The sequence below is a fragment of the Lolium perenne genome, chromosome 3, assembly GCF_019359855.2.
Source record: "Lolium perenne isolate Kyuss_39 chromosome 3, Kyuss_2.0, whole genome shotgun sequence".
Lineage (NCBI taxonomy): Eukaryota > Viridiplantae > Streptophyta > Magnoliopsida > Poales > Poaceae > Lolium > Lolium perenne.
In genome coordinates this window covers 346,054,009-346,126,097 of record NC_067246.2, presented here as the reverse complement: position 1 = coordinate 346,126,097, position 72,089 = coordinate 346,054,009, and the positions used below count along the sequence as shown (strand labels likewise).

General features: G+C 43.9%; 4 protein-coding genes across 13 annotated transcripts; 2 read left to right on the top strand and 2 right to left on the bottom strand.

Moving 5' to 3' along the window:
• Window positions 1–44,987: 44,987 nt before the first annotated feature.
• On the bottom strand, window positions 44,988–47,808 carry LOC127346124 (uncharacterized). The gene is made up of 2 exons (XM_051372661.2): window positions 46,346–47,808; window positions 44,988–45,273 (listed from the first exon to the last, which is right to left on the bottom strand). The coding sequence occupies exons 1-2, from the start codon at window positions 47,571–47,573 to the stop codon at window positions 45,263–45,265; spliced, it is 1,239 nt and encodes a 412-aa protein (XP_051228621.1). The 5' UTR covers window positions 47,574–47,808; the 3' UTR covers window positions 44,988–45,262.
• A 3,560-nt stretch (window positions 47,809–51,368) lies between these two features.
• On the top strand, window positions 51,369–54,354 carry LOC127346122 (uncharacterized). Of its 8 annotated transcripts, none has more exons than XM_051372656.2 (5): window positions 52,030–52,284; window positions 52,592–52,666; window positions 52,766–53,593; window positions 53,779–53,860; window positions 54,056–54,354. In XM_051372656.2, the coding sequence occupies exons 1-4, from the start codon at window positions 52,127–52,129 to the stop codon at window positions 53,834–53,836; spliced, it is 1,119 nt and encodes a 372-aa protein (XP_051228616.1). In that variant the 5' UTR covers window positions 52,030–52,126; the 3' UTR covers window positions 53,837–53,860; window positions 54,056–54,354. The 8 variants fall into 8 exon arrangements, 6 of the variants coding, with proteins under 6 accessions (XP_051228619.1, XP_051228616.1, XP_051228618.1 ...); XM_051372658.2 differs by having other exon boundaries at window positions 54,049–54,354; XM_051372655.2 differs by having other exon boundaries at window positions 54,020–54,354.
• Window positions 54,355–55,256: 902 nt separating this feature from the next.
• Window positions 55,257–56,313, top strand: LOC127346123 (uncharacterized). Its single transcript, XM_051372660.2, has one exon. It carries the CDS (start codon window positions 55,258–55,260, stop codon window positions 56,311–56,313), a length of 1,056 nt encoding a protein of 351 aa, XP_051228620.1. The 5' UTR covers window position 55,257.
• A 587-nt stretch (window positions 56,314–56,900) lies between these two features.
• On the bottom strand, window positions 56,901–60,535 carry LOC127346120 (probable protein phosphatase 2C 38). Of its 3 annotated transcripts, XR_007879348.2 has the most exons (6): window positions 60,178–60,535; window positions 59,638–60,078; window positions 59,000–59,367; window positions 58,531–58,767; window positions 57,330–57,789; window positions 56,901–57,204 (listed from the first exon to the last, which is right to left on the bottom strand). XR_007879348.2 is itself a non-coding variant. In XM_051372652.2 (5 exons), exons 2-5 carry the CDS (start codon window positions 59,963–59,965, stop codon window positions 57,556–57,558), a joined length of 1,167 nt encoding a protein of 388 aa, XP_051228612.1. In that variant the 5' UTR covers window positions 59,966–60,078; window positions 60,178–60,535; the 3' UTR covers window positions 56,901–57,555. The 3 variants fall into 3 exon arrangements, 2 of the variants coding, with proteins under 2 accessions (XP_051228612.1, XP_051228613.1); XM_051372652.2 differs by having other exon boundaries at window positions 56,901–57,789; XM_051372653.2 differs by lacking the exon at window positions 60,178–60,535 and having other exon boundaries at window positions 56,901–57,789; window positions 59,638–60,167.
• Window positions 60,536–72,089: the final 11,554 nt, after the last annotated feature.

Here is a 72,089-nt window from a genome sequence, read left to right as displayed (position 1 = left end):
TACTGCAAGTTCCATCCCTCCAAGCAGGTTCCTAGGGATGGTATGCGTGAAGGACTTGTTGGCCATGTGAAGGATGTGCACCCGAAGGATCTCCGCGACAAGGCGAACCATGCTGCCCTGAGGAAAGTACTGGAGTACTATGGTCAGGATTGACTGAATGCCTGAAAAAGTTAGTGAAGAAGTACATCATCAGTAGATATGATGATGTTAAGTAATGTATGTTATTAAGAACTGCTAGTTTATGTGTGCACCTTCTGTTATGGTGCGGTAACTATGTATGGACTTGCTAGGCATGTGAACTTTAGCTATGGTAGCTATGTATGCACTGTACCAGTGTGCTAGATGGTATGTAGCACACTGTGTTTGCTTTTGCTGGTTCTTCACTTTGTTATAAGATAAGTGAAGTTATGGATGGCTACAAAGTATTGTCAGCCTTTTTATCTACCATCCATGTTCTGTTGGAAAAATGGTAGTCCATAAATATTATCTTGTTTGCAAGGAAATGGTAATTCTAAAATTTTGCTTGTTTGAAAATTTGATAGTTCAGTAATATTGAGTTATGTACCAATTTGATCTCTGTCATAATGTATTCAATAGTTTAAAAAACATAGTAGATAAGTTACATGAATGAATAGCAAGCCGCTATGTGATGAGAATAGCAACCACCAATGTCATGAGAATAAAACAGAGTAGCAATTTCATATGTTATTTGTATCTGATATTTCATATGTGAATTTAAAAAATCGAATTTGTAAAAAGTTCATATACAGAAAATGTACAAAAGATGCATTGAAGGTTGGCAGATCAACCCAACCTTGTATGTTTTCATTAATTTGTTTTAGAATTGTCCTTTATCAAAATATATACTTGAAAGTATAGTGATTTTTCGGCCTCCTCCAAATCACCTCAAATTTTTATCACATTGTATGTAACACAAGAAAACATGGAATGTGACGATTTTTTTTCATTTTGAATATTTTTGAATTACTAATGGATGCTCCATGGTTGGGAGGTGCCGATACTAGGGTTTTAGGGTCAAAATGGGTGTACCATGGCCTAAAACATACCCAACCACCTTGAATGGGGCCAATATTTGGCACACTTGTGCATGGTGGTGTGCCCCACCATTTTTTAATTGCTCTTTCTAGGTTGGTTTTTACATTCATGGTGATCCCATGGTTGGGAGGTGCCGATACTAGGGTTTTAGGGTCAAAATGGGTGTACCATGGCCTAAAACATACCCAACCACCTTGGATGGGGCCAATATTTGGCACACTTGTGCATGGTGGTGTGCCCCACCATTTTTTAATTGCTCTTTCTAGGTTGGTTTTTACATTCATGGTGATCCCATGGTTGGGAGGTGCCGATACTAGGGTTTTAGGGTCAAAATGGGTGTACCATGGCCTAAAACATACCCAACCACCTTGGATGGGGCCAATATTTGGCACACTTGTGCATGGTGGTGTGCCCCACCATTTTTTAATTGCTCTTTCTAGGTTGGTTTTTACATTCATGGTGATCCCATGGTTGGGAGGTGCCGATACTAGGGTTTTAGGGTTAAAATGGGTCTACCATGGCCTAAAACATATCCAACCACCTTGGATGGGGCCAATATTTGGCACACTTGTGCATGGTGGTGTGCCCCACCCTTTTTTAATTGCTCTTTGTAGGTTGGTTTTTACATTCATGGTGATCCCATGGTTGGGAGGTGCCGATACTAGGGTTTTAGGGTCAAAATGGGTCTACCATGGCCTAAAACATACCCAACCACCTTGGATGGGGCCAATATTTGGCACACTTGTGCATGGTGGTGTGCCCCACCCTTTTTTAATTGCTCTTTCTAGGTTGGTTTTTACATGCATGGTGATCCCATGGTTGGGAGGTGCCGATACTAGGGTTTTAGGGTCAAAATGAGTGTACCATGGCCTAAAACATACCCAACCACCTTGGATGGGGCCAATATTTGGCACATTTGTGCATGGTGGTGTGCCCCACCCTTTTTTAATTTCTCTTTCTAGGTTGATTTTTACATTCATGGTGATCTCATGGTTGGGAGGTGCCGATACTAGGATTTTAGGGTCAAAATGGGTCTACCATGGCCTAAAACATATCCAACCACCTAGGATGGGGCCAATATTTGGCACACTTGTGCATGGTGGTGTACCCCACCCTTTTTTAATTGCTCTTTGTAGGTTGGTTTTTACATGCATGGTGATCCCATGGTTGGGAGGTGCCGATACTAGGGTTTTAGGGTCAAAATGGGTCTACCATGGCCTAAAACATACCCAACCACCTTGGATGGGGCCAATATTTGGCACACTTGTGCATGGTGGTGTGCCCCACCCTTTTTTAATTGCTCTTTCTAGGTTGGTTTTTACATGCATGGTGATCCCATGGTTGGGAGGTGCCGATACTAGAGTTTTAGGGTCAAAATGGGTCTACCATGGCCTAAAACATACCCAACCACCTTGGATGGGGCCAATATTTGGCACACTTGTGCATGGTGGTGTGCCCCACCCTTTTTTAATTGCTCTTTCTAGGTTGGTTTTTACATTCATGGTGATCCCATGGTTGGGAGGTGCCGATACTAGGGTTTTAGGGTCAAAATGGGTGTACCATGGCCTAAAACATACCCAACCACCTTGGATGGGGCCAATATTTGGCACACTTGTGCATGGTTGTGTGACCCACCCTTTTTTAATTGCTCTTTCTAGGTTGGTTTTTACATTCATGGTGATCCCATGGTTGGGAGGTGCCGATACTAGGGTTTTAGGGTCAAAATGGGTGTACCATGGCCTAAAACATACCCAACCACCTTGGATGGGGCCAATATTTGGCACACTTGTGCATGGTGGTGTGCCCCACCATTTTTTAATTGCTCTTTCTAGGTTGGTTTTTACATTCATGGTGATCCCATGGTTGGGAGGTGCCGATACTAGGGTTTTAGGGTTAAAATGGGTCTACCATGGCCTAAAACATATCCAACCACCTTGGATGGGGCCAATATTTGGCACACTTGTGCATGGTGGTGTGCCCCACCCTTTTTTAATTGCTCTTTGTAGGTTGGTTTTTACATTCATGGTGATCCCATGGTTGGGAGGTGCCGATACTAGGCTTTTAGGGTCAAAATGGGTCTACCATGGCCTAAAACATACCCAACCACCTTGGATGGGGCCAATATTTGGCACACTTGTGCATGGTGGTGTGCCCCACCCTTTTTTAATTGCTCTTTCTAGGTTGGTTTTTACATGCATGGTGATCCCATGGTTGGGAGGTGCCGATACTAGGGTTTTAGGGTCAAAATGAGTGTACCATGGCCTAAAACATACCCAACCACCTTGGATGGGGCCAATATTTGGCACACTTGTGCATGGTGGTGTGCCCCACCATTTTTTAATTGCTCTTTCTAGGTTGGTTTTTACATTCATGGTGATCTCATGGTTGGGAGGTGCCGATACTAAGGTTTTAGGGTCAAAATGGGTCTACCATGGCCTAAAACATATCCAACCACCTAGGATGGGGCCAATATTTGGCACACTTGTGCATGGTGGTGTGCCCCACCCTTTTTTAATTGCTCTTTGTAGGTTGGTTTTTACATGCATGGTGATCCCATGGTTGGGAGGTGCCGATACTAGGGTTTTAGGGTCAAAATGGGTCTACCATGGCCTAAAACATACCCAACCACCTTGGATGGGGCCAATATTTGGCACACTTGTGCATGGTGGTGTGCCCCACCCTTTTTTAATTGCTCTTTCTAGGTTGGTTTTTACATGCATGGTGAAGCCATGGTTGGGAGGTGCCGATACTAGAGTTTTAGGGTCAAAATGGGTCTACCATGGCATAAAACATACCCAACCACCTTGGATGGGGCCAATATTTGGCACACTTGTGCATGGTGGTGTGCCCCACCCTTTTTTAATTGCTCTTTCTAGGTTGGTTTTTACATTCATGGTGATCCCATGGTTGGGAGGTGCCGATACTAGGGTTTTAGGGTCAAAATAGGTCTACCATGGCCTAAAACATACCCAACCACCTTGGATGGGGCCAATATTTGGCACACTTTTGCATGGTGGTGTGCCCCACCATTTTTTGATTGCTCTTTCTAGGTTGGTTTTTACATTTATGGTGATCCCATGGTTGGGAGGTGCCGATACTAGGGTTTTAGGGTCAAAATTGGTCTACCATGGCCTAAAACATATCCAACCACCTTGGATGGGGCCAATATTTGGCACACTTGTGCATGGTGGTGTGCCCCACCCATTTTTAATTGCTCTTTCTAGGTTGGTTTTTAAATGCATGGTGATCCCATGGTTGGGAGGTGCCGATACTAGGGTTTTAGGGTCAAAATGGGTGTACCATGGCCTAAAACATACCCAACCACCTTGGATGGGGCCAATATTTGGCACACTGCTTGTGCATGGTGGTGTGACCCACCCTTTTTTAATTGCTCTTTCTAGGTTGGTTTTTACATTCATGGTGATCCCATGGTTGGGAGGTGCCGATACTAGGGTTTTAGGGTCAAAATGGGTGTACCATGGCCTAAAACATACCCAACCACCTTGGATGGGGCCAATATTTGGCACACTTGTGCATGGTGGTGTGCCCACCATTTTTTAATTGCTCTTTCTAGGTTGGTTTTTACATTCATGGTGATCCCATGGTTGGGAGGTGCCGATACTAGGGTTTTAGGGTCAAAATGGGTGTACCATGGCCTAAAACATACCCAACCACCTTGGATGGGGCCAATATTTGGCACACTTTGCACGGTGGTGTGCCCCACCATTTTTTAATTGCTCTTTCTAGGTTGGTTTTTACATTCATAGTGATCCCATGTTTGGGAGGTGCCGATACTAGGGTTTTAGGGTCAAAATGGGTCTACCATGGCCTAAAACATACCCAACCACCTTGGATGGGGCCAATTTTTGGCACACTTGTGCATGGTGGTGTGCCCCACCCTTTTTTAATTGCTATTTCTAGGTTGTTTTTTATATTCATGGTGATCCCATGGTTGGGAGGTGCCGATACTAGGGTTTTAGGGTCAAAATGGGTCTAACATGGCCTAAAACATACCCAACCACCTTGGATGGGGCCAATATTTGGCACACTTGTGCATGGTGGTGTGCCCCACCCTTTTTTAATTGCTCTTTCTAGGTTGGTTTTTACATGCATGGTGATCCCATGGTTGGGAGGTGCCGATACTAGGGTTTTAGGGTCAAAATGATTGTACCATGGCCTAAAACATACCCAACCACCTTGGATGGGGCCAATATTTGGCACACTTGTGCATGGTGGTGTGCCCCACCCTTTTTTAATTGCTCTTTCTAGGTTGGTTTTTACATTCATGGTGATCTCATGGTTGGGAGGTGCCGATACTAGGGTTTTAGGGTCAAAATGGGTCTACCATGGCCTAAAACATATCCAACCACCTAGGATGGGGCCAATATTTGGCACACTTGTGCATGGTGGTGTGCCCCACCTTTTTTTAATTGCTCTTTGTAGATTGGTTTTTACATGCATGGTGATCCCATGGTTGGGAGGTGCCGATACTAGGGTTTTAGGGTCAAAATGGGTCTACCATGGCCTAAAACATACCCAACCACCTTGGATGGGGCCAATATTTGGCACACTTGTGCATGGTGGTGTGCCCCACCCTTTTTTAATTGCTCTTTCTAGGTTGGTTTTTACATGCATGGTGATCCCATGGTTGGGAGGTGCCGATACTAGAGTTTTAGGGTCAAAATGGGTCTACCATGGCCTAAAACATACCCAACCACCTTGGATGGGGCCAATATTTGGCACACTTGTGCATGGTGGTGTGCTCCACCCTTTTTTAATTGCTCTTTCTAGGTTGGTTTTTACATTCATGGTGATCCCATGGTTGGGAGGTGCCGATACTAGGGTTTTAGGGTCAAAATAGGTCTACCATGGCCTAAAACATACCCAACCACCTTGGATGGGGCCAATATTTGGCACACTTGTGCATGGTGGTGTGCCACACCATTTTTTGATTGCTCTTTCTAGGTTGGTTTTTACATTCATGGTGATCCCATGGTTGGGAGGTGCCGATACTAGGGTTTTAGGGTCAAAATGGGTCTACCATGGCCTAAAACATATCCAACCACCTTGGATGGGGCCAATATTTGGCACACTTGTGCATGGTGGTGTGCCCCACCCTTTTTTAATTGCTCTTTCTAGGTTGGTTTTTAAATGCATGGTGATCCCATGGTTGGGAGGTGCCGATACTAGGGTTTTAGGGTCAAAATGGGTGTACCATGGCCTAAAACATACCCAACCACCTTGGATGGGGCCAATATTTGGCACACTTGTGCATGGTGGTGTGACCCACCCTTTTTTAATTGCTCTTTCTAGGTTGGTTTTTACATTCATGGTGATCCCATGGTTGGGAGGTGCCGATACTAGGGTTTTAGGGTCAAAATGGGTGTACCATGGCCTAAAACATACCCAACCACCTTGGATGGGGCCAATATTTGGCACACTTTTGCATGGTGGTGTGCCCCACCATTTTTTAATTGCTCTTTCTAGGTTGGTTTTTACATTCATGGTGATCCCATGGTTGGGAGGTGCCGATACTAGGGTTTTAGGGTCAAAATGGGTGTACCATGGCCTAAAACATACCCAACCACCTTGGATGGGGACAATATTTGGCACACTTTGCATGGTGGTGTGCTCCACCATTTTTTAATTGCTCTTTCTAGGTTGGTTTTTACATTCATGGTGATCCCATGTTTGGGAGGTGCCGATACTAGGGTTTTAGGGTCAAAATGGGTCTACCATGGCCTAAAACATACCCAACCACCTTGGATGAGGCCAATTTTTGGCACACTTGTGCATGGTGGTGTGCCCCACCCTTTTTTAATTGCTCTTTCTAGGTTGGTTTTTATATTCATGGTGATCCCATGGTTGGGAGGTGCCGATACTAGGGTTTTAGGGTCAAAATGGGTCTATCATGGCCTAAAACATACCCAACCTCCTTGGATGGGGCCAATATTTGGCACACTTGTGCATGGTGGTGTGCCCCACCCTTTTTTAATTGCTCTTTCTAGGTTGGTTGATGACCCACAAGTATAGGGGATCGCAACAGTCTTCGCGGGAAGTAAAACCCAATTTATTGATTCGACACAAGGGGAGACAAAGAATACTTGAAAGCCTTAACAGCGGAGTTGTCAATTCAGCTGCACCTGGAAACAGACTTGCTCGCAAGAGTTTATCAGTAGTAACAGTTTTATAGCAGTAGCAGTAGTGAAATAACAGCAGCAGAGTAACAAAGACAGCAGTAGTGATTTTAGTAAACAGCAGGATTAAAATACTGTAGGCACGGGGACGGATGAACGGGCATTGCATGGATGAGAGAAACTCATGTAACAGTCAAGCAGGGGCATTTGCAGATAATAATAAAACGGTATCAAAGTACTAATCAATCTATAGGCATGTGTTCCAATTATAGTCGTACGTGCTCGCAATGAGAAACTTGCACAACATCTTTTGTCCTACCAGCCGGTGGCAGCCGGGCCTCTAGGGAAACTACTGGATATTAAGGTACTCCTTTTAATCGAGTACCGGAGCAAAGCATTAACACTCCGTGAACACATGTGATCCTCACATCACTACCATCCCCTCCGGTTGTCCCGATTTCTGTCACTTCGGGGCCATTGGTTCCGGACAGCGACATGTGTATACAACTTGCAGGTAAGATCATAAACAACGAATATCTTCATGAATCAATAACATGTTCAGATCTGAGATCATGGCACTCGGGCCCTAGTGACAAGCATTAAGCATAACAAGTTGCAACAATATCATAAAAGTAACATCTACGGATACTAGGCACTATGCCCTAACAATCTTATGACTATTACATGACCAATCTCATCCAATCCCTACCATCCCCTTCAGCCTACAGCGGGGGAATTACTCACACATGGATGGGGGAAACATGGCTGGTCGATGGAGAGGCATCGGTGGTGATGACGGCGATGATCTCCTCCAATTCCCCGTCCCGGCGGAGTGCCAGAACGGAGACTTCTGGCTCCCGAGACGGAGTTTCGCGATGTGGCGGCGTTCTGGAGGGTTTCTGGCGACTTCGACTTCCTCCCCGTGCGTTTTTAGGTCGAGGCCGATAAGTAGTCCGAGGGAGGGCGTCGGAGGCCGGCCGAGGGGGCCACACCATAGGGCCGCGCGGGCCCCCCCTAGGCCGCGCCGCCTTATGGTGTGGGGCCCTCGGGCCTCCACTTGATTTGTCCTTCTGGCTCCGTCAGTATTCTGGGAAAATAGGGCCTTTGATGTCTACTTCCCCCTCCTTTTCCTGTAGACATTGTTGGGCCTCCAAGAGCAGAGGTTTGTAGAACAGCAGCAAGTTTTCCCTTAAGTGGATCACCCAAGGTTTATCGAACTCAGGGAGGAAGAGGTCAAAGATATCCCTCTCATGCAACCCTGCAACCACAAAGCAAGAAGTCTCTTGTGTCCCCAACACACCTAATAGGTGCACTAGTTCGGCGAAGAGATAGTGAAATACAGGTGGTATGAATAAGTATGAGCAGTAGCAACTGTGCCAGAAAATAGCTTGCTGGCGTGTAGTTGATGGTGGTAGTATTGCAGCAGTAGTAACGCAAGAAACAAGAAACAAGCAGTAGTAACGCAGCAGTATTTAGGAACAAGGCCTAGGGATTACACTTTCACTAGTGGACACTCTCAACATTGATCACATAACAGAATAGATAAATGCATACTCTACACTTTTGTTGGATGATGAACACATTGCGTAGGATTACACGAACCCTCAATGACGGAGTTAACAAGCTCCACAATAATGTTCATGTTTTAGTAACCTTATAGTGTAAGATAGATAAATACAACTAAACCAAGTACTAACATAGCATGCACACTGTCACCTTCATGCATATGTAGGAGGAATAGATCACATCAATACCATCATAGCAATAATTAACTTCATAATCTACAAGAGATCATGATCATAGCATAAACCAAGTACTAACACGGTGCACACACTGTCACCTTTACACACGTGCAGGAGGAATAAAACTACTTTAATAACATTGCTAGAGTAGCACATAGATAAATTGTGATACAAACTCATATGAATCTCAATCATGTAAAGCAGCTCATGAGATTATTGTATTGAGGTACATGGGAGAGATGAACCACATAGCTACCGGTACAGCCCCGAGCCTCGATGGAGAACTACTCCCTCCTCATGGGAGCAGCAGCGGTGATGAAGATGGCGGTGGAGATGGCAGCGGTGTCGATGGAGAAGCCTTCCGGGGGCACTTCCCCGTTCCGGCGGCGTGCCGGAACAGAGACTCCTGTCCCCCAGATCTTGGCCTCGCGATGGCGGCGGCTCTGGAAGGTTTTTGTGGGTTTCGTCCAACGTATCAGGGTTTTCGATCCAGGGGCTTTATATAGGCGAAGAGACGGCGCAGGAGGGTCGAAGGGGTGCCCACACCATAGGGTGGCGCGGGCCCCCTGGCCGCGCCGGCCTGTGGTTTGGTGGGCCTGTGCCCCCTCTCTGGCGGCTCTCGGGTGTTCTGGATGCTTCCGGGCAAAATAGGAACCTGGGCGTTGATTTCGTCCGATTCCGAGAATATTTCGTTACTAGGATTTCTGAAACCAAAAACAGCAGAAAACAGGAACTGGCACTTCGGCATCTTGTTAATAGGTTAGTTCCAGAAAATGCACGAATATGACATAAAGTGTGCATAAAACATGTAGATAACATCAATAATGTGGCATGGAACATAAGAAATTATCGATACGTCGGAGACGTATCAGCCTTCTGTCAAAATCCCGAGGTTTTTCCTGAAAGTTGGATTTCTGCACAAAAACGAGACACCAGAACAGTTCTGCTAAATACAGCGTTAGTCCGTGTTAGTTGCATCCAAAATACACAAATTAGAGGCAAAACAACAGCAAAAGTGTTCGGGAAAGTAGATACGTTTTGGATGTATCAACTCCCCCCAAGCTTAGCTTATTGCTTGTCCTCAAGCAATTCAGTTAACAACTGAGCGATAAAAGAACTTTCACGAACACATTTGTTCATATGATGTAAATATTCTCATGCTATGGCTAACACTTAGGCAGTTCATAATAAGGTACATGCAAATAAGATCATCCATAGCTATGTCAATCATGGAAAGGTACCAACAATTAATAATAAGCATCATGAACCATGTATATAAGCAGGATTGCAATGTTCATAAAAGAATATGATAGAGTGGTATCTCGCTTGCCCATATTTGATCAGCAAAACATAAATGCTCAGGCACCTCTGAAGTTCATAGAAAGACTAGAAATAGTGATTGTCAAAGATAAAAGCATCAAAGTTATACCACAATCAATCATATTTTGAGACAAGCATATTACACTAAGAATGACAGTTGTGCTCTCAAGAAAGTGCTCAAAGAAAGGATGGAGACACAATCATAAAAGTAAAAGATTGACCCTTCGCAGAGGGAAGCAGGGATTAACATGCGCTAGAGCTTTTCATTTGTAAAGCAGGAGTAAAATTATTTTGAAAAGTGTTTGTTGTTTTCAACGAATGGTAATGGGTACACCAACTACCTCGCCAACCGGACTTTCAAGAGCAGCTCCCATGAAGGACGTTATCTCTACCAGCAAGGTAGATCATCCCTCTTCTCTTTTGTTTACACACGTATTTTAGTTTTATTATGGGTGACACTCCCCCCAACCTTTGCTTACACAAGCCATGGCTAACCGAATCCTCGGGTGCCTTCCATCAATCACATACCATGGAGGAGTGTCTATTTGCAAAATTAAGTTGCTTACTGATGAATCAGAGCAAAACATGTGAAGAGAATTATTAGTGAAAGTTGATTAATCGGGGCTGGGAACCCCATTGCCAGCTCTTTTTGCAAAATTATTGGATAAGCGGATGTGCCACTAGTCCATATGAAGGTCCGTCAAGAGTAAATGACAAGGTTGAAAGTTAAACACCACATACTTCCTCATGAGCTATGAAACATTAACACAAATTGAGAAGCATTTTTGAAGGTTTAAAGGTAGCGCATGAGAATTTACTTGGAATGGTTTGAAATGCCATGCGTAGGTATTTATGGTGGACACTCTGGAATAACTTGGTTTTCATGTGTTTGGAGGCACGAGCAGCGTTCCCGCTCAGTACAAGTGAAGGCTAGCAAAAGACTAGGGAGCGACAAATCAAGAGAGCAATAACTGTCATAATCATGCTTGCGGCAAAATAAATTAACTGAGGCATAAAAGTGATACAAGAACTCTGAAGCAATGTAAATCATTGAGGCTTAATTGACTCTTGTTCAGTCATATGCATGCGTGAGCATGTGCCAAGTTAATTCAAACGAATTATTCAGAGGAGGATACCACAATATCATACCTATCTATGAATAAAACAATGCAAGCAAACATCCATGACATGCTACTCATATTAATAAATTGGAGCTAAACATGAGAGATCATGAACTACTAGACTTTCTTAAATGACATATACCTCACATGAACCAACTAAGCATGCTCACATGGATGAGTATATGTACAAAAATGAAAACAAATAGAGTTCATACCAGCCTCTCACCACAATCAGATTGTCGAATATCGTCATTATTGCCTTTCACTTGTGTAGCTTGGATAATATGAAATGAAAACCACGCTCCAGCCACCGAAGACCATTGAGCTCATAAAGAACTTTACAAAACCAAAGAAGAACAGCAAATATTTTTGGTGTTTTCGAATTTGAGAACAAGAACAAAAGGAAACAAACAAACAAAGCAAAATCTTTTTGGGTTTTCTTATAGCAAACTGGCAATAGCAAATAAAGCGAAACAAATGCAAGAAACCAAGATAAACAAATGGTGAAGAGAAACAGCAGAAATAGTTTTGGTCTTTTTGTGTTTTAGGAAAGAAACAAAGCAAGAACAAGAAAATGAAAACTAAAAGAAACACAGAAAAGCGAGATGGCAGAAATCTGCCAAAACCTGACAGCTGTACAGAAATCGATTTTTACAAAAATCTTACGTTGCTCAGCTCGAAAAGTGTTCAACTAATTAAAGTTAGATAACAACCTGGGGAACCTGCACAAAAATTGGCAGCTCAAAATAACGTTCTGGCTGTGCGCACGAATTTTTCTAGTAACAGTCCAGAATCTGTTTTCAGGCAGCACATCCCCAAATATCATCTCCCTCTCATTAGAAAACCACTCAAAGAAACTAAACAAGTATGTACAAGTATCCAGCAACCATAATATGCAAAGAATGAGTGATGCCGGTATACCTCCCCCCAAGCTTAGGCTTTTGGCCTAAGTGGAGATCAACCCCAACGAGGGTCTGGGTTCCATGCCGGTGGATCATACATGGCGTAGTCATAATAAAGTCCCGATGTAGAAGAAAAGCGTGGAGGCTCCTCATGCCCAGCTTGTGGATGCGAAGAACTTGCTGCATCGGATGACGAGTCGAGGTGTTCCTCGTCCTCCTCCGTGTTGTCTCTTGCACGATGGCCTCCTCCCTCTATGTGTGCATTAACTGCACTTTCCGTGACTGACCAATCCTCCCTGGAATCAAGGTTAAACAGAGCAGGTGCAGGCAATCCTACTAATTTTTCAGTTTTCTTAGTTATTCTCCAAGCTTTCTTGTAAAATGTTATTCTATAAGACAGGTTGCTCAAATTAGATGAATCAGAAACAAATTCATGCTTAATCATGGAGACTATATCAAGTTTCTCTATGGGAAGTTGAATATCAAGGTGGTGAGGTTCCACACCATGCATAGCTAATAAACGAGAGGCGATGAGACCTCCACAAATTCCTCCCTTCTCACGGTTAGTAGCAAGTCTGTTGGCTATCAAAGCACCCAAGTTATAAGTCTTATCACCTTGTAATGCAGCAGCTAGAAAGGCTAAATCCTGGATAGATATTTTACTTCCATTCTTTCTTGCTAGAACGCACTTGGTGATGAAATAAGCAAAGTAGCGAATAGCTGGGAGTTGAATGCTACTGATTTTACCACCATCCTCTGAGAAGCTTCTTCCATGACAAATCATCTTGAAAAGGTCCAAGAACTCTTGCGGCGATCCTCTTATCTTCTCGCATGATCCCCATTGCGGCACTCTAATTGCTGCACAAAAATCATTGAATGGCAAGTTGACAGTTTTATTATAAATTTTGTACTGAACCATGGGGTTAGATCGCGACCAATTGATTTTAAAATCCTGCACTACAGACATAGTCAGTTTTGCATATTGGCATGGTTCACCATCAACAAAATCATCCAACCCTGCACGAGAGATTAGACTTTGAACATCTTGCAAGATTCCTGCACTTCTCATAAAATCCACGCACGGGTAGTAAGTGGGGTATACTCCTTCTTCGCGGTGAACTCTCATAACCTGTTGCACCTCCAATTCTTGTTGGTTGAGTTGGTGCCTACTCCCTTTCATTTTCTGAAATTTTTCAACAAACAATATAAAATTTGATTTGGTGACATATAATCGAGAGAAACTACCATAGGAACTTGCTAGAGTACTAAACATGCATCAAAACTAGTTTATACATCTTCGAACAAGCATGCAAGCTCACTAAACATGTTACCTACAGCAGCAAAATATTCAAGATATACTCCACCAAACAAAATTCTACTTGGATGGTTGGAGGAATCACATACCGAAGAGCAAATGTGCCAAATTTCAGACAGAAATCTGGGCTGAGCAAAGAGATCGAGAAATCTGGAGCTCTTGAGCAAAAACACGAGTGAGAAGAACCTGGTGCGAGTATTTTCGGGAGAGAGAAGAAAGTGGGAGGAAGAGATGATGAAGTGGGGCATAGGGGGACCCACACACCAGGGTGGCGCGCCCCCCTTGCTGGCCGCACCGGCCTGTGGGGTGCCACCCTGGGGTGCCCCACTGGTCATCCCCAGGTGCTCCCAGGTGCCTCGTCGAAAAATAGGACCAACGGTATAATTTTTTTGAATTTTTGAAAACTTTGAAAAATGCACATTTCTGGGTATTAAGTTTATTATTACTGGCGAGGAAAATTTTTAAAATCTCTAATTAACTAAGGAACTTTGCAAAACAAAAGTGCTACAGCAAGTAGAACAAGTGGAGGAAGAAAGAGATGTTGTTTACCCCCTCTATGCATATAAAAGGTATTTGTTAACAAGGTTGATCAAGTCTTGCCACCAAATAAATTTTACATAGCATAAGAAGAAATAAACCTCAAATCAATCATGTTACCTTGAATTGTATTGATATGGATCCAATCACAAGAGTTTGATATTCTTCTTTAGGCTCATATATAGGACAATCAATGGTTCCAACTTTGATAGTTCTCACATTAGAAATAGTATTAACTCCACATGCTTTCTCAATCCTCTTGGGAAAATAAACGGTATGCTCTTTGTCATCAATATTGAAAGTAACTTTTCCCTTATTGCAATCAATAACAGCCCCTGCGGTGTTAAGAAAAGATCTCCCAAGAATAATAGACATATTATCATCTTCAGGCATTTCCAACACAACAAAATCAGTTAATATCAAGCAGTTATTAGTAACTTGAACAGGAACATCCTCACATATACCAACGGGAATAGCAGTAGATTTATCAGCCATTTGCAAAGATATATCAGTAGGTATCAACTTATCTAAGTAAAGTCTCTTATAAAGAGAAAAAGGCATAACACTAACACCGGCTCCCAAGTCACATAGAGCAGTTTTAACATAATTATTCTTAATAGAACAAGGAATAGTAGGTATACCTGGGTCGCCCAACTTCTTTGGAACTTTGCCATTGAAAGAGTAATTAGCAAGCATAGTGGAAATTTCCTCATTGGGGATTTTCCTTTTGTAAGTAACAATATCTTTCATATACTTTGAATAAGGAGGCAATTTAATAGCATCAGTCAAAGGGATTTGCAAGAATAAAGGTTTCATCCAATCACAAAATTTATTATAGTGTTCTTCCTCCTTTGATTTTAGTTTCTTAGCAGGAAAGGGCATTTGCTTTTGCACCCAAGGTTCTCTTTCATTACCATGTTTCTCAACAATAAAATCTTCTTTAGTATACTTTTTATTTTTAGCATGCTTTTCAGGTTCTTCTTCAACCTCTTCTTTATCAGGAGTATCATTCTTATCATTATCTTTATCATGTTCATTACCACTTTCAGTTTCAGCATCAGAAATAGAAATACTATTAGGATCATTAACAGGTTCAGAGGATTCTACAACATTCTTATGTTTCTTTTTCTTTTTCTTAGATGGAGCACTAGTTTTAGTTCGTTGAGAATCTTGTTCAACTCTTTTGGGATGTCCCTCAGGATATAAAGGATCCTGAGTAGAAACACCGCCTCTAGTTATTACTTCATAAGCATGTTTTTCTTTAGAATTATTTCCCAACAAGTCATTTTGCACTTTAGTGAGTTGATCAATTTGAGTTTGAACCATATGAAAATGTTTAACAATCATCTTAACATCATTGGAGGTTCTCTCCACAATATCATGCAATTCACTAATAGCTTGAGAATTTTCCATTAGATGATTCTCTACTCTCATATTAAAATTTTCTTGCTTAACAATATAATTATCAAACTCATCTAAGCATTGCGCAGGAGGTTTTGAATACGGAATATCTTCCCTAGTAAAGCGCTGAAGGGAATTTACCTCAATCATGGATGAAGGGGGAATTATCTCAAATATATCTTCTATGGGAGGAAGATTCTTCACATCTTCAGATTTAATACCTTTCTCCTTGAGAGACTTCTTGGCTTCCCTCATATCTTCATCATTCAAGTTAATTAAACCCCTCTTCTTCAATATTGGCGTTGGAGTTGGTTCAGGCGTAGTCCAATCATCATGATTCCGGCCTATTTTAGCCAATAATTCTTCAAATATGCCCTGGAGTTCTTTTCCTGAAAACACAACCAGCACAACTATCCAGGTATGCCCTAGACTCAATGGTTAGTCCACTATAAAATATATCAAGTAAATCATGCTTTTCCAAATCATGGTCAGGCCGAGCTCTAATAAGAGAGCAAAATCTCGCCCAAGCCTCAGGCAATTTCTCTCCATCTCCCTGGTCAAAATTATAGATTCTCTGCAAAGCAATATGTTGAGCACTAGCAGGAAAGTATTTACGGAAGAAAACATCAAGCAATTCTTTTGGACTTTTAATAGAATTAGGTGGCAAACTATTATACCAAGTTTTAGCGTCATTCTTTAATGAGAATGGAAAGATTTTAGCAACAAAGTAAGTACGCTTCTTAACATCATCGTAAAACAAGCTACTCGTAGTAGATAGCTCAATCATGTGTTCAACAGCACTTTCTTTTTCAGTACCACAAAAGGGTGTTTTCTCAACAATAGCTATATGAGATAAATCAAGAGAAAAATCATAATCTTTATCCTTAATGTTTATAGGAGATGTGGCAAACTTAGGATCAGGAGACAGTTTATATCTAACAGCATGTTCTGCAAGCAACTTTTTAATTTTTCTTGCATCAGTAGTAGCATTGCATTTTTCAATAAAATCATCATCAAGTTCCACATAATCTTCATCAAGATCATCACTAGAGTATTCAACAGACTCAGGTGAATTAACAGGTGTAACAGCATTTTCATTAGGAGTTTCAGTATTTTCAATTTGTCTAGACCTAGCAATTGTAGCATCTAGAAAAGATCCTAACGAACCATCATTATCAAGCACAGTAGAAGCATCATCACAATTATAAGGGGAATTTTCAGATTCAGCAGAAGTACCAGCATTTGAAGCTTGTGGTGGTGAAACAAGTTTACTTATCACAGATGGTGAATCAAGAGCAGCAGAGGTACTCAGAGTTGTACCTTTTCTTGTAGTGGATGGTAATATGGCGACCTTAGTATCACGAGGTTTACCCATGATGGAGAATTTGCAGCGAACAATATCAATCCAAATGAACTTCCAAATAAAGCTATGCTCCCCGGCAACGGCGCCAGAAAATAGTCTTGATGACCCACAAGTATAGGGGATCGCAACAGTCTTCGCGGGAAGTAAAACCCAATTTATTGATTCGACACAAGGGGAGACAAAGAATACTTGAAAGCCTTAACAGCGGAGTTGTCAATTCAGCTGCACCTAGAAACAGACTTGCTCGCAAGAGTTTATCAGTAGTAACAGTTTTATAGCAGTAGCAGTAGTGAAATAACAGCAGCAGAGTAACAAAGACAGCAGTAGTGATTTTAGTAAACATCAGGATTAAAATACTGTAGGCACGGGGACGGATGAACGGGCGTTGCATGGATGAGAGAAACTCATGTAACATTCAAGCAGGGGCATTTGCAGATAATAATAAAACGGTATCCAAGTACTAATCAATCTATAGGCATGTGTTCCAATTATAGTCGTACGTGCTCGCAATGAGAAACTTGCACAACATCTTTTGTCCTACCAGCCGGTGGCAGCCGGGCCTCTAGGGAAACTACTGGATATTAAGGTACTCCTTTTAATAGAGTACCTGAGCAAAGCATTAACACTCCGTGAACACATGTGATCCTCACATCACTACCATCCCCTCCGGTTGTCCCGATTTCTGTCACTTCGGGGCCATTGGTTCCGGACAGCGACATGTGTATACAACTTGCAGGTAAGATCATAAACAACGAATATCTTCATGAATCAATAACATGTTCAGATCTGAGATCATGGCACTCGGGCCCTAGTGACAAGCATTAAGCATAACAAGTTGCAACAATATCATAAAAGTAACATCTACGGATACTAGGCACTATGCCCTAACAATCTTATGACTATTACATGACCAATCTCATCCAATCCCTACCATCCCCTTCAGCCTACAGCGGGGGAATTACTCACACATGGATGGGGGAAACATGGCTGGTCGATGGAGAGGCGTCGGTGGTGATGGCGGCGATGATCTCCTCCGAGTCCCCGTCCCGGCAGAGTGCCAGAACGGAGACTTCTGGCTCCCGAGACGGAGTTTCGCGATGTGGCGGCGTTCTGGAGGGTTTCTGGCGACTTCGACTTCCTCCCCGTGCGTTTTTAGGTCGAGGCCGATAAGTAGTCCGAGGGAGGGCGTCGGAGGCCGGCCGAGGGGGCCACACCATAGGGCCGCGCGGGCCCCCCTAGGCCGCGCCGCCTTATGGTGTGGGGCCCTCGGGCCTCCACTTGATTTGTCCTTCTGGCTCCGTCACTATTCTGGGAAAATAGGGCCTTCTGTCAAAATCCCGAGGTTTTTCCTGAAAGTTGGATTTCTGCACAAAAACGAGACACCAGAACAGTTCTGCTAAAAACAGCGTTAGTCCGTGTTAGTTGCATCCAAAATACACAAATTAGAGGCAAAACAACAACAAAAGTATTCGGGAAAGTAGATACGTTTTGGACGTATCATTGGTTTTTACATGCATGGTGATCCCATGGTTGGGAGGTGCCGATACTAGGGTTTTAGGGTCAAAATGGGTGTACCATGGCCTAAAACATACCCAACCACCTTGGATGGGGCCAATATTTGGCACACTTGTGCATGGTGGTGTGCCCCACCCTTTTTTAATTGCTCTTTCTAGGTTGGTTTTTACATTCATGGTGATCCCATGGTTGGGAGGTGCCGATACTAGGGTTTTAGGGTCAAAATTGGTCTACCATGGCCTAAAATAAACCCAACCACCTTGGATGGGGCCAATTTTTGGCACACTTGTGCATGGTGGTGTGCCCCACCATTTTTTAATTGCTTTTTGTAGGTTGGTTTTTACATGCATGGTGATCCCATGGTTGGGAGGTGCCGATACTAGGGTTTTAGGGTCAAAATGGGTCTACCATGGCCTAAAACATACCCAACCACCTTGGATGGGGCCAATATTTGGCACACTTGTGCATGGTGGTGTGCCCCACCCTTTTTTAATTGCTCTTTCTAGGTTGGTTTTTACATGCATGGTGATCCCATGGTTGGGAGGTGCCGATACTAGGGTTTTAGGGTCAGAATGGGTCTACCATGGCCTAAAACATATCCAACCACCTTGGATGGGGCCAATATTTGGCACACTTGTGCATGGTGGTGTTTCCCACCCTTTTTTAATTGCTCTTTCTAGGTTGGATTTTACATGCATGGTGATCCCATGGTTGGGAGGTGCCGATACTAGGGTTTTAGGGTCAAAATGGGTCTACCATGGCCTAAAACATACCCAACCACCTTGGATGGGGCCAATTTTTGGCACACTTGTGCATGGTGGTGTGCCCCACCCTTTTTTAATTTCTCTTTGTAGGTTGGTTTTTACATGCATGGTGATCCCATGGTTGGGAGGTGCCGATACTAGGGTTTTAGGGTCAAAATGGGTTTACCATGGCCTAAAACATACCCAACCACCTTGGATGGGGCCAATTTTTGGCACACTTGTGCATGGTGGTGTGCCCCACCCTTTTTTAATTGCTCTTTCTAGGTTGGTTTTTACATTCATGGTGATCCCATGGTTGGGAGGTGCCGATACTAGGGTCACTACTAGGAAAACGCCTATAGGTGGAGGCAATATGTGCCGGCGCACCACCTTGCACGTGCGCCGGTGGAAAGTGTTGCCGGCGCACCCCTTTTTCGCCGCGCCGGCGATGGACCTATACTGCCGGTGCACAAAAAAAATTAGTGCGCCGGGGATAAAATTCGAAGAGATCTGGCCGCCCCCAAAAATTCTGGGCACCTTACCCCCGGCGCACCTCTATGGTGGTGCGCCGGTGGTAGACAATTTACCACCAGCGCACCAACATAGAGGTGCGCCCGGGGTAAGTTGCCTAGATTTTTCTCTCCACCCCCCCCCCCCGGGAATGGCCTTTTCAGTTTTCGAAAAAATAATAGAAAATGATAGAAAATTCAAAAAATAAAATCCTTTGAAATGCCCATGTAATATGTGATCTAGTTTTAGGGAAAATTTGAAAATTTGAATTTCGATGTATTATGCAAAATGGCATCATCTTTCGGTAAAACGGGATTTCTGGTTGCATACGACCTCCGATGAAAAACTTTTTTATATCAAAATCGATCTACTCGAAATTTCCTATTCGAATTCAACGGCCTACGGCCGTTTGGAGAAAAAATGGATTCGTCAATTGGAAAACAGAAACAGGACTTTTTTGAGGTTTAAGATTTGGGTGAAAAAAAAAAAGAAAAAATACCCCCGGCGCACCACCCTACTTGGTGCACCGGCGGTAAGGAGTGCTATATAGGCACAACTCAACCCGCGGTGCTCACTTTCCCCTTCTCTTTTCCTCCTCCTCCTCCTCCTCCTCCTCCTCCTCCATCTCCTGCTCCTCCTTCTCTATACCGAGCTTCTGCGGCGGCGAGCTACTCCGGCGACCTACTTATCCTCCTCCTCCACCGACGGCCACGACGTCCTCCGACCTCCTCCACCACCTCCAGCCTCCTCGACGTCCTCCGGCCTCCTCCAACATCTCCGGCCTCCCCCATCACCGTCGGCCACCTCCACCACCTCCGGCATCCTCCGGCATCCTCCACCTCCTCCGGGCTCCTCCACCTCCAGCCTACTCCTCCTCCTCTGGCCTACTCCTCCTCCTCCTACACCGGCCCGCCAATCTTGGGAGCTTCCAGCATCCTCATGCACCTCATGCACCTCCTACACTGGCGCATAGACGACAACCACGGTTGACTAGCTAGATCTAGATCTAGATCTGGATCTAGATTTGAATTTTTTTTGTTTTCTTGTATAACTTACCGCCGGCGAACTAGACAGGTGCGCCGGGGATAACGCGAGATACCGCCGGCGCACCGACTGGTGCGCCGGCAATAAGCTATTATCACCGGCACGTTCGCACCGGCGGGCTCTTGGTGCGCCGGCAATAGCCCATTTTGGTGCGCCGGCAATAAGCCTTTTCCTAGTAGTGGGTTTTAGGGTCAAAATGGGTCTACCATGGCCTAAAACATACCCAACCACCTTGGATGGGGCCAATATTTGGCACACTTGTGCATGGTGGTGTGCCCCACCCTTTTTTAATTGCTCTTTCTAGGTTGGTTTTTACATTCATGGTGATCCCATGGTTGGGAGGTGCCGGTACTAGGGTTTTAGGGTCAAAATGGGTCTACCATGGCCTAAAACATACCCAACCACCTTGGATGGGGCCAATTTTTGGCACACTTGTGCATGGTGGTGTGCCCCACCCTTTTTTAATTGCTCTTTCTAGGTTGGTTTTTACATTCATGGTGATCCCATGGTTGGGAGGTGCCGATACTAGGGTTTTAGGGTCAAAATGGGTCTACCATGGCCTAAAACATATCCAACCACCTTGGATGGGGCCAATATTTGGCACACTTGTGCATGGTGGTGTGCCCCACCCTTTTTTAATTGCTCTTTCTAGGTTGGTTTTTACATTCATGGTGATCCCATGGTTGGGAGGTGCCGATACTAGGGTTTTAGGGTCAAAATGGGTGTACCATGCCCTAAAACATATTTTATTAATGTTGTCCATATTTACATATCAACATTGTTCATGATAAGTATAGACTATAATTTTGTTGTTTAATTTCGTTGGCCCAACATGGACCAACCAAAATGCCATATGCAACAATAATGAAAGTGAAAAAATGTTATTAAAAAAAGGCACAACCCGAAACGGCGGATGGAAACGCACCATTACGATCTTCACGCGCGCCACAATCTTCTCGTGCATGGTTTGCGCATGGCATGTTCCGGAAATGACGGACGACATGGTCGGCCTATAAAAAGGTGTTCGTGCTGCCGTCATTGAGATCGTGCAAACCCTAGCTAGAGCCGCCGCCACCGCCACCGCCACCGCCCGCGCAGTCGCCCTCTCTATTCTTCTCGCCTCCTCCGTCTCCAAGGCTCTCATCCCCGCCACCGCCGCCATCTGCAAGGCACCCTCACCTGAGACCGCCGTACCCAGGAATCTTCTCCACGCCAGGCCCAACACCGTCACCTAGATCTCATCGGAGACAGACCAAGACGGTTCCAACACTGCCTCGTCAAGTAAGTACACATCAAGACCTTCGTATCTACATCGTATGAAGCAACTAAAATTTGTATAGTTTAGAGTCGCCGCTCCTCTAGAGTTGCCGTGTGTCTTCATATTTGCAGTTGTTAGAATAATTTTCTTAAGTGTTGACTCTGATTAGGACTTGGAGTTGTTGTGCTGGTTGTGTGCATGCATGTGCACACCTGTAGTCAATTCGTTTAGGTTAAGTAAAATTTAACGTGACTTCATGCCCGAGTACGTCGGATCCAGTCGATCCTTTGTCAGCAGTTTGCCTATATATGCATCGCTCTTGTAGCATGAAAATAGCAAACACTGCAAGTATCGGTTTTTAAGATGTAAATTTTATTGAGGGGTTTCATATATAGGCCGGGCAGATGTTTGCTCTCAATTTTTTTGTATAAAATTTCACCATGATTTGTCTGTTGAAAGCATATCATCTCACACATCGTATGTACAATAATGTCATCTCACGCATCGTATGTAAAATCATGTTGTATTCAAGTCTCCCTCTTGCACATTTAATTTAGTTTTTTGTACGTGACATATTACTTTCTTAATATAGTGTTTTTCCTTGATAGAATGGACGAGCTTAGGGGTGAAGTTTGCTGCAACATCAAAAAATGGTGTAGGCTCATGGCCCGTCTTACCGTGGATCAACGTGCTAGACTAGCTCTAACTAATTTAAGAAGTATGATGATGATTCCTTCTGTGAAGATGCGTACAATATTGATCAGGTACACCTTCTCACATGTATATTACGTAATATTTCATCACATGTTCATATGTCATTTGTAATTCGTGGATTATTTTAGCATAGTACTTATTGATTCATCTTCATTTTTCTTCCAGGTTCATGCTTGATGTTTTTGACCCTGCCACTGGTACATTCAAAATAGGAGAGAACAATGGCGCGGTGTCTCTTGGTTTTGTCGATGTTGAGTGTCTCCTTGGTCTGGTTAATGAAGGATTTTCAGCTGGGAAAATACTTACCGAGGAAGGTGAAGACGTGAAGCATCGCATCCCACCACAGTTCATAAGCAAATCAACCGGTAACATCGTTATCGACGAATTAATTGACGACATCATTAAAAGTAAACTTGCCGATGATGACTTCCTGAGGAGGGTAGTGCTAGTGCTTCTGGGAACAGTACTTGCTCCTATGGCGACAAAGATTGTTCCACACAAGTTCTATGCACTAGTAGAAGATGTGAACCGAATGTCAAAAATCAATTGGAATGCATTCACTCTTAGGGTTCTGTTGGTAGCATTAGGCTGGTAAGAAAAGGTAGACAAATCCGTCAGTGGCCAAAAGGGAACTTAGGAATGTTGCAGGTATGTATGGTCTTATGTCGGAGTGTTGTGCATACTACATCTCACTGCATTTTTCACGTATAGATAATTAATTTACTCTCCTTTGTTTACATGCATGCAGTACTTGTACTGGGAAAAATGTCAGCCGCTAGAAGGCGACTGTGCATTTAATCCTAAACTGTCCATGCGCCCTCTAATGAGGAACTGGAATGAAGCAGCTGCCACTCGGAGAGACAATTTTGACTATGAGAATGGTCAAGGTCGTGGTAACGTGAAGGTACTAATTTCAGTGTTACGAATAGGCACACTTAATTTTGTAAATACTCAATTCAAAACTGTAGTACTTAACTCTTGCATTATATAACGTGCAGATTGATGAAAATATCACTGAAGAGTATCGGATGATGGAGCCAGTTGTGCTAGATCCTGTGGCTGCTCATCAGAATAACGCCAAGCCCGCGAGTGCTGTTCCAAAAAAGAAACAGGCTCCAAAACCCATTGATAACGGTCAGACGGAAATTCTGATAAATCGTTTAACGGGTTACCTAGATGCACAATTGTAGAAGATGTTGGCTACCATCCCTGCCTTATGTGCTCAGGTGAAACGCCTAATTGTTGTGTCATTTTCTTTTGTTATTGAAAATGCAATCGTTCATGAACTTATATATTTTTGTGTTGCAGAGAACATTGGAGATGTTTAATAAGGAAGGCGTGACTTACAAACCAGCAGCCGCACCGGTTTCCGGTAACATGGAGGACCAGGAAGATCTCAACTCTTTCCGGAACTGCCCTCGTGATAAAAAAGAGTTCATGTACAAGGAAGAGAGCGATTCAGCAGGACATGAACCTGGCTGATGAAGTTGATAAATTGGAAAAAAAATTAAAGGAGCCTGCTAAGAATGGTACTGCAAAGAATGCAAATGATGCTATGCGCACACCTGCCAAGGCTGGTGGACTGAATGGTACTCCAGCAGAAAAGCCATTTGGCGATGTTGGTAGCACACCGGATAATCCGTTCATCATTGAAAATGCTGATCCGGTGACATCAGATTCAGAAATTGATCTTGACGCAGTAAGTATTAGCAAGTTCTTATCTAAATCAAAGGAAGATGAGTTGGCTGGGAAGAGGAAGCGAACAATTCCCAAAAAATTTCAATCTCCCTATGCTCTAGACAGACGCACCAAGCGTCAAGTCCGTGGTTCATCCACAAAAGGTAGTTTATTTTTCCCATTATTTTTAATATTCTCTATAAGAAATGTTGTATTTGCTAATCATTTTCATATGCATGCAGCTCTGAATTTCGATGATAAATCTGGAGCAGATAAAAATGCAAAACCGGATGCATCATGTGATTTGACGGCTGAACTTGTAGACGCAGCTATAGTCTTCCTCGAGCTTGCATCTCGCTCAGACCAGCACAAAAAAAAAGAATGTTTACCGGAGTGCCAGGGGCGATGAAGTTAACGCTGAGCGGCTACGTGTTGTTCTCGACGAAAAATGGTTGTCCGATGATGTAAGTGTGTAGAACACATCTATTCCATACATTTAATATTTACATGTATGTTATTAACATATAATGTCGTTATGTTATTCGCAGGTCATTGATGGTTACATTGGGCATTTGAACCTCCGTGTTGGGGATGATCGCTTCTTGTGTCCAGCATGGAGATCTAAATATCTAGTAGACCGGGCAATTGCCGGAGACAAACCCAAAGAATCCAGCAAGAACATGGATAGCGCGATGGTAAGATCTGGCGCGGTTGGTAGAGTGTTGACGGAATACACCGTCCGTGACAAGGTACGTAATATATGATTGTTATAAAATATTGTAGTACTCTGCTAATAAACTTGCCGAATGACATCTCATTTTTTTCATATGTTATAATTTTTTGCAGGTTTATTTTCCACTCAACATTGGCAATACACACTGGACGACCATTGTCATGCACATACCGAAGCAAGAATTCCAAGTTCTCGACTCGCTTTATCCTCTAGAGTTTACGTTGGAGACTGTTGAGGCACTTGTAAGTGAAAAACAAATTGTCCATATTACTTCTAACACACTGAATTGCGCAAATTAGCATAACTGTCATCTCTCTACAGCGGCGCCAAATTGCAGATGACATGCAAGTGGCCAGCGAAGTCACGAGTGGAAATCATCCCGACGTTTCAAAGTGGCCGATATTAGAGTACGACATGCCGCAGCAACATGACGGGTGAGTTAATGTTACACCAATTTAAGTTTATGATCAATACATGAGAGGATTAACGTTATCGAGATTTTGCATTTACAACAGGAACTCTTGTGGATTGTTTGTGATGGAATGCATGGAGCATTGGGATGGGGACCGGATGACTGCAGAGATTTCACAGGTTTGTTAAAAATCGTCTGTATGTACACCCTTGGATTAACAAAAATGGGTTACATCTAACCCATATATATTTCGTAATATTGTATAGATCAAAATTAATGGAAGGCGAAGACGAATTGTCGCTGAAATGATGTTATCACCTTCGAACACGTTAGAGATGGTGAAAGAGAGAATTCGATCCGTCGCTTCCAGGATCAACAAGAAGACATAGAAAATGGAAGATAAAAGTTTGAGTGGTTAGGTTTTAGTCCCGAAGAAGGTTTCCTGACCATGAATAGCTTTTTTCCTTCTATCAACTATGTTATGTTGTAAAGTGACCATGAATACTTTTTTAGTTTTGTTCAAGACATATGGCTATCCTATTATTTTGTTTGCTTAATCATATATTCTTGTTTCTTGTTTTATTGAGGTGCACATACAGACACACACGTACATATTTGTTGATCATGATTTCTTGATGATTTTTTCAGTTGCACACAAACACTGAAAGTAACATTTAAGCTACATACACAAACACAGTGTACCAACTCGGTATCATTTTCGTTGAAGATTTTTTCAGGTGTAGACACACGCTTTGCATTTGTAAAGGATCATACACCAACATAGTAGCCTTTTTTCAGCTACACACTCACACACACTAGAATTTTTCACGTACACACATCAATTTCGTTGAAGATTTTTTCAGATGCACACACACACTTTGCATTTAGTCAAGTAGTTCAACCCATTTACAAAACCGTAGTATCAACATACACACTTCACAGAACATAGATCTATCTAGGGTGTGTTTGGGGCATCACCACTCCAATCTATCTTCGGCTTCTTCTCCTCTGGCCACTCGTCCCAGTGGCCCCCAGGAAAACGAGGAGGGCTTGTTTGATAAAACATGGGAAATCTCCAGGACGCGGCACTCCAATATTCATGCCCATCAGTGATGCGAGTGTATGTCCACCCTTCATCCCCACTTGGGCGCTTGGTGCCAGCCAATTCTTTTCCTTAATTTGCTGCTGCTCGATGAAGAAGCCTTTGTGCCGCCCGTTGAACTGGGTTGCAATGCAGTTGGTGTTGCTTGCGGAGGTAGCCGGTGGTGCTGTCCATAGTTGCATTGACGGATTATATGGTACAGTTTGTACGCCACAAACCCATCTCTGGCTGCATACTCCAGATTAATTTCATCGAGGGGATTCTTCTCCCAGAACTTGTGCTGGACAAATGGGAATTCTTTCTTCATTCCTTTGTAGCTCATATCGATGAGTGCGGCTGCCATGTCAGCCATCCCAGTCCTGTCGCGTTCAAGCTGGAACAAGACCTGCAGATCGATGTGGTACTCAATTGGTATCTCAATATTCCAACTTCGCTGCATTGCTATTCTGTCATTTCTGATATCGACGCTAGCAAAGTGGACACCACTGCGTAGGAAATCCATGAGTTTGGGACACCACGGTTGGCTACTGCTCCACCATAAAAATGGAAAAGATTAACTGGTAAAATATTGTTGGGAAAAAATGCTGAAATTGAGTTGTGAAATGCAATGAAATTATGTGATAATATTTCATTCCTACGTGTCATTTAACATTTTTTATCTGAACTTGAATGGAAGTACATATCATGGTTCATATCAGTACATTCAAATGGATTTAGAAGTTCAGATTTTATCCTTAAAGATGAATGAGTACCACTACTATGTTTGTGAGGGGGATTTACCATAACTACAAGCACATGAGTAACTAAATAACAACTAACTAACCACATCAAAAATATCACATCACAGAAATGAACTAGCATGAAGCTTCAGACCACCCTCCTTGCTACCACGAAACCAGAATATGTAGATGTCACCAACTTGCATCTTATTTTGCTTCACAACATCCATCCAATTTGAGGTAATCATGGCAGTTTTCCCTACTTTGCTCAAGACCATCCTAACTTTAGCAACTTTTCTATTCCTGGAAAAGACTTGAATTTCGGATGGTAATTTCAGATTCTTCACAATGTACTCCATGGTGTAGGCCTTTGAGAAGTACTGCAAAAGGAGTCAATGAGCAATCATTTGTTAGCAAAAAAATTTGACATACGCTTGGACAGTAATGATGGCTTATGATTTATTCAAAAATTGATTACCATTTTGGCTTTGCCCTTGATGATGATTGAATTTTTTATGGTGAAGACATAGAGGGGTCTACTTGGGTTGTGCTTACAAACTACACGCTTCAGTCTAGCAAGTTGTTCATCATCCATCTCCACCAGATTGGCAAACACACAGAATGAGTCAAAATCTGCATTCCCCATAATTCCAGGACCTGAATGCATAATTTTGGATATTAATGAACAATAATATATGTACTGAAACATTATTGTTGGAAGGATCATTCTTACCTCTCATAGTAATTCTTTTCTGCGCATCCCCAGGAGCAACAACTTCAGGTACGTGAGCGTCCATGTTCACCTTCATACCATTACGAGTGATCAAACATAGTTATAAAAAATGCATTTAATGTAACATTCATGATGATCTATGCCATATGTTACATGACAACTTCAATAGTATGACCTCAAAATGTACAAGATTCAATCTTTTAGTACTGCATGTTACTGTAGCAGATCTAGGTGTTGTCGACAAATAGATGAGAATCTGATTGCAGTTACTGTAGCAGATTTAGGTGTTGTCGACAAATAGATGAGAAACTGATTGCAGTTACTGTAGCTAATCTAGGTGTTGTCGACAAATAGATGACAAAAATGAATGCATATTAGGCCCGGGACATCAGATGAAAAACAGATCTAACATGGCGCATGTACTGGGCAATAATTGCTGCAGCTAATGTATGAGATCTATGTGTTGTCGACAATTTGATCAATTTTCAGAAACAACCGCACGGAGAATAGAGGGGAGATAGATGAGCAACAGAGGGGAGATACATGATCTACTTCCGGACGGATATGCATAGGGTTTTATCATACCTCTCTCCGACGACAGCTCCACAATGGTACGCAGGGTTCTGAGGCGGCGACGGCAAAAAAATGTGAATAATTTATCAGGCACTCCCACGATTAGGGTATAAGAAAGCGTTGAGCTTGTATATAGGTGCGGGATGGGCCGTCAGGCCATTATTTTTTAGCTTTTCAATTTGGGTAATACTGGGCCACCGGAACTATTAAGTTATCCTAATGCGGCCCGACTGACTTAACTCATTTATATTTTTATTCTGTAATTTTCTATTATTACAACATAAAATTGGTACACCTATGCACATTACAGTGCAGACATAGCTAATGTGGAGAGGAGGGCAACCAAGGCGACGCAAAGTGCTCAAAGATGCAACCACCAGCATTCCGAAGCCATCAGCATTTTTCTCGGCACAATTATGCAGATGAAAAGTTGCACCAGATGATGCATATGGATGTAACATGCAACCACCATCATTCCAAAGGCAAGACATAGCTAAGCATCAGCACACCAATACATACATTATACTTAATTACATAACTTAGTTCCACACATATTCACAAAATAAGACCATCAATATAATAGATGGTCACACTAGGTAAATAACTTAGTTATTTACAAAACTAACTTAGTTCAACACTCATTACTGACATAGTTCAACACCATAAAGCAAAACCAACAACATCACATCAGTCCACAACATCTAGGCATCATCCTCGACAGAGAGCACCACCAGCAGTCCATAATGCTCTACCCTAATCTGCCTAGAGGTGCCAGAGATGGCTAGCTCCTCGGCATGCTGCCTCAGATGATCAAGCTTGCCACCCTTCGGCTTCGACTTGTGCCATGGACAGAAGTACTTCCCACGCTTCTTGAAAGGCAGGTCCCCATTATGCAGCTTCTCCAGGAGCTTCCTTTTGAATGACCCCATGTTCCTGCTGTCAACCGACTCCGCAGAATCCTGTGAGTCATACTAGACAAGAACAATGTGTACAAATTACAATTACAGATGCAAACCAAACAAAATGAAATAGATGGAAGGGTACACAACTAAATATATTGCTCACCTCCAGGGAGCCATCAGATTCCTCCAAGTCCTGGTATGGACCATCCACAGGCACCACCACCTCCTCCTGGTTTGCAGCATCAGCATCAGCAGGTTCTTCCTCCTCCTGGTTTGGTGGAGTCACAGGTTCCACCACCTCCTCCTGGTTTGCTGCATCTCAGCAGAATGTTCTTCCTCATGCTGGTTTGGAGGAGGCACAGGTTCCACCACCTCCTCCCCGGTTTGCCGCATCAGCAGTGAATGTGTTCTTCCTCATGCTGGTTTCGAGGAGGCACAGGTTCCACGTCCTCCCGCTTCCTCTTCCTAGACCCTTCGCCAGCCTGCATACCAAAAAGATAAATCCACACATTAATCCCCTCAAGGAAAAAGCCATCAAAATAGTTTGCATACCAAAAAGGCAAAAAGGAAACAATAATCCATATCATATTTAATATTCTTTCATTGTATCATCTTATGTATACTCCTAACTGCTAAGTCCTAATTATTATTTACAAACAAGTAGTGGTAATCATGTCATACATAAATGCTTTATTTATTATTCTGTAATAGAAATGATTTTGATCAACATTTATTAGTTGCTGTATTTTCCTACGGCGCAGTAAATAAATTTGATAATAAAGTACCAAAACATGGAATTTATCAGCTAGTTATGTGGACCATATCATGCAATTTGTAGTACCTATTGCAAACATGGAATCGTAAACATGTCATACAGAAATGCTTTATTTATTCTTCTGTACTAGAAATGATTTTGATCAACATTTATTAGTTGCTGCATTTTCCTACGGCACACTAAATAAATTTGATAATAAAGTAACGAAACATGGAATTTATAAGCTAGGTTATGTGGACCATATCATGCAATTTGTAGTACCTATTGCAAAAGTAAAATACTTAAAAGGGTTAGACCTAGTGTAAAAACTAAGAATCACTATCATGGTTTGAGATTCTAACTTGTGTTATGCATTTGTAATCAGCCATAGTTCACTTACATCAACTACTCCCTCTGATTTGTACAATAGAGATCCTTGTGCAACTATCCAGCACATGAACAAAATGAACAAACATCACGGCACAGCATAGAACATTAGTTAAGCTCCATAGTTGCTACTGTGATAACGTCAGAGTAAACCCCGGGCATAACCTACCCAGTATCAACATTATCAGAGTAAGTAATTAAGATGTTGTTTGGATAAGGTAGCCTGGTAGACCCGTTAATCCACAGGAAAAAAAGGGGCAGAACGAGCAGTTACCTCCATATGCAAGTCCGGCTTCACCTCCGAGACGTCGCCGGACGCCGGCGCAGCGAGCAGATCCGGCACGGCCTTCTCCGCCAAGGACGACGAAGCCTCCTCCGCAGATTCCTCCGCGTCCAGATCCGCCCGTGCCGCGACCACCGGGCCGACGACGACCGACCCGATGATAGAGGCATCGACGACGGTGGACCTCGCAGTGACCGCCGTAATGCTGGACTCTCCACCACCGCCTTCGCCTCCAACCGCCTCCGCCGATGCAGCAACATCGACGGCCGCCAAGTTCTTCAGATCGTCCGCGCCAACTGCTACTCCCGCAGCTTCCATCGCCGCCGAATCGACTGGATCGGCGAGGCGAAAACCTAAACTACCGGCGGAGTGAGGGAGATGGAGAGGGAGAGGGGTTTTTTGGCGGAGAGATTCTCGGAGAGGTGGGGAACGGGGGGAAATGGCCGCAGATGTGGGAGACGAAGCTTTTATATGCGTCGACGCCTCCGCTCCCTCGCCACGTAGCTTTACACGTCACCATAGCCTCCTCTCCCTTGCCACGTTGCTCTACAAGTCATCGGTTTAGGAGCTTCATGTTTGCCAAACATTACTTCAAATACACGATTAATATTTGTATTAGATTACTATCATTATAAAGTGTATTTTCAATGTGAATCCAACGATACTATATACATATATTATAATCAAGATTTTGTTACTCAAATTTTAGGGGAAAAGTTTGTATTGGCGCGTGCACCTTATCCCTAGTATCGGCACCTCCCAACCATGGGATCACCATGAAAGTAAAAACCAACCTAGAAAAAGCAATCCAAAAAAGGGTGGGGCACACCACCATGGACAAGTGTGCCAAATATTGGCCCCATCCAAGGTGGTTGGATCTGTTTTAGGGCATGGTAGACCCATTTTGACCCTAAAACCCTTGTATCGGCACCTCCCAACCATGGGATCACCATGAATGTAAAAACCAACCTAGAAAGAGCAATTAAAAAAGGGTGGGGCACACCACCATGCACAAGTGTGCCAAATATTGGCCCCATCCAAGGTGGTTGGATATGTTTTAGGGTATGGTAGACCCATTTTGACCCTAAAACCCTTGTATCGGCACCTCCCAACCATGGGATCACCATTAATGCAAAAACCAACCTAGAAAGAGCAATTAAAATAGGTGGGGCACACCACCATGCACAAGTGTGCCAAATATTGGCCCCATCCAAGGTGGTTGGGTATGTTTTAGGCCATGGTACACCCATTTTGACCCTAAAACCCTAGTATCGGCACCTCCCAACCATGGGATCACCATGCATGTAAAAACCAACCTAGAAAGAGCAATTAAAAAAGGGTGGGGCACACCACCATGCACAAGTGTGCCAAAAATTGGCCCCATCCAAGGTGGTTGGGTATGTTTTAGGCCATGGTAGACCCATTTTGACCCTAAAACCCTAGTATCGGCACCTCCCAACCATGGGATCACCATGAATGTAAAAACCAACCTACAAAGAGAAATTAAAAAAGGGTGGGGCACACCACCATGCACAAGTGTGCCAAATATTGGCCCCATCCAAGGTGGTTGGGTATGTTTTAGGCCATGGTACACCCATTTTGACCCTAAAACCCTAGTATCGGCACCTCCCAACCATGGGATCACCATGCATGTAAAAACCAACCTAGAAAGAGCAATTAAAAAAGGGTGGGGCACACCACCATGCACAAGTGTGCCAAAAATTGGCCCCATCCAAGGTGGTTGGGTATGTTTTAGGCCATGGTAGACCCATTTTGACCCTAAAACCCTAGTATCGGCACCTCCCAACCATGGGATCACCATGAATGTAAAAACCAACCTAGAAAGAGCAATTAAAAAAGGGTGGGGAACACCACCATGCACAAGTGTGCCAAATATTGGCCCCATCCAAGGTGGTTGGGTATGTTTTAGGCCATGGTAGACCCATTTTGACCCTAAAACCCTAGTATCGGCACCTCCCAACCATGGAGCATCCACTAGGTCTTCCAAAATATCTAAAAATGAAAAATATCTTCACATTCCATGATTGTTTGTGTTACATACCATGTCTACAAAATTTGAGGTGATTTGGAGGAGGTCGAAAAAATCACTTGCTTAAAAAATGGGGATAAAGTTATACCAAACGGTCCGTCGTAGAGCAAGTGATTTTTTCGACCATCTCTACATCACCTCAAATTTTTTTATAGGCTCCCATGTATGTAATATCAATTATTAATAAAAACATTTAAAAATAGAGTTTACAAGAATATTGTGGGGTACACCATGGTTAGTTGCACCCAGACACCCGAAACATAGGGTTTTAAGCGGAAACATGCATTTTTTGGGCAAATCAGGTAGATGGGCATGCTAGGGTGAGGCCACACTTGCACATGCCTGCACCATTCACTCTACAAGAATATTGGCCCCATCCAAGGTGTTTGAATCTATTTTAGTGCAAGTTAGACTCATATTCACCATAAAACCCTTTTCGCCACATCCTAATTCAAAAATATTCATAATGATAAAAATATCATCACATTCCATGTTTATTTGTGTTACATACCATGTGTGAAAATTTTGAGGACATTTGGAGGAGGTCGAAAAATAGGTTGCTTCAAAAAATGGGGCTAAAGTTCCGAACGGTTATGCATAGTAGCCTTTTTTCAGCTACAAACTCACACACAGTAGCATTTTTCAGGTACAAACAAAAACACACTTCCATTTTATCTGAAACCACATTTAATTTTTCATCCACACACCGAATTGAAACACACTTGCATGATATTTTGACATGACCACATCATTGGAAATAAAAAAACTATAGTTGTTTGATGATTTTTTTCAGCTGCAAACACAGTACCATTTTTTCATCTTGACATTTCCAATTACACACCTGACTAATTTGAATATGTTGCAAATAAAACAACTATTTGAAATGCTTGCATATTATTCCTACTACTAACCCAAACATTGCAACACACATTGTTGCTAGAAAGCAAATAATATTGTCCTTAGACTTCAACACTTTTCTCTGCATTTTCAATTGTATCTTCAAGGTATTTTCTTTGGCTTCATTTTCGTTCTGCACCTTGTTGATCTTCTCGGATAGTTTCCCTATCACATATCTTTCTCTTCCTTTCCATTCACTGTCAACCCACTCTACATACGCGCATGTATGTATTCCCTGAAAGAAAACATATCATATGAAAACATAGCATATAAATAAAGTTCACACATGAAATTATATGGTTTGAAAGTATACCTCATATGGACAACCCAAAAACCGTCTTCCAGTGTCGTAACCGTCGTTGCAAACACGGCGAGCAGGGAACACCGAGTGGCCACACCTGTTCTTTGTGTTCTGCTCAATACCGTAGTACAATGGATCAAACTCATACTGCGGCAAAACATCAACAAACTGAACCATGCCTTCGTCATCATCCTATATTTCATCATATCAGATTATGGGTTATGGAAGAATTCTTTTAAAAAACAGCAAATAATCAGGTACTAACCGGCTCAACTAGGGTATGTGCTGCCGCAGTCTTCATCTTCCCTCTGTTGTAATGCACAACAGATGTAAGCTTCGCCCATCCGTGGTCGCCGTCCATCGGATCCGCTCTATCCGATGAGTTCACGAGCGCGTGCAGCCGCCGATCACCCCCGCGGCGAGACATAGGCAACACAGACGAACCCTAACGGCGAGTTAGGGAACACTTTGTTAAATAGAAACGGCCCATCGAGTTAGGCTTCATATTTAATTGGGCCGCCAACTCTATCGGCCCAAGACATGCTATACCCAACCACCTAAAGCTCAACGTCCACGCATGCAAAAAAAATTGTTGGTTTATTATTTTAACATCATTTAGGAAAGATAATTCTTTGTGTTATCACAAATTTGTAATGGAATCGAAAATATTACGATTTATTGTGAAACATTATAGGAAAGAATAAAACTATAGTACAGAGAACCAACGTGAAAGCAAACAATAATATAGAAAAAATTGAAGAAAAAAACAGGATACATAAAAGAGAAGCCACCCAGTACAAATCAGCTTTAGAAGAATTGAGTTAATTGACTCATAAAAAGAGAACATAGTTCAGTACAAATCACTCATAAAAACATAATAAACACAGTAATCCTTCCATGATTATTGAAGTTCAGCAAAAGAACATACAATTTCACATAAAAAGAGAGAGGTAGTTCAAATAGTCGCGACGATTACATAGATTAGCACAAAAGACACCAGAGTGAACATATCCACCACTTTACAAACAGTAGGTTCATCGTCTGAAACTTAAACCCCTACATCTTACTGGAAATATATAACAAAGTACGTGAAGTAATCACTCGATCACATCAACAGACATAAAAAGCATGCCCTCCATCTTAAAGAACAAACACAGGACTAACATGCCAGCCACCAAGTTATTCTTAACACAGAAGTCGCTCCAACCCGACTTAAACCTGATTCTGCCATCAACGGATGTGTAGTAGACAGCATGGCTGTCATCATCATCCTCACCCCTCAGAAAGTAGATATCACCACTACGACGAACGTCAAGAACAGATACAATAGTCTTCGGGATACGCTGTGATATAATCAAAAAAAAACCACATCAAAAAGACAATCATTCAAAAATGAACAGAAAAAACATATATCAAGGAAATTACCAGTGCATTGGAAGCAACATCATATGTAGATAGGCGATGTACAAAAACACCGCCAAGGCCCAGACCACGGTCGTAAACACGGCTGTTGATATTGATGCTCTCAGAATTTTTAAGTTCAACAGTTTTTGAGATAAAGATGGATTTAGCATCTCCTTCAAAATAAAAAACTTCTGCAGGAAAAAACAATGAGAGAAAAATCCATGATAAAAAGAGCAGTTTGTTAAACACAAAGAACAGATGAACAAAAAAGTGACAGCAAATTACCGTTGAATAATTCCTTGGAGTAATCTTCAATGTCTAGTGCAGTAACAAACACATTTTCTTCTTCCTCTATGATATCAAATCTTATCTTCTCATTCAGATGCATATCATAATCAGTGAGGAATTTCTTGTAGTCAGGACCAAAAATACGAGTCTTCTTGTCCATCTTGTCCAGCAGAAAACTGTAAACACCCCTGTCCCCAGACTCAACAGTCAAGGCATTACCAGTAGACTTGTTGATATACTTCCTAACATAGCAAGGGATGTTCTGCAACAAAGTTCACATTAGTAATCTTCCAAACTTATTTTCCGTGCATAGAATATTTAGCTACATGGCAAATTAAGATTGTGGATACTAAATAAAAATGCAAATCTGCTGGTTGTGTGAAGTGATCTCATTTCACATTGTCTACAGTACTGTCTACAAGCTAACACCACAATTTCCAGCAAAGAATGAAGCTAGCAAACCTAAAACAGCCAACCACCAAAAATTTCTTTATTCAAATATATGTGCTATAATACAAAACAATCAGTTCTTCTATCCACCAAAATGATACTGATGTATAACAACAACAGTCACACACTTGTGATGTTTGTTCAATCTGAAAATTAAATGGGGAATGGATTCTAAATACACGAGTAACACAACAAGCATATCAAAATAACTTACAGAGTATTCTTTAAAGTTTGTACGCATAGTAATGCAGAAGAACTCTGGTTCCTTCAGCTTCATGTGGCAACCACCATCACGGTTTCCACAGATTGGACACTTCATCTAATATATGAATACAAAATTATTATAAATGATACAAATGGGCATATCTAAATTCATAGAAGAAACCATATTCAACAAATGAACAACACTCTTGAGTACACTGGAAAAAAATGAAATATCATAATTTCTCTGCATACCAAAAAGAGGTGAACAACATCTGAATGCTTAGTTTACTACATTGTTCATATTGTTACTCAAATAAATCCTAAACCATTATGAAGTGCAAAAAATATAAATTAGACTCAAACCCTAAAGTAACAATCTAATTAAGAATTCATGCAGACCATAATTACTAGAAAGAAATGCAGACCACAATTTAAAATGGTTATAAGTGATGCTATAAAAAATATTAAAACATACATAATCCCATTAAGAGTAAGAGGAAAAGTAAGAGGAGAAGTTTTAGGATTTTTCTCATCTTAAACACACATGCTGCATACAGAGAACAGCTCCATTAGGACCCAACATAAATAATAGGGATAGAAAAGTAGGGGAAAGTGATGGCGTGTATTTCACACGTTCGTTGGGCAACCCCAAGAGGAAGGTATGATGCGCACAGCAGCAAGTTTTCCCTCAGAAAGAAACCAAGGTTTATCGAACCAGGAGGAGCCAAGAAGCACGTTGAAGGTTGATGGCGGCGAGATGTAGTGCGGCGCAACACCAGGGATTCCGGCGCCAACGTGGAACCTGCACAACACAACCAAAGTACTTTGCCCCAACGAAACAGTGAGGTTGTCAATCTCACCGGCTTGCTGTAACAAAGAGTTAACCGTATTGTGTGGAAGATGATTGTTTGCATAAAACAGTAGAACAAGTATTGCAGTAGATTGTATTTCAGTAAAGAGAATTGGACCGGGGTCCACAGTTCACTAGAGGTGTCTCTCCCATAAGACGAACAGCATGTTGGGTGAACAAATTACAGTTGGGCAATTGACAAATAAAGAGAGCATGACCATGCACATACATATCATGATGAGTATAGTGAGATTTAATTGGGCATTACGACAAAGTACATAGACCGTCATCCAACTGCATCTATGCCTAAAAAGTCCACCTTCAGGTTATCATCCGAACCCCCTCCAGTATTAAGTTGCAAACAACTGACAATTGCATTTAGTATGGCGCGTAATTTTACTTGTGACTACATCCTTGAACATAGCACTAATGTTTTATCCCTAGTGGCAACAAAGCACAACACAACCTTAGAACTTTCTCACACGTCCTGTGTCAATGCAGCATGAACCCACTATCGAGCATAAGTACTCCCTCTTGGAGTTACAAGCATCTACTTGGCCAGAGCATCTACTAGTAACGGAGAGCATGCAAGATCATAAACAACACATAGCATAACTTTGATAATCAACATAACAAGTATTCTCTATTCATCGGATCCCAACAAACGCAACATATAGAATTACAGATAGATGATCTTGATCATGTTAGGCAGCTCACAAGATCCGACAATGATAGCACAATGGGGAGAAGACAACCATCTAGCTACTGCTATGGACCCATAGTCCAGGGGTAGACTACTCACACATCACACCGGAGGCGACCATGGCGGCGTAGAGTCCTCCGGGAGATGATTCCCCTCTCCGGCAGGGTGCCGGAGGCGATCTCCTGGATCCCCCGAGATGGGATCGGCGGCGGCGGCGTCTCTGGAAGGTTTTCCGTATCGTGGCTCTCGGTACTGGGGGTTTCGTCACGGAGACTTTTTATAGGCGGAAGGGCAGGTCAAGAGGCGGCACGGGGGCCCCACACTACAGGCCGGCGCGGCCAAGGGGGGGCCGCGCCGCCCTATGGTGTGGCCCCTCCGTGGCCCCTCTTCGTCTCTCCTTCGGACTTCTGGAAGCTTCGTGAGAAAATAGGCCCCTGGGCTTTGATTTCGTCCAATTCCGAGAATATTTCCTTACTAGGATTTCTGAAACCAAAAACAGCAGAACAAAGAATCGGCACTTCGGCATCTTGTTAATAGGTTAGTTCCAGAAAATGCACGAATATGACATAAAGTGTGCATAAAACATGTAGATAACATCAATAATGTGGCATGGAACATAAGAAATTATCGATACGTCGGAGACGTATCAGAAAGTAATACATAGACAAAGACAAAAAAACAAGTACGAGAAAAGGACCACACCAGTAGGACCGCGCAGCACGTGCACATACAAAAGAAGGACTTCCAGATCTGGGTGGTGGATAGAAAAGGAAAGAAAAAAGAGGGCTTCCTCTGACAAGGAATTGATGAAAAGCGTCACAGTCACTAGATCGAGTACTAAAACCGTCAGATCTGCTTGGATTTACCTTGTTCCCTTCTCTGCAACCGCCGGTTCAGACGGCCACCTCCACAAGCTCCGACGTTGACCAGGAGAGGAGAAGAACAGTCGACACGAAGGGATGGAGAAGAACCGACCGGTCCAGGAATGGGAGGCTTGAAGCAGAGTTAAATATGAACGGCCCAACAAAATGAAAGACAAGGCCCGCCGGTAAAAAGGCCCAGTAAACACGCAGTCACAAAAAAACCCAACCCAAAAGCCTGTCCCCGGAGCCCAACCCACGAGATAATGATGAAACATTTGTTGAATTAATGTTATTTGTCATTTCTGTTTTATTTACTGAATAATGGCTAAACCTTCAAAATATTTCAAAAACTTCAGCTGGCCACGTTAACTGTTTACGTGCATAATTAATTAGCAGTGCTGATTGTAGTTACATGTAGACCTGAAAAGCTATTGATTTTATCACAGTGTACAGATATGCATGCTCACTGCTTAGGCCACTATTAAATGCAACTTAACATGGAAAAATCTTCGTGTACAAGCTATAAGAGTTGCCATTCAACATAAGATGATGCATGAGTACATATATAATGGTAACAGTTCTTGTACTACCTGGATTGGAAATTACATGCTAATTATAAAATGCTACTTTTGTTGAATTATGTAAGTAGGACAGCTTATAGGCACTCACTTGTTGTTAAGTTTGCATTTCTTGCTGCGTCGGTTGTGACCTGGCTCTTTGCAAGCCCCGCACTTAATTTTGTGCTCGTCGTACGATAGAGGTCTTCCATTTTTAGACTTGGGACGGTTGTCATCATCTGAATTATGTGTACCTTTGCTCGATACTTTAATAGGATCCTGGACCTTAACCATGTTTCCTTCTCGGTCCTCCACATGTTCAACTGCTAATGAGCTTAGAAAAATCGAACAGCACCCACCGTACCCTCCTTGTCGTACTCAATCGCCTTTGCTATCACGTCCTTTAAACTGTCTTGTAACTGAGCCCAAAGTGTTGGGTGTTTGCATGCTGCATGCATAGCTTGCGAGGATAACACACTGACCTTGCTATATTCAATTCTATCCGCTGTACCTGACCAACCTACTTCAAACATATCACTCGTTCGCCTAGCAGGCAGTCCATTTCTTGCGTCTTTTGATAACCGACGAAGAACACAACACTTTGGAATTTCAGATATTTGCATAACACATAGAACATGGAATATATGTTTGCAAGGGAGTCCTTTTCGAATCATTCTCCTGCAGCTGCACTTTATAGTTTCTTTAGGATTTCCCGGTGTATATTCCACGGTGAACTGCCTCTTTGGTTTATTATGCCATGCCACGACAAAAGTTTCAGACCCACATCCCAGCTTTCTTTCCAAAATCACTATGCCGCCAACTGACCTCAAATCTAGCTGCAATATATAGAAGTTTGCCGGCGTAAACACGTGGGTAGCAAATACCTCCAGATCCCTGCAGCTTGTTACGGCACGAGTAATGTCTGTGAGGCCGTGCAGTCATCATGCGCCTCGTTCTCACGGATGCGGGTAATGCAATTCTCATAGTGCAATATCATGTCCACCAAAGTCATTTCTCCATCAAGGTGCAGGTGAAGGCAGGAATTCAGACTTTCACTCCGCTGGTTGCTCTTCATACCAAGCCAAAAACCCTCTGTCAGAAAAGCTGCAGCCCACAGGTGCCTCTTCCTGTACATCCTCCTCAACCAAATTTCCGTGTTCTCTGTCTTCCATCTTTTTAAAAAAACCTGCCATCTCTGCTCAAATTCGGCTATGGACGTGCTATAGTACAACATAGACCGGAACTCGCCCAACGACTTGTGACTGAGATGGATCTTCATATTTTTTTCAACATGCCAAGAACATATGCGGTGCCAGACATCGGGAAATACAGTGCGGATTGCCCTAATCATCGCTGAGTCGGCGTCCGTAACTACACTCAAAGGCTTCTTCTGACACATTGCCTTCAGAAATGTTTGCAGCAACCACACATAAGTTTCTTCTTTCTCATCTGAAACTATGGCACAACCAAAAACCGTAGTCCTACGGTGATTGTTCAGACCAACAAAAGGTATGAATGGCATACGATAGCGATTCATCTTGTACGTGCTGTCAAACACAAGCACATCTCCATAGTCCTCATAGTCCTGTACAGACTGCGAGTCACACCAGAACATTCTCTGCAGCCGTCCTTCTTCATCCAAGTCATAGTCGAAATAAAAACTTGGGTCCTTCTCCTTTCTGCTGAGCATAATGCCTATGGTCGTGGCAGCATCACCCTTCGCAAGTAGTTTCCTCTTTTCCTTGCCGCAAAGGTTGTACAGATCCCGTCGGACGTACCCAACGCCGCCATACCATCCACTTCTGCTAATCATGGAATCCATTATGGTGTGCTTCCTAATACCTGCAGCTCCCATAGCTAAGATCTCAGCCTTCTGATGATCTCTGATTTTTCTATGCGACCAAAGAAAAGGTGTTTCATCCGCTCTTGCTAACGTATGACTGTGCTTGTCATCAAAACTATCAACATACCAGACACCAAGTTTTTCATTCAGCTTCACAGTCATGTGCGCCTCACAGTTGCATCGAGACAGTGGTCTGAGCCTCCGGCTATGTCCCTCTTCGGTCATCAACTTTGGATCACGCTCACCTTCCCTTGAACACAAAAAACGCCTGTAACGCCTATGTTTCGATTTTTTTTGGCTATATCTGACCTTATCCAATCTGATGCTGAATCCATTATCGTTGGCATAGCTGTTGTAGAATTCGAATGCAGCTTCTTCACTAGGAAAAGTCATCTCCTTTATCATCATGTACAACTCTATCGTATCCTCTGCCTGACAAGCTTGACTGAGGTTCGCGTCATCACCATCATCAACATGGGACTGTCACATAAAAACATAGCAGTCAAACTCTAATTTTTTTTATGTGGCTATTAAAAAAAATTGGTTTCCACAAATAATTAACCAATACGTACCTCCTTGCTATTCGACGGCTTTGCCTCCACATAATGTTTGCCAACTACTGACTCATCATAAAAACAATTCTCCACGTCGGATTCACCATAATAGTCATACACATTTTCAAGTCCAAATATTTCCTGCAAAAATTAAAGACAACAAGTAAATGTACCTCATTACTGTTTCCCACTTTGTAATGGTAATCTCATTTCATTGCATATCAAATAACAATTACACTACATGTACCTCATTGCTGTTTTCATCCAACGCAACATCATCACTAATATCTCTCTCATAATCATTGTCAATGTCGTCCATCTACATATTCAATGATAACATGACAATGTTAAAACATTTATCCTTCTGCATTTGCTTTCCATGAAAAAAATTGAATATATCAAATACACTTACATTAATAATTGCTTCCATCCCATGCTCTGAGCTCATGGAATTATCTGACCTTGAACCAACGAAAATATTCTCCCTCCCTGACAAAGATTCATTACCAAGCCCCGTTCTAGAATTATCTGACTCATCTCCATGAACTCCAATTCCAGGAACATTCTCTACCTCACAAACAACAGACATCGTCTCATCCATTTCCTAGCTACAACAAAAATCTCAAATTCAGTACATCCGCATCAAATTCTTTCACAAGTTAAAATGACCCAACAAGAGGTGAGTTATCATGTACGTACCTACCAATCGATCGATGCGCCGGCCGGAGTAAACCTACACCCACCACAGGGGTCGATCGATGCGTCTGAGGAGGAAGAAGCCGCTAGGCCACGCTCAAGGGCAAGAGGAGCCGGCCCTAACCCTAGCCGCGCTCGCCAACACTTATCTGGTTGGAGCGATCAACGGCGACGGCGGAGACGGCCGGCGCGCCAGCGGCAGATCCCACCCGGGAGGAAGAGGAACCCTACCCCCACCAGCTCGGTTGATGCGTCGGGCTCGCGCTAGGGTTCCAACTAGGAGTAAAATGCTCACGGCGATCGCGGCAACAGAAGGGGATGTGCACGACGGCGGAGACGGCCGGCGCGCCGACGGCAGATCGATCCCTCCCGAGAGGAAGATCAACCCTACCACCACCAGCTCGTGCTCGCGCTAGGGTTTCCGATGACGGAGGAGTACAACTTCTTCTCACGACGATCGCGGCAACAGAAGACACATGCACGACGATCGGCGAGTTTTAAGCGGATTAGATCTTAATTAACTGCTCACGTGATCATCTTTTTTTTTAAACGTCACGTACATATACCGTATCCATACATATGGGTATACACGGGCTGGATATGGGTTCGGGCTAGCCCAACGCTTAAAAAAAAAACTCAATATGACCCCTCAACTTCACTTGGGGGGAGCACCGGAGCATCCCTCGTCTCTGCATGATCCCTTGTCTTTTGGGCATGTCCCGCTGCTCCACACTGTGAGCATCAGATATACGGCTGTTTCATGGAACAAGATGCTCAAGATGAGTGAATTTCTCGGCCAAGCGATCGTGAGCAACCTAACTCTCGGCTTTGAATAGGAGAAGATCTGGGTCAAACCTGAAGGCCCGAGAGAACTGTCGCGGGTGTTCAGCAAGCTAAGGCTTGTGAATTTGTCTGCCATTTCGAATGAATGCGGTCTGACTTGGACAATGTTCGTTCTGCAAGGTGCGCCTTCCCTTGAGGAGCTATGCGTCAGGGTTTGCGACTGCTTAGGGATTTGGGATGAGGAAAAGAGGAGGAAGCTTGGGTACAGCGAGGAGAGGAAGGACGTGGATGCAAAATGGGAAGCATATGATTTCAAGCACCCTAGTGTCTCCGTGCTCAGGATCTTTGGGTTTCAGTCGGAAGACAAATTTCTAGGTTATGCAAGAGCTGTCATGGGAGCAGCCTTCAATCTGGAGGACATATACCTGCATGAGAAGCCAGCGTGCAAGGTGCAGTATGGATACATCGGCCGACAAAGTGACAGATACCCCGCAGTCAACGATGGAGAAGATCATGGTTAGGAGCAGTTTGGGCATGCGTATGCGCCCGCTTTTAAGGCTTCACTTCTCATTGTAAGAAAATAATGAAGTTTTGCTTCTATTGGGTAACAAGGAAACACATGTTTATTGTACTTTTTTTCGAAATGGATGTATTCCCCGGCATCTGCATCAGTCGATGCACACAACTTTTTATTAAAAAAGTAGCAAAATAGTAATGTTTATAAATTACATATCAGAGAGGGTTGATACAAAAAATCAACCATCAAAATAGAAGGCAGGATCTTAAAAATCTAAATATCTTGTATCCGATTAATATGCCGCAAGGTAGCCTGGTTGAAACCATACATTCTCGCTTATCCTTCGGGAAAAGGAAACTCCATAGCTAGATCCAATGTACAGCCATATGGATAATTTGCAAATAATTAGATGAACCCTTCCTGTTAAACACAATATCATTTCTACAATTCCATATTGACCAACATATAACTGAAATGCCACTGCGAATTTTAGCTTTTGTTTTGCTGTCAATACCATTCAGCCAATTTCCAAACATATTTGTGATATTGGTTGGTGGTGGAATATCATACTTAGCAAAAATGATTCTCCAAACTAATCTAGCAAAAGGACAAGAAATAAAAAGATGGTTCACAGCCTCTTCCGAGTCATAGAAACAACACTTTTTACTCCCGTTCCAAAAACAGAAATAACAATACTCCCGTTCAAAAACCAGAAATAACAAAATTTCGTTGTGAGCAACCAATCAGACCCTTTGTTTTCTTCTTCTTTTGGTTTTCAGTTGTGTATATACTCTTCGTATATGCAAGTAGTCATTATTGTTTAGCTCATCGTCAACTTGAGCCCGTTAACGTCACCACATTATAAATTCAACTTATCAAAAGCATATGTCATGAACCACAAAAAATTGCCACAAAATATAGTACAAGTGAGCACTCTACCACCAGACTAAACCCACCGACCCCCATTTGACTCACCCTTGGATTGAGAGCATTTTGGAGAGCTCTTGTAGAAGGTGAGCACCACATGAGCATCCATCCGTATCCAGCAATAAGTCATCAGTTAGACAACGAAAGGAAGAGAAAATACACTCTACAACCAACATAAATCAGTACAGATGAAACAGCATCTGAGTAAAGTTTAAATATCCATGTAAATCCTCAATACCAAACCATAACCTATTGGTAGCTATCTTATTACACAACGCCACAGTACCAGCAGGTCCTTCGCTTTTTTCTTTCCAAACACTTGAGCATGTCCCCTGCGCAGCGTATTCAAGTCTGAGCATCCTGCTGCTCTCCATGCCCGGGTTGGGTCTACATACCTTCTTGCACAATGATTCCAGCTTCCATCAGGGTTCACCTGCAACCAGAAAAATAGCTCAGGTTTTAATAGAAGTAAAGTGGATCATAAAGTAAATAGTGGCAGTCTTCCATCTAAATCACTATCAAAAGATAAGTCTGATGATACCGTAGATGGACTATCGGTCAATTCTAAGTCTATAATATTGCAAAAGCACCCCAGTGATATGCTCTGTTGTCAAAGGAAAAGTCAAAATTGCTCTTTTTGTCAAAGCAGATATTGGTTACGGATTTGTTTGTTTATAGCCAAGACCACTATATTGCATTTAAACATATAATACGCTTATCAGCTGACCAACGTTCAACCTAAGTACATAGGAGAAATTAAAGGTACGGATCACTTCCGCCCTATCTATACACCAATAATTCTTTTCGTTGGCATACACTACATCACAGTAGCTGGTACAAGGCGCGCAAAACGCCTAAAAAGACCCAGGACACCCTCAAGCCTATTGAACAAGGGAGGGATAGACCAGAAATCTTGTTTAGCATGAGACTCCTATTTTATAGATGTTTATCCCCTAACAATATGCCTCTAGCAAGAGTCATTAATTTGAACAACCATCTTCAAGTAGCTAACTTATATAGCTTTAAAACCAGAGAATGGCTGACTAAGCTTATGTTATTATGGCTAATAACAAACTGGTGTTATTTTATAGATGCTCTGTTTCCGTCTAGGCATAGAAGCATACAGCAATGACACCACTTTTTCAGGCCGTGCTTGCAGTTTTTCAGCCATCACCCATCTGTATCGATGTGAAGAACTGCAGTATGGGAAAAATAAAACTTTATTTCCTGAATACTTTAAGAATATAAAGAACGCATCACTTAAGAAGGGGTAAGTCATATTGTGCTTTGGAATGGGTGTAAAATTAATGTGTCCACACGTATTCAGCTCAACTTTGAACTAGGTGGCTACACTATTTTTACATCCATTCCAAACACTCCTAAGTAGCTGTTCGAAGAAGCCCCTCATATGCATAAGGGCTTTCCCTTTCCCTTGTAGGTACATATCATCTACTCTGATCAGTGAAAACGTTCACACACGACATGCTCTGGTATAATATAGTTACCTGAAGCCATATGCTGGGAGATCATACAGTGTGTATAAGTGAAACTGAATCCCGGGACTCTATCGGCGGTGAACTCAGCAACTCCTTGCAGTGTCTTGTTCCTCATATCAACAGCAAGCACCCACGCCTTGTCATCCCGGTGGTCGACCTTGGTCATGAGGTAAACAACTTGGTCATCGTGCAAGCTGAGTGTGGGATGACCTGTGTGCAGTCTCTCCAAGATAGACTGGACTGTGCCTTGGCTGTCTGGAAGCACAGGGAGCAAATCAGAGTTTGCAAGTTGGTTTGCGACAGAGATCTGAGAAGCCTGGAGTATGTAGTCCTGGTGCCAACAATACATGTCGGGGGGATCAGCAGCACTCCTGCTCCATACAGCAATGGTCCAGCCATCAGCAATGTAGCCGCCTCCTTTGGCGGAACCTGGCTTGGTACGAATCTGCAGCTCGACGTATCTGATGCGGCCATCAACAACCACAATGTCCCTGGCGTTCCTCGGGCAGCCTTCGAGCACCCTGCTTGACAGCAGTGGCGGTGGAAGCGGGATGTAGCAGAGTCGAGAGTCCTCTCGGAGCACGTCGCATAGAAGGATACCCTGCCAGAGGTCAACCCAGCCCATGGTGCCAGCTTGTCCACCGATGGTGATCACAGTATGGTTGACGTGGTAGCTGTCGGCGTGCTCTGGTCGTTGGTTGAACAAGGGCGGCTTCTGGATCCATTTCCTGGTGATGGAGTTGTAGGTATACAGTTCGTACTTACCGGGCAAGGTAGTGTAGCAGAGTGCGGCGACCAGGTAAAAGTCGTCGCGGCGGCTTCGCAGGATACCGACGTGCGTGTCGTCGAGCGAGAGGGAGTCGGGGACAGCGTCCGAGTCCGAGAGCAGCTCCAGAGACGACGCGCCCTCCTCACCTACTTGTCCCAATTTGTACACGAAATAGTCGTACCGTGAGCTGCTGACGGGGACGGCGAGGAGGATGACGTCAGCCTCGGTGGCGATGATAAAGGGCGCGGAGGCGGGCGCGAGCGCGGGGCCAGAGCAGTAGACCTGGAGGCATGAGACTCGAGGCGGGGCTGCGGCGCACAGGGTGACCTGGACGTCGTGCGCGCCGTCGCCGGTCCTGCAGGAGGCGGTGGTGGCGTTGCGCTCGCTGCGGGTTGTGGCGGTGTAGATCTGCAGGTTGAGGAGGATGCTTGGTGGAAGAGGAGCCCCGTCGGCGAGGGGCCGCTCCATCTCAGATTCAAATTGCGGCGTCCATGGAACTCGTGTGCCCAACTACAGCCCAAGAGCCTGCGATTGCGGCGTCTCCTTTCCGCGCCCGCGCTGGTGGCTGGTGGTGCCTCTGCGAGTCGACTGGAAGACGGAGGCGGTGCAGGAGTATGTGGTCTCCAACGGCGGCGCCGCCGGGAGAAAGTGCACAGGGGGTGGGGGGATTTGTGACTTGTGACACTAGAAGATTTCCTCATCTTTTTTTTTTTTACACGTTTCCTCAATACGTACCCGGCAAATGGAAAGAAATGCTGCCAAAGTGCGTTTGTCCAAATACCATCGTACAACTTCTCTTCAGCTTTATACCATCGACGAATCAATCGAATGGACTTAAAGTATATTGTCTACATTGTCCGTCGTCAAGGTTCTCGCCATCGTTACCCTTGGATTTTCCAAACGTCATGGTCTCTTTCGCATCATTGCTTTTTTTTTCTCAAAAGATCATAGTATTATACATTGTACTCGCTATCAAAGAGCCGTCCGTTTGGAATCATTGTACTCGCTATCAAAGAGGGGTCTGGTATGCCCTGCTGCCGCGTCCGAATGGCTACCGCGACAACGGTGAAGCTAGAGCCCTCCCGCGCGGATGCGGCGCCGCTGTACCTGGCCTTGATTTCCCCTGTTCTTCGTACTATAGGCATCATGTCGGTTCAGAAGTGAGACAACGATCGATGGTGGCGGCACATGTTGGTGGGTGGAAGACTTTGAATCCTTTGGGTAGTGGTCCTTTGGGGGTCAAGAGGAATTCCTGGCAGTCTTTCGACACTGGAGGGGTGATGTTCCTTCTTGACGTCGGTTGTACCCCTGCCCACTCCCCCTCGCGTACCGTGGGAAACCTTAGGACCTAACCGGGTAGCACCATCATCATCGCTGCATGCCTTGCCTTCTTAAAGGTGTTGCTTGGTATGCGGTGTTTCGGAGCTCTAGGAGCCTGGTGGGACTTCGTCAAAGGGCGCAACGGTTGCAGGCCATATTTGTTTCATCGAGCTGTCCCTGTTAGCATTATTTTCTCTTTTATTTATTTTATTTTTCGTTTAGGCTTGCTCGTGCTGAGACCCCAGCAATTGTATCAGGTGGTAGCTATATTAATATGACTGCACGAAAGCCTATTTTAAGGTACTCTCCTCTAAAAATAGGTGTTTCACTTTTATTTACATACAGATATATTTAGATGCATTTTAGTTAGAGATATACACATATCTAGATAAAGTTGAGAAAACTATTTTTCAGGGTCGTGGCCCACCCAAAATTTGAGAAAAAAATGCTACCCTTAATTTTTAAAAATATTGGCTACATATATATTACTCATTTAGCAAATTTTGATCATAATTGGGAAGCACAATTGTTTTTTGAAAGTGTGCCCATCTTTTAATTGTTTCCTGCGTCTGCCACTGACTATTTTTAGACAGAGGAAGTAGAATAAATAGGTGAGGAGATATTTTGGGTCCCCTCAGAGCATCTCCAACCGCGTCCCCCAAAGCGATCCCCAAACAGCGCCGGATTTAGCGTTTGGGGATGTGTTTTCTTCGTACCGCGTTTGGGGACGTCGCTCCCAGCCGCGTCCCCCAAAGAGAATTTGAGATTTTTAAAATTTAAGCGAAAATAGTTGAATTCATTCAAACTTGCTATATATTACATAGATTCGAACGCAATTCGATGAAATTTAAACCTAAACCCTAATCTAGTAGTACTTGCGGCGGCCAGAGGGGTCGTCGTACTGGTGGAAGTTATACATGCCGTCGTGGACGACGTCCTGCTTGTCGCGCTCGTCGGGCTCGTCCTTCACCGCGCCGCTGGGCCCAGCTTCGTCGTCGTTGGTGAGGTCGACGAGCGGCATCCCCGCATCGTGGATGGACATGGAGATGGCCGCGCCGACGTCGCCCCTCCAGGTGTCCTTGTCGTTCATGGACGCCAGGAACGCGGCATGCAACCCTGGGCAGTCCTCGGGGTCGTCGCTGCTGGCGATGAGGCGCTGCCGCCGCTCGTACTCCGCTAGCTGCTCGGCCTTCGCGGCTTCCTCGTCGTCCTGCTCCTCCTTCACCTCCGGCTTCGGAACGAGGAGGGCACCGCCGGCGCGCCTATGTTGTTGCCGCGCTGGTTCACGGATGTTGACGCTGCTGCTGCCACGCCTCCGAAAGACGGGCGGTGTCGCGTACTCCAGCTCTTCCTTGACCTCGCGCTTCGGCACGCTGGACGGCGTGGCGCGGTGCGAGGAAGGCGTCGATCGCGCCGGCCCCGAGGCAGAAGAGCTCGAGGAGGATGAGTACGTCCTCCTCGGCTGCCAGCGCGCTGCGGCCGAAGGAGATGGTGGCGGCGAAGGCGGCATCTCCAACCTTGAGGTGCCGTTCTGGATGCCGTCGACGACGTTCGGGAGGGTGCGCCCGAGAACGCCCAGAAGCGAAGGCGCCCCTGCTTATTCCAAGAGTTCCTCCGGCCGACGAGGCCATCGGTGTTGTTCATCTCGGCATCGTGCTGCGCCTGGAAGAAGTCCGCCCACCAGCCGTCGTTACCAGTGGGGGCCCAGGTGGGATCGGCTCGCTCCTCGGCGCTGAGGCGAGCACGCTGAGTCCTGATCGCGTCCCTCCAGCGTTCGGTTCCCGGCGGCGGCGGCGGGACGTCGTCCCCGTTGACGGCCATCCTCCAGCCGCCGCTGCTTGGCAGGCGCATGTCCGGCGGGACAGGGTACCGCGCGCGGTACAACGCCCACGCTTCCGCTACCGTGAGGCTGCCGCGGCCGAAGCCGTTCGCCGCGAGGAAGTTCTTGCGGGAGGACGACATTGGCGCCGAGGAAGGAGGTGCGACGAGAGAAAGGGGGTGCGGCGAGATTGGAAGCGGCGAGAGGAATGGGGAAGGAAGGAGGGACGCTCTTTATTGTACATCGGCGGCAGGCGAGGCGGCAGCGGGGCGTTGGCCACAATAAACGCCGGCGCGGATGGCCACGCGTCCATGCATGACGAGATGCGTCACTGCGTTGTCTGGGAAAGCTGAGCGCCATTAACGTCGCTTGACCAGAGGTAGGCGATGGGGTTTTAGACTTCCGTGTCACGGACGCGTCGGTCCCGCGTTTCCTCGCCTCGCTTTTCGTTGTGTCCGGCGTGCCCGGAGCGTCTCCTATGAATGGGCTCGGGCGCCGGACACCGTATTGGGCGCCGGACAGGAGGAGATTTTGGGGCGCGGCTGGGAAGGAAAAAATATTCGGCGCATCCCAAATACCTTTGGGAACGCGGCTGGGAAGGAAAAAATGTTCGACGCATTTTGGAACGCGGCTAGAGTTGCTCTCAGAGCATCTCCAACAGGCGCTGTATGCAGCACTGTATCCAAAAAAACAACTAGTTTAGCGCGCGAGAGACGTAAATTGTTGCTCCAACAGATGTTGTAACCGGTGCTGTAAAGTGGAGCGCGCTGCAAAAGCGCTATCTGGTGCACTATATTTAGAGCGCCGGAAAGAGCGCGCTGTACAAATCGCGCGCAGAAACAACTACTTAGTTTTACAGGCTCCAAAATTTAGAGGGTCTGCCGAAGGAGAATATGGCCTCACGCGATGGAGCGCTGGCGCGGCTGAGATGCTCTCAGGAGTCCGGCCGGGCGGCAAACAAAGAAGACACGACCACGTCGACATCAATTAAGGGAGGGGAAGCATCGCGCGTGGTGGTTTGGCTGACCGATAACGGCACAACTAACTAGTACTACACAAAACACGGGTATAACTAAAATCAATAATTGAGCAAAGCCGGGCTACACGAACAAAGCCCGGTAGGTCCACCTGTTGGTTTATTGCGCGCCTCTCCTTCACACGATACGCTCGACCAGCAAACTGCAGGCATCATCCATTTCCTGAGCGGCCGGTGCACAGGCGCCATGACCACAAGAAAGGAAGACAAGATCCATAGATGACTGGGGTGGAGAGCTCGACCTGCCCGTGCAAGAAAGGCTAGCTGTGTTCTCTTTGCCATGGCCGCCCTCGACTCCTTCCGGAACGGCGATGGGAGGAGGCCGCCGGCAGCCTCCTCCTCCTGCCTCTTCTACTTCGGTCTGACGAACCAGCCGGCGAGACTAGCTGTCGAGGTGAGCCACTGGTTTTCTAACTACTAGCTGATTCTTTTTTCCAAATATTTGCTGTTTTGATTTGGAGTAGAGTAGAGTAGATTTTTTTCCTCTTTGCATGAGTTGGGTTTTGTTATCACTTGGTGTTATGTTAGGTTCCTGCTCCCCACTCCCCCTTTTTTCTTCTTCTTCTGATAACTTACTCCCTTTATTAAATCCAGTTCCGTCTTCACATTTTTTTTTTTTAAAAAAAAAGTAACTTTTAACCCATCCGCTTAACCAGCCCAAATCTATCCACGAACATGGGCCAGATATCGGCCCGCCGTATCAAAGCTTCCCAAAACGGATATAAGGCAAAACAAAGCAAGGGTTAGTCCTTTCCTTTATTTAATTAGGTTTCCGATCTCTAAGCGCCGCCAACGCCGCCGCAACAGCCGCCGCGATTCGCGGACTCGCGACTCGCGGCGCGGCAGATGAGACCTCGCCAGCGAAAGAAACAGCGCGAGCTGGAGCGCCAACGCAATCGAGACGCCATGCTGCCCCCTGATGCTGTGCCCTTTGCCTGGACTACGGCCGAGCACCGTCGTGGCAAGGCGGCGGTTGCTCTGGATTCACCGGAAGGGTCAGCGAGGTATACGACTTAGTTATCTTTTGGATGCAATGCATACGAATGAAAAACGCAGCGTATTAGAAAATGATCCATCTTTACCAAGCCTTTAGTAACCTTTGTTCACAATACCTTTTGATATTCGGTATCTCGATTCATTCATGTTGATCTTGTTATTCAAACAAGCAATGGATAAGCAGTTGAAAGACCGGCTATTTAGCCATCTGGTATCTTGTTGAGTGTCTATATTTAGAAGGTGGAAACTACCAGTTAGCTTGAAGTGTTCTTATATGGATTCAGTCTTACAATTGTTTACTATACTTGCTGACAGACAACTCCCAGTGGATGTGAATTATCAAGATGCACTTGGGATGATGGCACAATCTTATAGCATCCATCCAGTCAGGTCTGTCATTATATACTTTACAAAAGGAACCATATACTCTTTTATTTTGTGTAATAACAATAATAATAATAATAATAGTTTTTTTATGTGTGCACCCAGTATACAGACGCTTGAAAACTTTTTGGTTGCTCATCCACTCGTGCATACTAAGCGTCCATTTGGGAGCGCAATCTCAATTCAAGTTATGAAAGCCGATGGCAGGTTTTTATTGCTGGCTGTCATGGATGAGATATCAGAACAACATTCAGAAAATATTAGCTGGGATGGGAATTTCAGTATTGCTGACATTCTGATTGTTAAGTATAAATATTCTATAAAGATGAAGATTCAGAAGGAGCCCGTGAAGGTTCAGGAGAGTGCCGGACAACTCCAGGCAAAAGTCAATGACCTAAAAAGATTGGCTGCCATATTTTTACCGCTCTATGAGGATGCCAAGGGTGTTTTGCCAGTTTTCCTTGATAAATTCAAACAAGACCTCGAGGAAGTAACTACTGGGCTGGTTGAGGAGAAGTGGTTCATGGAATATTTGACTTATCACGTTGGCATCATGCCAACGACTGCTCGTAGAAACTTTGCGACATCGCTGATCTCTAAAAATTTTAATATCCTAAGGTCCATTGTGCTCTCAAAACCGTCTGCATATCCTAATAGTTGGAAAACAATTGTGAAATCGACGAAAAATGGTAGCATTACTCTTCTTCACGATGTGTACTATCATGACAATCCTTGTACCGCAGAGAGGCCTGATAAATATGAAAGCACTGTGCGTGGGCTTATCAGATTTATGCGCAATGTTATGGAGCATGGCAAGCGTCATGAACAAAGGTCTTGCGACTATGAATTGGAGATATATCTAGCGTGGATGTTCCCTAATTTTCTTCCAGGCTTAATGCGTACCCTGCTGCAACGAGGAATCATGACAAAACAGTGCGTACATCATCCTGAACTTTATTTCAGTTTATTTTAGTATTGTGTTTGTTTTAGATATTTGGTCTTAAAGATCCTTCATTTCTTCTTTTAATATTATACAAGTAAACGTATTTGAACATACATACATTTTTAGCAGTGATATTCTTATTTTTCTTTCTAACAAACATTTTTTGATGTGCTAGTTTGGAAGATATCTGGTCAGCTTTTAAAGCATCAAAGTCAGATAGATGGGATCCATGATCCATATAATTGCGAAGGGAGGAGGTATGTATTTATGTATCCATTGGTCTGAATGGTTCCAAGATTTAGTACATCCTATGGCGCACTGATATATTGATTAGAATTTATAATTTGCATTGTTATAGCTAATGTGTAGATTGTTGGTGCATCGCTAAAACGTGCCCCCCTCTTATGATTTGTCAGTTTTGTGGTCTCATGATTGAGTTTATAAGGTTGCAGTTCCTTCAAAAAAATTGGGAAAGGAGCGGTATATTGAAGAGGTCAGTGATGAAATGTTATATGTGTACAAAGATGTACTTTCTGGACATATATCCCATTCTGTCAGAAAAAGGAGAAGCAGAATGTACACGACTTTACATTTTACATCTACTGTTTGCTGACTGTAAGTACATATAAAAATATGCATTCTCTCTTTGAGATGCATGGCTTGTAATACGTGTATATACATATGTTGTATCATGTATTGTAGCTAAATGTTTGTATATAGTGTGGTAAATGGAGATTATCCATGATGTGTACGTATGTGTGATATATGTATTGTTGGACATTTTTTTGTTGAGAAAATTTATTGTTGGACTTGAAAAAACACTGTTATAGTATCTTTTTTTCTTTATTGTTATTTCTAACTCGTATTTATAAAGGTTGAATTGTTTTCAGAAATGCTCATAATGTAAACGTGTGCTGTTCCCCTTATGTTAATTAGTTGGATGCTCGTTTTGCTTGCGGGAAGAACCGGGTACATGGCTTTCACTATTTCTATGTCACTTCTCACTTGCTCTGCTCTTTTCTGTCTCTACCCCTGTACACCAGATCAATCTATGGTGGCGGTGCTACCACAATAAAATTCTCCGGATTTACGAGTAGCAGTACTAGGCCGAGCCCAAATATTGCAACCAAGGGCCCATTCGAAGCTGCAACAGAGGCCAGCGAGACTAGGAACACACAGATTGGATCGTCGTTGGACGGACGTTTCGTTTCTTCTGCGATCGGGACACCTGGGCAGTTCATCAGATTCTGGAGGAGAGCAGCACCTTGCAAGACATCATCAGAAAACCTAGCCGGTAACGGTGAACTCTCAACTCTGGCATCGATGGACAAACCTTCCGTCAAGGGCCTCAGCACCTCAGCAGGAGGAAGGGGAATATCAGTTCGATCGGCTCAGCCATTTACCCGATGAGGTGCTGCTCAACATTGTAGAGCGGCTTGATGCTGCAGAAGCCGCAAGAACCGCCGCCCTCTCCAGATGGTGGAAGCACTCTCCGGATGGTGGAAGCAGACCCTGCTATGCTCTCCAAAATTCTTATAATGGTTGGTCCTACTGACAACGTGCAAGAGAGGAGCGACGATGATGTTGCTCGGGCTAACTTAGCCGTGCCTTCTAGAAGAGTAACACAAGTCCATACGCCATTCACCGCCTATGCATGCGGTTCTTCTTGGGAGATGGATCCATTATAATTTTCCAGACTTCTGCCAACGCCATAGCAGCACAGAAGAAGGTTTGCGTGGCTGAATTCACAATCTTGACGGAGAAGGAAGGTCGTCGATGCAGCCCTGACGATATGCTGGCTTACGGGAGGAGGCTCAGCTCCCTTGTTGACGACTGTCCGGACGCGTTCAGTTGCCTGACACGACTCAAGCTAGAGAATCTTAATTTAGGTGAGTCAGATTTCCCTAGAATTTTCAGGTTGTGTAAGCTACTGCAGTTCCTCCACTTGGACAACTGCGACATGGGGTTTGGGTCCTTGCTGGAGGTGGAACACCCGCGGCTCCGTGAGCTTGAGGTTTTCCGGAGTGATTTCGAGAGGGTTGATTTGAACTGGCTGCCGGAGCTCACAACGCTGGCATTTTCTACTTGGCTATCTTTGGATGATCCGTTGTCTTTTGGTTATGTCCCGCAGCTCCACACCGTGAGCATCAGAAATCCGGCTCTTTCATGGCAGAAGATGCTCAAACTAAGCGAATTTCTCGGCAAAGCAACCGTGAGCAACCTGACTCTTGGCTTTGAAAAGGAAAAAATCTGGGTTAAACCTGAAGACCCGAGAGAATTGTCACGCGTGTTCAGCAAACTAAGGCTTGTGAATTTAGCTGCCATTTCAAATGAATGCGATCTGACTTGGACGGTGTTTATTCTGCAAGGTGCGCCTTCCCTTGAGGAGCTATGCATCAGGGTTTGCGACTGCTCGGGGGTGAGGAATAAGGAAAAGAGGAAGAACCTTGGGTATAGCGAGGAGAGGAAGGACGCGGATGCAAAATGGGAAGCATCGGATTTCAAGCACAATAATCTTTCCGTGCTCAGGATCTTTGGGTTTCAATCAGAAGACAAGTTTGTGGGTTATGCAAGAGCAGTCATGCACATAGCAGTCAATCTGAAGGACATATACTTTCATGAGAAGCCAGCGTGCAAGGTGGAGTGTGCATACATCGGCCGACGAAGTAACAAATACCCGCGGTCAGTCGATGGAGAAGATCATGCTTAGGATCAGCATGTATAGGCACCCGCTTTTAAGGCTTCACTTCCCATTATAAAAATATAATGAAGTTTTGCTTCTTACTAGATAACAAGGAAACATTTTGTTTATGGTTCTCTTGAACACTTATTTTTGTTTAGTTGTCTTATCATATCTGCACATTTTTGGCTACGAAGACTGCTTGTTGTTTTTTTTATCTCGGGAAGGAAGTGACTGCATATTGTATTAGTGAGAGAAAAAGAACGGAAGTGACTGCATATCGTATTAGTGAGAGAAAACGAACACTACAAGATTCTAGGTAGGATCAATGCATGGGTTTCATCCCAGCTGTGGTCACAGCACAACAACTACAAGAAACAACCCATGTTTTTCCTCGAGAAAAATATTTTCAGCCTGGGTCATCACAACACCAATTCACTAGTGTTTCATTTTTCCATTGGTTTTAACAACACACAGGAAACTGCCAAATAAACCACCACACTAATAGATGATCCCAAAGTGGGGAACCTTTAGGATACTTGAATCATCACTCAGTCAGACTGCGAACCCAAAGCGACGGATACAAGGATAAACAAACAAAATCCAACTCAACACCGTAAACCAAGTCACACTTTAATTTCCTCTCAAAATTGGAATTCTCTTCTCACACATGATGATTCTTTCTATATAACCATTAAACCATGTGCTTTCTACACACCTTAGATTCAACCAAATGAAGTGCTCCCTCTGTTTCATACTATAAGACATTTTGGTCTTATAATATGTAACAGGGGAGTACATTTTTTTTCCATGCCAGCTTGGCAAAATGGACATATATTCCTTACAAAGTCCATCGCTAATGCAACCGAACTCTGTCAAATATTTTATACACTGGGGACCTGAAATTCGGACAGGGAGACACTGCAAAACGAAAGAAATGGATTATGAGATGCAAGAACAGCAACTAATCCCGCAAGGCTCGAATAATCCCATGTTTCTGTAAATACTGCCCGAGTTCATCCACCCGCGAAAAGAAACGCTGATACCTGCAGTTATGCAGCTGCCAGGTTTCTCCGAACAGACAGGGCAGGGGTCATCACACCGATGACGTACCGTGTTCTTGAGCTCATGTAACGGCAAGAACGCCTCTAGCTGTACATATTAGAGGTCAAATAAATATGCTACTCCATGCAGCTCGGGTGTACATCTGCATGTGATGTAGAGAGCACCAGCCAAGATATGAAGGATATTTCCAGAAAGCGTCAATGATGGTCAGCATTTCTGTGCAATCGTCGGGGTACCACCACCACCCCTTAGTGAAAGCAATGGGCCACCATATAACCTCTTGCCAATGAGTGCAGGGTCCATGAATAGTACTACAACAGTAATATCATCATGGAAGTGTCTCCTGACCCCACGGTCAATCTTCTTCAAGTCTGAGTACCGCATTTCCCTTTTCTTCGCTGCCTCTCGGAGAGCTGCTTTTATTAGCCTTCTTGCAATACCCTGCAAAGATTTTTCATAATGTTTAGCAACCAGCAGCACTTGACAAGTGAACTTCAGGAGCATCCAACAACTAGACGAAAGGAAAGTAAATTTGCAAAGAGAGCATCACCTATGATGATCAAACTAAGTATGAAAGGTACCTTCATCCTTTTAAAATGCAAGGTAAATTTGTTCGGTTTTTTATTATAATGCAATGTGATTTGCAAGCAGTGTGCTTGCATTTGGCAGACATTCATGTAATTTCATTAAAAACCGTCAAAATGATGCACCCTTTGCATTGGTATATCCCCCAACAAAGGAGGGTCTAGATAGGAAACTGAGGCTAAAAGAACCAGGGGACACAAAATGCCATGGTTTATTAATGTACTTGATTCTACGACAGTGACAACAAAAACCAAAATATGTGATGATGAATTGACTCACATAAGAAAATGAATTAATTAAACAAACGGTGAACTGACGCAAACGCATTCTGCAGCCAACCTGATTTGAAACAATGACTCAATGACTGCTTATGTGGAAATAAATTATACATCCATGGCAGATTAGTTCCGTTGGACATAATCTATGTCACAGCAATACCAAGGCAATACAATATAAACTCTACACGTTTTGACAAAATGACTGGTGTCATCTAATTTTGGCTAAATTTCAACAACATAACGCAAGCCTTAAATAGGAAGTATATTTCAGTACATTGCAAAAGAATAATATAAGAGAAAGTGTGGAATGTCATCTTACATTCCGAGGTGAAGAATACACTATATCCACAGCTTCCTGGTTGCTCAAGTGCTCCCATAGTCCATCAGAGGCAAATATAACAAACTGATCTTCTGCGCACAGTCTATGCTCTAGTATGGATGGCTCTGGACAAAGAATTTGTTTATGAAAGGGTCCTGGAATACGGAACCGTGCCAAAAGAGGCTCGCGGTTGAACTCTGAACTTTTCAAGTAGGCATCGCCAATTGATCTGGAAATCTGAACACAAAGCAAAAGGCTAGAGCATGAGTACTTATGCCAACACACTAGCAGCAATCGTGGAAATTTGTACAAATGGTGTGCCCCTTAGAAGCAAATAATCAAGCACTAAGTAGTCTTCCGACCCAAATTTACATCGAGTACTTCCTCACGGAATTCAGCCAATAATCAAGCAATCATGAAACTTTCTACAAATGGTCTATTTTACAGAATTCAGCACAATGAAACATACCTGAATAATGCCTTTCACACGCCAAACATTGTGCTTTAGGACCACAATCCGTGGATCATCTGGGTGTAACTGTCTTAGCTCATCCCTTACAGCCTCAAAGCTCGCATTATGCTCCGAAGACAGCTGAACCGCCTTGATATCTCTGCCGCCCCTTTCAATTCTCCCAAGAACAGCACGAGAATCTCCAGCATTTGCTATGTAGAGAACTCCTTCGTTGATGACGCCAACCAAGCAGCACGAACCAACCGAGGCGATCTGCGGTTTAATGAGCCATTGCTTCCTCACAAGGTTCAGAAACCCCTCTTCAGTGGCGGCATAAGTTTTGCGTATGACATCAGCTGAAACGGTCTGTTGTTCCGTCGCGAACTCTGCAGCGAAGCAATAATTAATCAGCTGTGAGTAGACAGTCAGATTCATTAAAAAGTTCAGTGAACATCATCTAGGCTGAGGCGCCACATTCTGAAATAGTCAGTTTTCATGCTAATACAGAATGAACAAGATATTTCTATGATTAGTCTAAAACGAAATATCACGGAACCAACATCTAGGATGAGGTACTAAGATAGTCTATTTCATCATGTAACTAAATAATCGATAAGGATCTTTCTATGACTTGAAGCATTAAGGTGCACACTTACTCTTTAGATGTTGGAACAAATTATCGGCGATGAACCGCGCAGTCTCCGGCCCGCCATGGCCATCATAGACGCCGACGAACGTCCCACACGGCCCCTGCGCGCCATCGATAACGAAGGGGCCAGCCTCGACCTGGCTCCCGTCCTCGAGCAGATTGTTGGCCTGCACGACGGCCATGGAGAAGTCCCCGCAGGCGTGCTTCCCGGTGTCCTTGTACCAGAGCAGGCCGTCCCTGGTCCCAACCCCGGCGCCCCCGCCCACGACCTGCGCGTCGGACAGAGAGGGCTTGAAGCAGGGCCGCACGATGCGCATCATGGTTTGCCCCACCATTTTCACCAGCGGCGGCGACTCGCTGAGAGCACGCGGATCGGACGGTGGCGGGAATCGAAAGCCGGCCTAGATCCAGCAGGAGCGGCTTTGGTTTGACCCGAGCAACAAGAAACCTGGGGAAAAAATCCCAGCTTGATGCTCAGGACAGGGTTGAAGCTAGCTAGGACCTAAGAATCCACAGAATAATAATACTAATCAGCTCAGCAAGAAACCTGGAAGCTCCGGCTCCGGTGGTTCCGCCGCATGAGCCGAGACAAGCAATCCTCCACGCTTGCTGAAAGCAATCAATCCGGCGGCGTGGGATTGGGTGCGGAGAACAAATTAGAAAGACTGTGCAGAAGAGACCGCGGGAAATCGGCGAATCGATCGGGAATCCAGCGGCCGGACAGAGCTGGAGATCAAACTGAGTTGGATCGGGGCGCTGCTGCTGCTTGTTGTTCAAGAAAGGAGGCTGAGGAGGAGGAGGAAGAAGGGGAGGATGGTTCCGCGTATGAGCTGAGCGCGGCGTGGGATTTGGGCAAGAAAAGGTAGACCATGTGACGACCTTTCTTTCTCCTCTTCTTCTTCTTCTTCTTTACCTACTAATAAAGGAAGTAAGGTTTCTCCCCAAATTTTCGTCCGTTTTTTAATTATCCTTAATTTCTAGATGAAATTACAAGGAATGCCACCGCTTTTGTTAACGCTAAAACCAGGTGTTTTTGTTTCAATCGGTCGCAGGCTGGTGGGTGGCGCTGTGGACACCTAGGTGCGTTGATGGGCCTGATCTGGACCGAAATCCGCTCGTCAAAGGTTGCCCGCTGCCGTAGGCTGATATGACTGGATATTTTTAGTCCCACCTCGCTTTGTTACTAGGCGTTCGACCTGTTTATATACCTCAAATTTCCCGTAACGAACAAGCCTCTTCGCTGAGATCCGATTAGAGAAATGGTGTCCAGCACTAGCCTGATAAGGGAAGGAAAGGATGGATAGATTGCAGAGAAAAACACAAAGGAAAGAAATCAGTGAGCAATCGCGATGAGAAAAACATGTGGGAAAAGCTCCGAAGTTGGGAGCCGCCGGGCGGAAGACGCGAGTCTGAGTCTAGCAAAGCTGCCTGATGTCATGGCCTCGACCAGGCCGTAAGAATCAATTAGGGAGGGAAGTGCACATTCGAACTACGAGGTGAGATATTGGCCATGGCGGTGTCCAAGACCTGCTTGCCCATGGCGTGCGCGTATAAAGGAGACCCGTTGATTGGTGGTGGTCGTGGAACGATGCTCCTGTGATTGGTTTACACCGATGGATATATGCGCGGCCTCTCCTAGGGCGAGGAGGTCGGGAGTGCGCCGGCGGTGGTAGGTGAAAAGGGCTACAGACCAAGGTCGGGGTGCATGCACCTTTGTGTGCCGTGTTACAGGACCAACAGGGAATAAAAGAAATTCAGTCTTTGTTGCATGCACACAAACGGTTGCCAGGATGAAGCAGTGAAACTTGCAGAACATGTTTCTTCGGGTCTCATTTTAAGGGAAGTGGTCACCGTGCTAGATGTCTCTCACATCGAAGAGGAAGTTGAACAACTACTTATATATTGAAATCTGTAAATCTTCTCTGTATTTATGCATATAATGCCCTTATATCGGTGTACTATGGACTTGGAATTCACATGCATGCCTAAGAAATCTTTAAAACTACACACTCACAAGATGTTTTATCATGGGCTGCACCGCTGCAGTCATGGCAAAATGCATTTGGTTAATTTAGAGGGTCATTTGGTCAGCGTTGTATTGCTACTATCATACAAAATGTATATATGCATAGTGGTTTTAAGACATGGATAAGGGACAATAGATTCATGCTCTAGATCTTAAGCTAGGATACTCGTAGTTGACTTCACGAGCGCATCATTAAGAAGTGCAAAGAGTTGGGATATTCTCAACGATTTTCTTCTAATTTTTGTGGTTTCTTGATATTAATTGACTTAATTATTGAATAATTTATTTTCATTGTCAAGAATGAATTATATACTCTATGTCTATAAATAGATATCTTAGATTAGTTAAAATTCAGATGTATGTAAACACTACTCCTAATTTAGTATACATATACATAAAATTTAGACAAATCTAAGACATCTATTTATGAACAGATGTAGTACATCATATGTACCGTTGGTAACTAATAACGTGACTCTCTTATGATGTAACATATCATGTTTTTTTCTAACCACTTTTGCTTTTCTGTGGCAAAAACATATATATTTATTTTCATGTAGCAAGTGCAGCATAGAATGGTTTGTTAGAGCATTTGAGTATTTATTTCTCCCGATGCAACGCACGGGCACTTCTGCTAGTCTCTGCTAATTTCGATTTGGAATCTGTGTGTGGATAGAATAGCTGACGAAAAGGAAGAGAGGAAGCTGGTTATTTTAGCTGCCCACAGGAAAGAGAGCGAGACACAAGATGGTGCCTTTGTTTGGTCTTTGTCCCCCCTAACACTTGATTTACCTTCTATTTTATTTTTCTCTTCACGGCAGAATTATCTATAGTATGTATTCTCCTTCTAAGAAGCATCTTCTTCCATTTGTTAAATACTACTACACCAGCTGGTTTCTTCAAGGACGGTGGTATGTCCTTGGATCTGTATCTCACCTTGGTTTCGACATCACATTTAACGGTGGAATCTAGTCGTGCGGTATTTTATTTTATTTAACGATTATGTCATCACTCACCGAATTTTTTAAATTTTTTTTATTGTTGTTTTTCTATGAGAAATAATTCTTCTTCTCCATCTTATGTGTCTGATGAACCTGCCATTGTGTCCACGGGGATGTTGGCAAGAGCCGATGTGTATCACATGGAAAAAAATAGCGCGCTATTCCAACGCTAATAGCATGCTATAGCATATCTGGAGAGTTAACGCTACGCTATTTCGGCGCTATAGCGTGCTATTCGCGTTAATAGCACGCTATAGCATGCTAATAGCGTATTTTTAGACCCACGCTATTTTATTATAGCGTGTATTTTTTTCCTTGCCATGGAAAGGGGTGTTAGAGGGATGATTTTATCCGGGCGGTAGCATATGCTCTTTATTTGGACCCCCGGGGCAAAGAAGATTATCAAGGTGGAAAGTGCATCGTCATCGAGGGATTAATGGCAATAAAGAGGAGAGAGCGGGTGCTGAGAGGTTTATCGTAGGCAATCGAAAACAAAAAAAAAACAGTGCAATCTATATTACACGTCATAATAGTATTAAAAATAGAGTAGGCCGACACAATGGAAGAGATAGCTACCCAATAGTATTGTATTTACTCTCGTAGGTAAAGCTAAACAATGTCGACTTGGCGTTCTCTCTTATCCTTGTTAACAAGAATCTTACACGGCATGACGAAGAAATGACTAATGTTACTATCTTTTAGTACTTTGTTCATCGGGTAGAGCTATGCCGTTTAGTAAAACAAAAAACATAAAAAAAGTGTAACAACTTGGCCACACGTCTTAGGTATCACATAGTCACCGTCAACTTAATTTTCTTTTCCTACATAGAGACTAGAGAGGTAAATATTGTATAGGAAGTGGTGTGATTTCCTCGTGTGGGTGTGTGGCTATTTGTAGCTTTGTGAACAACGTTGTATCTCCGCTTATGTGTACGTGTTGCCCTCTTTAACTTTCGCAGCAGTGAAGCTAACTTGACTTTTAGGGTAAAAGTTTGTCTTGGAGTTAGATGAATTACCAATAGTATCTAACTAAGATTTTTGTAAATTGGCACGTATATCAATTTTCCTAGTAGGCCACCGTATCTATCATGAAAGGAAAATGCGTCATAAGTCTGCTCCTCTGTGTATTCCTTTAATAAATTTTTCCTTGAAAAATTGTACCCCGCATGGTTCACTACATCTAAACTGCTCAATATATAAGCAAATTAGTATATAATTTAATTTAAATAAATCATGACTGCAAAATCAACAAGTAAACTAATCATGCAGACTAGCGGACTAAATGAAAAAAATCCATCTATACAAGATAAACCGATCACAACTACCATGAATACCAGAGTTAGAAATTCTAGCAAAAATTGAAACATGAAAGATAGTATCGGGTAACGGTGCAATGTTGGTTGCAGCTGCAACAGCGGCGGTGGTAGCAATAGCAGTCGCGTCGGTGTTGCCGCCCATATCATGGCATCGTCACGATAGATGCCATGGGATGGCTAAAGTAGAGAGGTGAGGCCTATCTAGACTACAGTGGAACCTTTATGCGGGATTGGGCACGAGCGACACAAAGATGTACCCAGGTTCATGCCCTCGTGTGGAGGTAACACCCCTACTCATGTCGATGGGGTGTCTGGTGAAATGAATCGATCCGACCCCCTCCTCTCGCGAAGGGGCTCCTGGAAGGCCTTATATATACGACCCCAAACTACATGGGAACTGATAACGGGATGAAGGGAAAGCCAACTATTTTGGATTTTTCCTGGCCCCTGGCGGGGCCCGCCGACTGACCCTTCATGTCCCCTGGTCGTAGATCCCAGCACAATTCGGTTCGGCTGGACTGTATCTTCGACTCATTGATCCCCAGTCATCATGGTCTCGCGGTAGAGGATGTTGATGCTACTGCGGCCGTCGATAAGGATGCGTGAGAAACGAACGATGCCAATCATCGATCGGAAGAGACTGGCCTGAAACCCCACCAACGAACACGAAAACCGATCGGATCCAAAGAGATACGCCGGGTGCATGACTTCACGCGCCCTCCGCTGAAGATAGACACACCAACGAAGCGAGCATAGGCTGGAGAGGACCTTATTCTGGCTTCTTGATGTAGCCGCTGATTCACCATCCTAAAATCCTAAAGAAGACACCAAAAATAACCTAAACAAATAATGGAAACCCTCCTCGACGAGGGGTCATGGTCCGCCACATCTCCAAGGCCGCAAGGGCACCGGAGGCGGACGGACCGAGGGTATCAATGGCGAGGGGAACAAAACCCTAGATGGGTTTTAGTGGCGCTTCCACGACCCTCTCTCTTTCTAGTACCGGTTCGGGAAGGCTCAAATATTTGACTGAGCGTTGGATGAATTACCAAAAGTATCTAAATAAGATTGCTAGAAATTAGTTTATACACCAACTTCACAAGTACCAACCAATTGGTCGCGGTCAACTCTTGGTCACTAGGACACATCTCCATCGTGAACAAACTCACGCATGATAAGCTGTTGCTCCTCTCTGTGCTCCTTTTATGAAATTTTCCATGGAAAATACGTGTCTCGTTAAGGTTCAGTGGAACCATAAAAAGTACACCGCTAAATCCGGTCAATATTCCAAAAAGATGGTCGCATCATGCGAGATGAATGATGTTGCCTAGAGAAAATAGAGCACCCATATGACAGGTAACAGTTAGTTACGTCCAGGAGGCGTTCCCGGTCAAACATCTTCTAACAAGATTTTCCTCTATTCCCTTTTAATTGACTCTGATTTAATATATTTTTGTATTAAATTAGAGTTAATTAAAAATAAATTGAGGGATTATCTTGCTTCCATTCGTTAAATGGTACTAGAGCGGCTCCGTTCTTGGATCTGTATATCACTTTGGTTTTGAGCTTTTGATAACACATTTAACTGTGGCATTTTGCGTAATGGTTTCAAATTTAAATCGCCATTTTAACATGCGTCCATTGTCTTTCTCACGGTTAGGATAATGGGCGAGGTTCCCGTATATATGCGTTGGTGCGGTAAGAAATTTCCTTGCTCATCCATGCCACACGGGCATAAACGGCGGCAGGGCAATGATGGGTGAAAAGGAGAAGAGGGGAGGTCAGCTTGCCAGAATTGGGTATGGGCAATCCTAACGAAGGAAAAAATTACTACTCCTATATTAATTATCACTAGTTGAATGCCCGTGCGTTGCTACGGTTATTTTTTTCTCACAGCATATCAAAACAATAATTGCAAAAATTAAACGTGTATAAAAAGGCACAATATATTTTTTAAACGCACAAGTTTCTACCTCGTTTAAAATATATTTTGAAAACTTGTATAATTAGTATAGTTTAAATATGAAATATACACTTGAATTTTTTATATTCACAAATATCTACTCCATTCACAAATATCTATTATCGATGGTAATTACATATTTTCATACAATGTTAGGCATATTTTTTTTGTTCTTCATTTTCATGTACTTGACCAAGCATACAAAAGAATTCTTCTTCAACTTGTAAACATCAAGTAAAACAATACTTCCCATATCCCAAAATAACATGTTGTGCCTATACAGTTTATTTTTACAAAAACCCTCCCCAATTCCAAACGTTTCAAAACAGGTTCGATTCAAATCGTTGTGTTTTTTTGCGTCGGGGGACCATATGCCGCCACTTCTCAGAGAAGGCATCCGATGCCACAGCTTTGCCTATCCTCCATCGTTAGGTCGTCAAATACTAACCTGTTCCGCATCGACGCCGGTGCACCTCCCTAGTGCTTGCACCTATTTCTACATCGACGTTGGCGCTCCTCCACTGGTCGCACCCACAACCGGCACCACCCAGGTCACCCTTCCACCATCATGCTCCGCTCCAACCTTCCTTCCACCATCACCCACCGCCACGGCCTCCCTTCCACGATCATGCACTACCTCGGATTCCACGGCATGGAAGATACTCAAACTCCAAGGATTTTTGAGGCGACGAAGAGGTTTGAAGCCTCGAGCTTGCTGCAACGGCTCCATCTATTGTTTCTGTGAAGAAGGTTTGTGTCTGCTAATTTCACAAACAATTCCATGTTAGTTTCCAAAATATCCACAATCGGTCCCCCAAAATTATGTGATTAGTTTCCTTAGGTACTTACTCAGTAATTTACTAAACCATTCACAGAGATAATTGTGATTAGTTTCCTTAGATGCAGAGAGATAATGGTGTTTCACACAGAGAATATTTGGAAAGGTAAATTCCGTGATTACTTTTCTTAGTTACCACAAATAATAGTGTTTGGAAGCTAGATACATACTATTGTGCAACAACAAAACAAACAGAAATGCAGCACCTACTGTGGGACGCAGGTACATGTTTGCCATTCAGAGATGGAAGCAATGGACTCATAATTTCCCTTTCCTGTCATGCATCCAGTGCCAATCTAAGCTCATGTCGTGCTCAATGTCGCTTAATTGTTACTAAAGTCACAACTTGCATTTTGGGATCCATATTGCCTTCATGATAATGCTACTCTTGGAAAGTTATTTGATTCGTAACCTTCCCTAAAATATCATGAGAACCTCATCATCTTCCATAAAGATTGCCGACAATGGATCACTCTTTGACATCTTCTCCTGGCCTTCTTTTAAAATGGGGAGCATATATGTAATTCACGTTAAGGAATAACTTTTTAGGCAAGAATTGATGATAATTAGGGAGATTTCTGTAAGTAATCTGATTTAATAAGGATAGATCGAAGGCAGAGTCATAATCCCTTGATTCATGTGTATTGATGACGTGATTGATTGAAACGGCGCTCACAAAGGAAAGTAGGGGCGAGTTGCAAAGTAATTAGATCGGAGAAAGTGGTGACCGTGGGACCAAATTGAATAAAATAGATGCTTCCAATGACGATCATCCAACACATTGAGTGACCAACGATAACTTCAATATAATAGTATAGATAATATATTCGGCTCTATTTGCATGGTATACCTCACTTTGGGGATGAGGCACATAATTAGATTTTTGTTTGTACTTATATATGTTAGCATAACTTAAATGAAAAATTTATATGCCACGCTAGTGAAGCCGCCAAAGGAACTTTTCAAATGTTCTGAACATGTCGCCACAATGACACTGAGATTATTTCTCGGGTTCACCATGCAAGCTACCTTTGATCCAGGGGCTCGTCACCAGCGAAACTTTTACTACCAGTTTAGCGGAGCTTCGTTTAGATTTATATCAGTGTGGCTTCATCTATGAAGCTTTACCTTGATGGACAGAAAACTTTGACATCACAAGTCCTAAAGATTGACGAACTCTTTTTAAACAATAAGAAATTCCATGCAGTTATCGTATTGGTGTAAACAATTTTTTTAAATAACATTGCAACATTCCATTAAGATAACGGGTGGACGAGGCGACAACTACAATGCCTTCTACAATATCTGGAAACTGGCCAAGCCAAGTTTCATAATGGCCAGCTTCCATAATTACACCATGTGAAGCTTCTTCTAAACCAAGACACAAATAAAAATTAGTTTCTCTAAAGATGGCTCCTAGCAAGGACATAACATAGTCTTCATTAGTGGCATTCTACTTCAATACAACACAACAGAATCAGCTTAAAACACAATAATTTGATAGCCTACATGAGAAGATATGAACATTTCCTATAACATGGCTTGTCCTTCAGCATGGAGAGCATCGGACCTCGCACCAGGTTTGCCTGCTCCAGCTACAATCAGGAAGCAATGTTCATTGCGGATGGTAAAACCACATCCACCTGGACGAGATGCCTCTTTAAATGCACCATTTGTGTTGAATGTTGATCTTTAGGATGTCGCCTGATTGTGAAGGCCGTCTTTGGGCCCTCGCAGATTGATTCGCTGGACTTCAGTTTCATCTTCAAATGTGTTCATGACTTCTAATTACTTCTCTATTTTCACCTTGTTCCTCGCATGCCACCAAAGCTAGAGCAATAAGATTACTCTAAGGCAAAAGTTTTAGGATTTATTCACATAAGTTCAAAGCATCTAGGCATAATGTAAGCTGCAATCTGATATAGCTAATTGAGTTGTCATCCATAGTCATAAGTACACCTTCTTACATTTCAGAAAACATGACCACCACACACTCATCCATTCTAGAACACACAGGACAACGAGTATCTAAATCCATACCTCTATATTGCAATAGAGGGCCAGCATTTTGTTAGCACGCTTTTCTTAAAAACTTACAGTTGTACCTACCACTTAGGATGTGTACTTTCTCTGAGAAAACAGACAAAGCATGTATCAAGCAAACAAACTATCACTAAAATTAATGCACCATTTAGCTTATATACCGAGTTCAATAAACCAAATGCAAGGAGATCCATATATATTATCTTAAAGTAATGGTTAGTATAAACAAAGGAAAACTTTTTGCTGGTTTCGTGAAGCATGGCACATTCTCTACCATGTTGGCGTTGATACATGAGACAACCAAATGTTCTTCAATGAAGTGTCAGGTTATTGTACAAGCATGCCTGTGAACTGACAATAGTATGCTTAAAAATTGGCTACTAATAATGTCCACATAATGCATAAATGAATTAGCTAATTTTGCAAGATTTGTAGGATATATCGATGACGGAGACATTTGAAAAAACAGACGTGGATTTTGAGGGTATCTTAGATTCACCAGAGATCGAAACACAATGACGCAAACAAATGATGAACCATTCTAAGTGGTTTCATGGTTAGGAAAAAAAATTACCTTGTGCCTACATGAACATTAACATTATCTTCAACATCAAGTTGAAAGTTTTAATCCACCTTGTGTTGCGGTCAGAAACCCACCGGCGAGCAGCGACGGGCAACACAGTAGAGCCGGGAGGCTCCCAGGACTGCGGCTGGCCCTGGTCCCTCCGAGCGACGGCCCGCAAAGATTCGGCACGCACGTCCGATGCTGGTGCAAGGGCGTGCCACCTGACCTATACCTGGTCAGGAAGGTGATGGAGATGCCTCGCTTAGTTTCCTGCATGGCATACACGTAAACATTAAATACGAGCCTCGATCGGCTCTCAGGTTGTCCTGTGAATCGGCTCAAAGAGCCGATCCACCCATGATTCGCACGAGGTGTACGAATATATGGTGGTCCTGCTTGATCAATATAAAGCTAAAGTGATCTACTACGATTTAGGGTTTTCACCACATAATCGGAACATCCTACTCGTGATTGAGCCTCGCGGCCACGCACGGTGTTCGTAAACCGACCCTAGGCAAGGCCTAAAAACCAACACGAGGTTGATCCCCGGAACATCCTGTCTAGGGCTAGCAGACTACACCCTACGCGCCACTGGATCCTTCAACCCGTTTGTAAGGCCTAACTATGCAGATATTAAACTAATCCTTGAAGAACAAGGAGCAACCATAACGGATCGGATCTACTAAATAATGATCAAGCGGGGTGCCGCCCTTACACCTAAGATAGGCGTAAGGGCGGCTAGATGTCTAAGGATTGCACGACGATAGCATATGATACGATAAACAATGCTAACCCTAACACATCTAAGATAACTACGTTGCTCGCCATCAAAAAGGCTTCAGTACGAGCAACGCATGAACAACGAATAAACTTGTACTGCCTAGATCGCAAGATGCGATCTAGGCAGCATGATGCTTACCCGGAAGAAACCCTCGAGACAAGGGAGTTGGCGATGCGCCTAGATTGGTTTGTGGTGAACGTGATTATTGTTTATTTCATAAACCCTAGATACATATTTATAGTCCGTAGACTTTCTAACGTGGGAATAATCCCCACCGTGCAAGAGCCAAACTCTAACTAACCGACACGTATCCTACTATATTACAGATACACGGGCAAACTAGCCCAAACTTTGCATATAAGGCCGATTCACGTATATTCTTCCATGTATATTCTTCAAGCCCATCTTGATCGCGGCCCACCTCTAGCTCGGTCAAATTCTGGTGATAACACATGCCCCCCTGGTTTTGGAATTGATAATTCCAAAATCACTCTGCTTTTTCTTCTTCGGGTCATGTCGTGGCAGAACCGTCGCAGTATCCATCATCATGATGCCCTGCCTTCTCAACTTCTCCGCGTGACCTGGCAGTTTTTTTTTGTTGGGCACCACTTCCTCGGAAACTGCTATGGCATTGAATTTCCACTATATCCCCTTTTATTTAACCGCTCCAAACAGTTTGCATCTTCATCCCCTTCGCATTAGCACTCCCAAAAGCCCTCCTGCGCCACCATGTCTTCTTCCTCCTCTGCCTCATCGGATCTTTCCACCCAATCCTCCTCCCGCGAGCCGGCGCCGGAGTGGAACCCGGAGGAGGCCCACGCGGCCAACATCCGCCGCGCCATCGAAGCCGGGGAGGAGTCTAGTCACGACTTCTCCGTCTGGTCTGAGGACGACAAGTCCTCGACCGACGGGGAAAGTGACCTCCGCTTCCTTGCCGACGGGGAAACGGAGGAGGAGAGCGATGACGATCGCTTCTCCTGCGACGACTTCACCTCCCCCGAGGAGGAGGAGGAGGAAAAGGAGGAGGACGACGACACCTCCTCCGACGAACCGCCGGCCAAGCGCTTCTGCCCCTGGCCGGGGAACCTCAGCGACTTTGACAGCGACGATGACGACGCTGACGAAGAGGACGAGGACAACGAGGGTCCTGTCGGCGGCCGCTACAGCAGCGACGAGGAGCCCGCCGGGAGTAGCGCCGACAGCGGCGACGACGGCGACGACGAGGGCAGCGACGGCCCATAGATAGGACCCTTAGCATAGGATCAGTAGTGGTAGATGGGGCAATGTATCCCATAGTACTTCCTTTTGAGAGCAATCAGCTCTTTTTATGTAAGAAATCCTGCTTATCAATGAAGAATTTCCCTCAATTGGATTTTACCGATTTCCCTTGAGCTAATTCAGCCGATTTCCCCTCATACTGATTTTGCCGATTTGTCCACTTAGCCAATGCTTAATGAGCCGATAGCAACGCATCGGTCCTTCACAATCCATCCTTCAATCCTTCAACTGATGACTTTGAGATCTGGTGGATAATGTGAGTCTTCAAGAGAGCCCTTAAATTCCTCCCACCAGGTCCAATGATCCTCTTCTGCAAAAATTCACCATTTTTGAAGAAGGTTGCGACGAAGGATCAGCCGATGACACCCCAATCGGCTTATAAAACAGAGCATCTACCAGGCCAGCTGCCCCCCGAGCCTCAGTCAAGGCGAGAATATTGGTGAGGATGCACAGATCTGAACTCGGGTAATTCCGAGACAGCCACCATGCAGAGTCAGCCAGACTTGCCCCCATCGATCGTTTTTTCTTCCGTTGCAAGCCGATATTGTAGACGAAACACCAACGGCTTAAAGAACAGAAGGCTGCCTTGCATGCCAAAACTGACGCTTCTGACAGTACCGCTGAACTGGCGCAAAGGGTTGGAAGTCC

Excerpts from the sequence above, each read along its gene's own strand:
- LOC127346124 (XM_051372661.2), bottom strand. The coding sequence starts at position 47,573 with ATGGAGCGGCCCCTCGCCGACGGGGCTCCTCTTCCACCAAGCATCCTC.
- LOC127346122 (XM_051372656.2), top strand. The coding sequence starts at position 52,127 with ATGAGACCTCGCCAGCGAAAGAAACAGCGCGAGCTGGAGCGCCAACGC. Across the intron at positions 52,285-52,591 it reads TCACCGGAAGGGTCAGCGAG|ACAACTCCCAGTGGATGTGA; the intron begins GTATACGACTTA and ends ACTTGCTGACAG. Across the intron at positions 53,594-53,778 it reads CGAGGAATCATGACAAAACA|TTTGGAAGATATCTGGTCAG; the intron begins GTGCGTACATCA and ends TTGATGTGCTAG.
- LOC127346123 (XM_051372660.2), top strand. The coding sequence starts at position 55,258 with ATGCGGTTCTTCTTGGGAGATGGATCCATTATAATTTTCCAGACTTCT.
- LOC127346120 (XM_051372652.2), bottom strand. The coding sequence starts at position 59,965 with ATGGTGGGGCAAACCATGATGCGCATCGTGCGGCCCTGCTTCAAGCCC. Across the intron at positions 59,368-59,637 it reads TTTGTTCCAACATCTAAAGA|AGTTCGCGACGGAACAACAG; the intron begins GTAAGTGTGCAC and ends GCTTCGCTGCAG. Across the intron at positions 57,790-58,530 it reads TGTATTCTTCACCTCGGAAT|GGTATTGCAAGAAGGCTAAT; the intron begins GTAAGATGACAT and ends AAATCTTTGCAG.